General features: G+C 40.3%; 3 protein-coding genes and 1 long non-coding RNA gene across 4 annotated transcripts in view; all 4 read left to right on the top strand.

Annotated features, from left to right (window-relative positions):
* The window catches only part of LOC124284711, an 8,134-nt gene extending 7,136 nt beyond the window's left edge, over window positions 1-998 (top strand). The window contains exon 2 of the long non-coding RNA XR_006900633.1: window positions 156-998. This is a non-coding gene — a long non-coding RNA (uncharacterized LOC124284711). The remainder of the gene's footprint in view (window positions 1-155) is intronic.
* A 15,413-nt stretch (window positions 999-16,411) lies between these two features.
* On the top strand, window positions 16,412-18,130 carry LOC124284689. The gene is made up of 4 exons (XM_046720790.1): window positions 16,412-16,436; window positions 16,702-16,952; window positions 17,354-17,400; window positions 18,053-18,130. The coding sequence occupies exons 2-4, from the start codon at window positions 16,736-16,738 to the stop codon at window positions 18,095-18,097; spliced, it is 309 nt and encodes a 102-aa protein (XP_046576746.1). The 5' UTR covers window positions 16,412-16,436; window positions 16,702-16,735; the 3' UTR covers window positions 18,098-18,130.
* A 10,230-nt stretch (window positions 18,131-28,360) lies between these two features.
* Window positions 28,361-63,880, top strand: LOC124284686 (contactin-like). The gene is made up of 23 exons (XM_046720788.1): window positions 28,361-28,476; window positions 31,990-32,087; window positions 43,666-43,760; window positions 44,457-44,542; window positions 45,153-45,301; window positions 45,462-45,575; window positions 46,295-46,630; window positions 47,230-47,325; window positions 48,577-48,810; window positions 49,053-49,158; window positions 49,810-50,006; window positions 50,440-50,712; window positions 50,846-50,871; window positions 51,189-51,294; window positions 51,717-51,860; window positions 54,159-54,253; window positions 54,401-54,490; window positions 54,904-55,051; window positions 55,229-55,350; window positions 56,328-56,511; window positions 56,748-56,866; window positions 62,571-62,748; window positions 63,717-63,880. The coding sequence occupies exons 2-23, from the start codon at window positions 32,009-32,011 to the stop codon at window positions 63,878-63,880; spliced, it is 3,141 nt and encodes a 1,046-aa protein (XP_046576744.1). The 5' UTR covers window positions 28,361-28,476; window positions 31,990-32,008.
* Window positions 63,881-69,801: 5,921 nt separating this feature from the next.
* Window positions 69,802-72,089, top strand: part of LOC124284710 (contactin-like) — a 24,834-nt gene continuing 22,546 nt past the window's right edge. Inside the window, exon 1 of the mRNA XM_046720818.1 lies at window positions 69,802-71,164. The gene's annotated coding sequence lies outside the window, so the exon portion shown is untranslated. The remainder of the gene's footprint in view (window positions 71,165-72,089) is intronic.

Raw genomic sequence — 72,089 nt, 5'->3', positions numbered from 1 at the left:
GACTCGACTTCAAATATGGTCACGACAACACGTCGTTTTATTTAACATCAGTTGAATAATGGAGCCACTGGTATGTACTACAAATGTATTCACACATAACACCACCTATTCTCTAATGTTAGGTTTTAAAATGTTTCTCTTGTATATTGTTTCAGAGAGTGCTGGATGTTTTGAAAATCGACGTAGAAGGACACGAGTGGGCGGTCGTGAAAAATATAATGGAAGATGGAATTTTCAAGAAAATTAGACAATTCTACTTAGAATGGCATCTTTTTCCTGACTGGCCAGCCAAAAGTTCATACGTTAGTTTATACCAGCTGTATACAAAGTTAACTCAGCTTGGGCTAACAGCCTTTAGGAAAAGCCCACATCCACACAACTTTAATCCACGTAGTTTCAATATACAAGGGGACAATAATTATATAAATCTCAATTTCACCAGTGTTGCATAACAGGACATTATGAAGTGCCGTGGCGGGAGGCTGTGCAAATGTCGATGAGATCCCATTTGGATTCCTGGCATCGAGCGTATTTGTTCATTTTCATTTTCCATCAATCGGTGACAGGACAACGATGAAATTACTCAATATTGCGTTGTATATTTATTTCTGCTTATGTGACTCCTCAGTGAAAGTATGGAGTTTCCTTGGGTTACGACGCAAACATGGATGCTCTACTAGCATGGCTCATATTGCCTCATGTTACCATCTCTTGATGCTTCTGTGGACATGACATATACACATCCCATGTTCCCACAAGTCCCAAGGTGACGAGAGAGAGAGAGAGAGAGAGAGAGAGAGTTTCTTAAGCGTATGCAAGAAGTGTTGTGATATGGTTTCTGCTTGTTGAACGTGACTGCCTCCACAAATACATGTGACAATCATTAACGACTATTCACGGAGGAAAGGGTACAACGAAACGAAACGAAACCTAGGCAACACATCGATGGCATGTTAAAATATGTACTTTTTCTGGACAACAACCTCGTATTAATTGTTGGTTTTTTGTTTTTGTTTTCTGTTGTTTTATTTTGGGGATTTGGGTTTTTGGGGGGTTTTTTGTGGTTATTTTCCTTTACAACCTCTTCCAAATTCCATTTGACCAGGTCAAGACTTGTACACTCCGTGGTCGGGCAAAAGCCGACAATGCCAGTACATACTAGCCCCGTATGTTAAAACTTACCCGGAAATAAATCCCCACAGGAAGAAAGCTTCACTGAAATAAAAGCCCCCTTACCCTAACGTATCATGTATCTACGCAGACATATTGTTTCAGTTTACTACAATGATTGAACAACACGACAATTCAATCATCAGCACGAAAGTTGTGCAAACATCAAACATCAATAAGAATCTGGTCAATTCACCTGGCGTCTGGTGTACTGGGTGGTCCAAACATCAATTAGAATCTGGTCACTTCACCTGGCGTCTGGTTAAGATAAGGAACCAATACACATTTACTCGTATATGACTGACATTGAGTTACAAATTACAAAACGAACAGTAGAGTGTGACGTCAACAAAAGTCGAATAAAAATACAACAAAATGCAGTGACTATCCAAAGTCCCATAACAATCAAGTACTTGATATCAAATGTTCCATCTCAAGCAGGTCGTACCGGTGCTTTCCGGTTCATTTTGACCTGATACCTTTCTTTCTCACATCATTATTAATCTTCAACAAATTCCATTGTTGTATCTATTAATGAAACGTATGTACATCCATGCGAAGTTAAGTCAGTTAACCCAAACATATCTTTATCTTTTCAATCAGTTATATTACTGTAAGAACTGTTTACCAATACATTGCACTTCAAGTTGTTGGTTTCTGTGAACCAGCACCAAAGACTTTAAAGGCAGTTAGTGTATTTTCTAAAGCGGATACGGTGCCTATTTATATTTCTTTGATGGGCATGTTTGTGTACATGGTGTATGTATTCTAGCATGGCTTGTATCCTATCGGGATTATGTCTGAGAGGGTCGTGACCTATGAGAGAGTTGTCCCCCACACTTGTCCCTCCATTATGGACTCGGTGAAACCTGTTAATATTTGTTCTTCTGATTCAAACGATGTTCATTTTAGGAACGTGACTTTACATATAAGGATATAAGGGGTTAAAACTAGGAAACAATGCCACTGCATATTTCATCAGGTGTCATTGAATGATTTTGGACAACAATTTACAATTTGCAGGAACTTATCCAAGTTCATCCCAAATTATGAGCACTATGTATTCAGGTGTATGAACAAACGTGAGAGCAATGAGTCGACGCATGAAACAGTAATGTGACGTTACATGGTTGCAATAGTCTTAAACAGCTGCAACATGGGATTGTAAGATACAGCTGCGTCGCGGAATCCTCTCGATCGATCAATCCCTATAGTCAGAAATTGTGTCTAGCATTAGATGTTAACAACTGTAAAATGACAATCGATGTTTTACATTCCACTCTAAGCCTTTAATAACATTTATTATCTAATCGTTTCATATCGTTTGCACATATACTCTTAAAAAATGTAGGGGAACTTCATTTTTTATTACGATTGAAAGAATTGGGAGATATATCGAAGTCAATCAATGTCCATAGGATAATAATGAATATTTTGCTCTTGTACTTCCTTATGACCATAATCGCTCTGGAAAGATGATTGGTGTATGACGTCAAATTTGCATGTGTACGATTGTGTACGTGTACACTAACAACGGTGTGATGCAAGATGATTGTCAAAGTTAATGGTCTACAGTAATTTCATCGATCTCCTTGAAAGTTCTCAAAATCAAGAATGATACTCATTGGGGCTACTGCGTTGCGCACGTGCATTCCATTAGTGTATGAAATAAGCCAAATACCCAGCCAGACATCAGGGCTGGTAACTTCAAAATGTTACATGTCAAAAATGCATTTAACCAGACCAGACACAAAGATATGACTCAATTGTATATAACATCTAATTGTTTTTACCAGACCATCGGGCTGGCTAGCTGTAAATCTAGACCGTCCGTCTGAAATCTAACCCGTCTCGGGCGGTCGGACGGGGATTATTTCATACACTGATTCCATGCATTGTGTTTAGGGGTTGTGATAAAGAGAAATGGTGGTGCGTTCATAAGATGTCTGTCTGTCAATCCAAATTGAATGTTCAGGTTCCCTACTTTATTTGAAGAGTATAGACACGAACTGAGCCACTTCCAGGATACCCTACACATTATTTATCTCGCTGAGGGATACACATCACATTATGGTATTTCCACCCAGACATGAATTTGCAGTCTGAGTACACGCCATTCCAAGCGTATCCTTCCGAACATCTGAAAGTGACATTAAGATATTTGTTTGGTTACCTATAGTTGAAGTGGCGTAAAAGTGCGGAGATTATTGCCGAATCGATCACCTGTCGTATGCTGTGCAGTTTTTGTTCATCGCCCATCCGATCTTCCTTTCACATGGTGTACAGTAGTTGGCAATTGTCCATATTATCTTCCTTTCACATGGTGTACAGTAGTTGGTCATTGTCCATATGATCTTCCTTTCATATGGTGTACAGTAGTTGGCCATTGTCCATGTTATCTTCCTTTCACATGGTGTACAGTAGCTGGTCATTGTCCATATGATCTTCCTTTCAGATGGTGTACAGTAGTTTGTCATTGCCCATCCAACCTTATGTATGCTAATATTATATATTATGACAGAATAAATTGTAGGTTCACGTATGGTGCCTAAGCATTTAAGATACGTGTGTCAAATTAGTCAGAAGATGTATGTTTGAAGAGTCTATCCAAAAGCATTTTTTCCAGAAACTACTTTAAAAAGATACTTTGAAATAAGGTTTTACAAAAACAATAATTATTCACAGAAATAACAGGATTCCTATGTAATATGTATTTTTCCATCCTCCACAGAGTGCTTGTATAGCCCTCTCAGATTGTTGAATGATAGGCCATTATATATACCCTATGTCATTTCGGTCAGTGCTGACAGGGCAGACCAAGTTGAGTGTAAGGGCCATTTAAAGATAACGTTTTCTTCTTTAACGTGACATTAAAGGCGTTTACCTTGTGGTGAACAACGAATATTGTTGCCTCTTTTCGCCTATACCATGTCATTTTGATGTAAATATACATTGTTGAAGTATGAGGGTAGCGGAAACGCTTGTATGTAACTCGCATGTGAAGTAAATAAAGGTTCATTGACTTTAATGTTTTAAAATGTATTATGCCTACTTACGCTACTACGATTGTCCACAGCGTCCAAGGGGACAATAACCATGCAAAGTGATGACATCAAATCTTTGTTCCTCATTTGTCAATTGAGAATCGTACTTTATCAGGTAACCTATTTCTGTAAGAATTTTATCTTAAACATACGTTGATACACGCATATATGCATAAACGGATACACATATGCTCACAAAATATACACACAATGATATACACACACATCTACATACAAACACCAAAAGTACCATGTGCGTGCGAGTCACTGTACCATGTGCGTGCGTCATTATACCATGCTGGTACGTCGCTGTACCAGGAGTGTGCGTCTCTGTACCATGATCATGTGTCACTCTACCATGTGCATGCGTCGCTGTACCATAAGCGTGTCACTGTATCCTGAGTGTGTCACTTACCATTGTATCCCCTGAGTGTGTCACTGTACCCCGAGTGTGTCACTGTACCCTGAGTGTGTCACTGTACCCTGAGTGTGTCACTGTACCCTGAGTGTGTCATTGTACCCCGAGTGTATCACTGTACCCTGAGTTTGTCACTGTACCCCGAGTGTGTCATTGTACCCCGAGTGTGTCACTGTACCCTGAGTTTGTCACTGTACCCTGAGTGTGTCACTATAACCTGAGTGTGTCACTGTACCCTGAGTGTGTCATTGTACCCTGAGTGTGTCGATGTACCCTGATTGTGTCACTGTACCCTGAGTGTGTCATTGTACCCTGAGTTGGTCACTGTACCCTGAGTGTGTCACTATAACCTGAGTGTGTCACTGTACCCTGAGTGTGTCATTGTACCCTGAGTGTGTCGATGTACCCTGATTGTGTCACTGTACCCTGAGTGTGTCATTGTACCCTGAGTTGGTCACTGTACCCTGAGTGTCTCACTGTAACATGAGTATGTCACCGTACCCTGAGTATGTCACTGTACCCTGAGTATGTCACTGTACCCCGAGTGTGTCACTGTACCCTGAGTGTGTCACTGTAACCTGAGTATGTCACTGTACCCTGAGTGTTTCATTGTACGCTGAGTGTGTCACTGTACCCTGAGTTTGTCACAGTACCCTGAGTTTGTCACAGTACCCTGAGTGTGTCACTGTACCCTGAGTGTGTCACAGTACCCTGAGTTTGTCACAGTACCCTGAGTTTGTCACAGTACCCTGAGTTTGTCACTGTACCCTTAGTGGGTCACTGTACCCTGAATTTGTCACTGTACCCTGAGTGTGTCAGTGTACCCTGAATGTGTCACTTTAACCTGAGTTTGTCACTGTACCCTGAGTATGTCACTGTACCCTGAGTGTGTCACTGTACCCTGAGCGTGTCACTGTACCCCTGAGTGTGTCACTGTACCCTGAGTATGTCACTGTACCCTGAGTATGTCACTGCACCCTGAGTGGGTAACTGTACCCCGAGTGTGTCATTGTACCCCGAGTGTATCACTGTACCTTGAGTGTGTCACTGTACCCTGAGTGTGTCATTGTACCCTGAGTGTATCACTGTACCCTGAGTTTGTCACAGTACCCTGAGTTTGTCACAGTACCCTGAGTGTGTCACTGTACCCTGAGTGTGTCACTGTACCCTTAGTGTGTCACTGTACCCTGAATTTGTCACTGTACCCTGAATGTGTCACTTTAACCTGAGTATGTCACTGTACCCTGAGTGTGTCACTGTACCCTGAGTGTGTCACTGCACCCTGAGTGGGTCACTGTACCCCGAGTGTGTCATTGTACCCCGAGTTTATCACTGTACCCTGAGTGTGTCACTTTACCCAGAGTGTGTCATTGTACCCTGAGTGTATCACTGTAACCTGAGTATGTCACTGTACCCTGAGTGTGTCACTGTACCCTGAGTGTGTCACTGTACCCCTGACTGTGTCACTGTACCCTGAGTGTGTCACTGTACCCTGAGTGTGTCACTGTACCCTGAGTGTATCACTGTAACCTGAGTATGTCACTGTACCCTGAGTGTGTCACTGTACCCCGAGTGTGTCACTGTACCCTGACTGTGTCATTGTACCCTGAGTGTGTCACTGTACCCTGAGTATGTCACTGTACCCTGAGTGTGTCACTGTACCCTGAGTGTGTCACTTTACCCTGAGTGTGTCACTGTAACCTGAGTGGGTCACTGTACCCTGGGTATGTCACTGTACCCTGAGTATGTCACTGTACCCTGAGTGTGTCATTGTACCCTGAGTGTGTCACTGTACCCTGAGTATGTCACTGTACCCTGAGTGTATCACTGTAACCTGAGTATGTCACTGTACCCTGAGTGTGTCACTGTACCCCGAGTGTGTCACTGTACCCTGACTGTGTCATTGTACCCTGAGTGTGTCACTGTACCCTGAGTATGTCACTGTACCCTGAGTGTGTCACTGTACCCTGAGTGTGTCACTGTACCCTGAGTGTGTCATTGTACCCTGAGTGTGTCACTGTACCCTGAGTGTGTCATTGTACCCTGAGTGTGTCACTGTACCCTGAGTTTGTCATTGTACCCTGAGTGTGTCATTGTACCACGAGTGTATCACTGTACCCTGAGTGTGTCACTGTACCCTGAGTTTGTCACTGTACCCCGAGTGTATCACTGTACCCTGAGTGTGTCACTATACCCTGAGTGTGTCACTATACCCTGAGTGTGTCATTGTACCCTGAGTGTGTCACTTTACCCTGAGTGTGTCACTGTATAAAGAGGATATTTAACTTTGGGTATGAAACCGCTCACAGAATGTTTCCCTTATCATGCATACCCCACGAAGTGACTGTATAACTTTTACAAACAGTACTGTTGCAAACCGGACACCAATATGACACAATACGTTGAGAGACTATTTCCAAATATCGAGTAAAACAAAAGCAGCTGGTTTTAACCCTGCTTTACAGTAGTCGAATCGACCAGCATCTCATAAAGTTGCACGTGCTACACATCTCCAAAACGACAAATATTTCACCTATAGACAATGTAAAATACTACCATTTGGGTTATTGTCATTCAGATTAGCGAAATGCACGTATCAGTTTATGATCAGTTTATCGAAAACAAACCATAACCACGTCTATAAGAAAGTTTAGATAATAATTCCGGTTACCTACGAATCATCTCCATCTTTAACTCTTCTCCTTCTGTTGCCTGAGTGCGTAAGTCGCTATATTGATAGGTACAGGATGAGATAATTCTCCTGGTAGACAAGGAAATGTTAGCATACTTGTTTACACATGTTTAATCGGCACATACACATATCCTCATACATACACGCGCACACATACCAGCTAATAGCAGAGGGGTGATCTGATCCGTACAGATACAGAGATTTGGTTTAATTTCACTATCAACAGCAGACCTCATTACTCCAAGATAGCCTTCAGAATATGGTATGATAAAATGTTAAAGTCAACAGGTACTTTCCACAGATACCCATGCATCTAAGAAATTGTGCCACTTCTTGTGGACCATCCAATGGACATACGCATGACCCCAAACCGTATATCACACGTGATTATGCCAGATTCTGACCTGTTTACAAATGCTCCCAAATAAATTACCTGGTTGTCACCTGGGTTTCATCTGGCTTCTCGGATCTCTGGTGTCGTAGTAGTACCCATTGTTTGAACTGGAGTATTTTTAATATATTTAAATTTGTACTGTGCGCGGTATTGCAGGTTTATAGTAAAACTAAAATGTGGGATGTTGATGAATACGTATCATTATGTGCTAGGAAATAATACGTAGGTTCCGTTCTTCCAAATATATCATGTATACGCAACCATATTCCTGAATTATGACTACACCAACACTCAACAAAATGGCGGACGAAGTTGACAAAAATGTAGTCCATGTTTCAGGTTCATACCAAATTACAGATGAAAGAACACGGGTATTGTACTGAAGTATGTAATACATTGATGATTATTGCAATAAATTGCAATACAAAAGTCCATTTCGCCATCTAAATGTATTTCATTTGCCTGAGGTAGTTTAAGTAGAAGGGACATGTGCGGATCAATATAGGGCTTCCGAGTGCAAGGTGATCAAAACATTAATAATATGCAGGAGAGGATAAACTACAGTTACAGCAGCCTCGGGTCAGAGCGCTGATCAGTTCACCTACCATTATATTAGTAGTAGTCATATAGCCTACCTTAATTCGACCCGCTCAAATATCTTTGAGGCCCAACATCACGTTTCATGGGGAATATAATGAACGCTCGAGAAAGGTAACTGTACGCGTCAATTTCAAAGTTGAAACGGTACGTTCACCAAGAAATCTGTACGAAAAGGAACTCACTCCGAAAACAAGAAATGTTTACAATAAATTACTGTATCTTTCAATTAACTAGATTTAGTCCATACACATTATTGTGACGGCATTAAATGGAACTTCAACGTAAGAAGCAGCATCAGAATTACAATGGCAGTAAGAAACAAAACAGCCCTGGCAATGAAGTAGCAAGGAAGTCAGAGATAGCAACATTCACCAGGAGCACGAGTGTCCCAGGCTTGAAGTCGGTTTGTTTTCTAACGCCGCACTCAGCAATATTCAACATTCGTCACCACTCGTCCCTTTCCGTAACCTCTGAGAAAAGTCGTTATTCTGTTATTCTCCCGAAATAACACGAGTTGGTCATGAATGCAATATTCCAGAGATGGGACCAGATAATCCGGTGACTGATCGTGACATCGTAGCATCGATTTACGCAATTGGGATACGATGACATGCATCCACTAAGTCAGCAAGCCTGATCACCCGATCCCGTTAGTCGACAAGCATGGATTGCTGAGGACCCGGATCTTCACGGGTCCCAATCTTCAACAATGGGTTGGTATTCAGATGAAAAACAACCGCTGGATTTGATGTAATGTGAGATGACAGTGGTACGCTCCTGCACCATACATATTTGACAATGGAAATCTCATTACGATTAAGCTGTGTTGTTTGGGAACCTTCAAGATTACTTTTGACTTTCTGTTGTAATCCAGTAACGGACACGCTACCTTTTCACTGAACCTTACCGGAAACAATGCAATATATTTTCAACATTGTTTACGCCGGATTACGTGTTACACTCAAAACGAACAGGATTGAGTTCGTGCTTTTAAAAAGTAGATAGCCCTCTCCCAAAAATTACGTGATTAAAGTACTGTCGGAAATAGAAACAAAACTGTTTTTAGGCTGTCACTCTGTATCCCTAAAATGTACACAACTGCAAATAGCTTATGTCGAAATAACCCACTTTGGCCTAACTTGGCATTCAGTGGGATGCGTAATAGGATATCCAGAAAAGCATGTTTACTCGTAAAATCGGGCAAAACTAAAAAAAATACGAATAGCTGCTGAAAACAATAGATCAGACTATAGGTGGCAATTAGGTCGCTCAGCCAGGTATGACGACGTACCGTCGACTCACCTGGCATGAAATGCATGTGCTGCCTACAGGCACGAGGGTCATCTCAAAGATATTTTGTGCTTTTTCATGTGTGTTGACTATGCCTCATCTATTGATTAACATCTTACGTGTCTTTCTTTCATGAAGTTTATGTTGAGATATGTAAAAGAATATGATACCTGATAACCATAGAAACGCACCGTTTTAAATGTCTCAAAATATATAGGTGGCATGACCACCCGATCGCAGAGATCGACAGGACTGCATATTATTTCTAAATTGTTATGACATGCCGTGTACTTCCCCAGTATAATTGTCCTAAAGGATTATCTTATCTAAGCTGATATCTCTATCCCCCAGCCCGACCCCAACGATCGTCTGCGACACCCATCCAGGTTTTTTAGACGAACCCTCATATCTGTTTCTTTTTATAGTGACAGTGAGACTCTATGGTAGCTACATCCTTAATTTGTTTCTGGATGAAAGTTAATTTTTGTTTACGCCAGCTATCGTTTATAATGAAACTACGTCTAATTTCAAATTGGGCATTTAAAAGTGCCATTTGTAATATAATATCGTCGCACAAATAAATCGTTGTAGACTTAGAAAAAAACTGCATTGCTCATTTCTGCACGAATCTCTCCTCAGTAAAGTCCTTTTTCTACGTTTCCTATGTCCCTACCACTGAAACTGTAGTTAGGCCGAACAGATATTTCACACTTGCACATATCAACTAAATATGTGCAAATATCGCTTTTGCCTAGCAACCATTGTTTCCGTATTTCGTCGTCTGTGAAGTCATTAAACAATTGACCGTGACGTCCATGGAGCGGGCCGTCACACTTGCTCACCGTGTTTTACTGCACAAATGTACATGAATAAAATGAAAAATAAAGAAAGTATGACATTCGTGCAAGCACGAAAATCGTACAAAATTATGTATTGCCCGACAAAATGTCACACTCATATAAGTCGTATGACACACATGCTCGTGTAATAATAAGAATATATTATTCGTGTATTTTGCCAAGTCAAAACTATATCATATCCCTTGTGAAGGAAAGAGCGATAATAAACGGAACTCAACAAGTTTTGTAAACTAAGACAAAACTAGGTCGGAAATAGCGATCAGGTCGACACGTGGCCTTCTTCCCAATCTGATACAGTTAAAACAACAACCATATAACACGAAGTGTGTCACAATGGCCGGAACAAACTGTATCTGAAACTAATTGTATATCAGCAATAAGTTACTTTAGTTCAAGTGTTTGCTATATTTATATAAGTTAATTATAGCTGTAAGCGTATCACTTTGGTACAGCTGATTGCTGGTGCTTGATGTATTGTGACAACAATCAGGGTTGGATCAGTCTCGCTGAGATTTCCTTGTGCTTCAAGGCTTCCGCGGGGATATCCCACATTTCTTGTTATCACCAAGACCTATTCAGGGTAGAAACTTTATTTTGATTTCTTTCCTTAAAACTTCTCTACATAGTCACCATCCAGAGTTCACATTTCTCCCAACCTTTCTTCACCTCGCAGATACCCTGAACGGAACCTCTGATTTCGTGGAAAACCAACCCTCCACCTCTTGAATGACTGATATCGTCAAAACGGCGTCCCCTTCTTGGCTCATCTCACAACAGCATGATAAGATGCAAGAACTCGATAACACTGCGCGCCTCAGTCTTCTCCATACTTTGGGTTACTCGTGTTGAGGATCAACTAGCACAAGACTGAATAAAGTGAAGTAAATAGTTTTTGGTCCATTAACTAGATAAGGATCACTGATGTTACCTTCGAATTTTCATCATAATTTCTCAATAAATTCTTGGCGATAATTAGAACTTTTTTATATCCCGTCTTATATTGGGATATATTCAGCTCTGATCAGAAGATTCTGACACACCGAAAACAGCAGTTACAAACTGGGTCAACCAGAGATCAGGTTATAAGGTCTCTGAAGTACACGCTAGCTATCGTTATGGAACCATGTTTGACACACTACACTGATGGCCCCATGGAATCCATGGCCAAACACAGGCAGCTTAGAATTCGTTTAAAAGGCGAAATATGGTGCTCAAATATGAACATTGAACACTGTTACTATCATGGCTGGGTGTCTGTCCGACACAATATAGGCGGAGAACGAGGATAGGCATCGCGCTGATGCCAGTACTGTGAGTGTGAATTCTACAAGAAAGGAAAACCATCTTCAGTCAATTCTTCCCATATGGTATATGTTGTCAGAGTAGGGTGTGTGTTATCTCAGCTTTGAGCAGGGATAAGTGGGTCAAGTGATCATTGCACTTTCCACCCACGCACTAAGAGTTGACACTGACAAAGGGTATACTGGCAGAGATATACCGCATTTTCTCTATTAGATAACGCCCTATATTTCACTCTTGTGTGATTCTGTGCTGAGGGAGAATCACTCCATAGTGATCCGGTCCTACAACTGATACACCCAAGAGTCACATTATCCTAGGATCAAAGTACTCCCCTCTCGTGATCAAAGAACTCCCTGATGGCACTTTTTTCCCCTAAGCTTTGCAGCATGAGTGCAGAGATACAAGTTTTCCATTGTCTCCTGCCCACTGGTTGACAACAGTGAAACAATCTTCACACGTGCCTTCCATCTAAGCAGAAAGACACAACTTTAACTCAGGTCATACACATTACTTACTAACATTGCCCAGTGATGCCCCTGCAGTGTTTCACGATGTTCATATGAAGGATTGGTGTTTGTCCTTCGAGCTCAGACATCCTGAGAGAAGAGCCTCTCAACGTGTAAAGGAGATGAATAATTTTGACGGTAGGAAAAGAGGAACAACGCCCGTCATCTGACCAAGTGGAGTGAGTTTAGTTTAACGCCTCTTTTAGCAATAATCCAGCAATATCACGACGGGGGACACTGGTCTTATACCCATGTGCGTGAACTCGGGTCTTCGGCGTGACCACCTGGCTACCCCGCCGCCCCGTGACCAAGTGAAAGAAGTAGGGGTTGACTTCATCGCTGAGATGTCAGAACAACTTGTCAAGTACATGGATTATATAGAATGCACCCTGGGACAGACCGACACTACATTTGGGATAACACTATCTCAGTAAATTACATTTGACCACTTTCTAAATGGTATTGTGTATTCATAGGTTATGACCGAGCACCATAACTATTTCCATAAGCTAAAACTGGGGAAATATACAATGTCCTGTGGAAGTATCCTCATTTAACCCTAATCACGCTCGTCAGTAAACACACTCATAGACATACCCGTGAAGGTCCGGGTTAGAATGAACCTTCAGTACCCTATGCTTGTTGTAATAGTCGACTAACAGGATCGGGTGGTCAGGCTCGCTGGCTTGGTTGACACATGTCATCGGTTCCCAGTTGCGTAGATCGATTCTTATGCTTTTGATCACTGGATTGTCTGGTCCAGACTCGATTATTTACAGACCGCTGAATATTGCTGAGTGCTCACTCACTCACTCACAAATGTAGAAACATAAGGACACAGAGACACATTGTCGTGCACACACAAACATACGCACATATAAACACATGTAGAGACACACGCACATACAGACGGACACACGCACATACAGACGCACATACCAGTGGCTAGTTCCTGGGAGCAGAATAGTTTACAACAGAGGTCAGTTTGTGGGGATTATCGCCAAGGATCAGTGCATGGTTACTAACAACAGGCTGTCGATGTGATTACAAGTACACGCGCACTGACACTTATACACACATATATAAAGCCACAGACGCACACACACACCCTCATACAGACACACACACACACACGACATACAGACACAACCACACACATACACACAGACATACAGCCAAGCCACTCATACACAGAAACTCATACACACTCATACAGATTATGCAAAGATTCAACATGGATTCAGCTTTGGAATATATACTGTTTCACGTAGGCATCATGATCTTAAGTTTGGTCTATCGGTGGGTTTATATAAAACACACACAAAAATATTTTTAAAGTCTCTATCATATCATATACATTATTTCTACTTTATTTCATCATATCATACACATCATTTTTACTTTATCATTGCATCATATCATATTATAAACGTTATTTCTAAATTATTGCATCATATCATATACATTATTTCTACTTTATTTCATCACATCATATACATTATTTCTACTTTAATTCATCATATCATATACATCATTTTTACTTTATTTCATCACATCATATACATTATTTCTACTTTATTTCATCATATCATATACATCATTTCTACTTTATTTCATAACATCATATACATTATTTTTACTTTATTTCATCTCATCATATACATTATTTTTACTTTAATTCATCATATCATATGCATCATTTTTACTTTATTTCATCACATCATATACATTATTTCTACTTTATTTCATCATATCATATACATTATTTCTACTTTATTTCATAACATCATATACATTATTTTTACTTTATTTCATCATATCATATACATTATATTTACTTTATTACATCACATCATATACATTATTTCTACTTTATTTCATCTTATCATATACATTATTTCTACTCTAATTCATGATATCATATACATCATTTTTACTTCAATTCATCATATCATATAACTTATTTCTACTTTAATTCATCATATCATATACATCATTTTTACTTTAATTCATCACATCATATACATATTTTCTACTTTAATTCATCTAATCATATAAATCATTTTTACTTTATTTCATCACATCATATACATTATTTCTATTCTATTTCATCACATCATATACATTATTTCTACTTTATTTCATCATATCATATACATCATTTTTACTTTATTTCATCACATCATAAACATTATTTCTATTCTTTTTCATCACATCATATACATTATTTTTACTTTATTTCATCATATCATATACATCATTTTTACTTTATTTCATCACATCATATACATTATTTCTACTCTAATTCATGATATCATATACATCATTTTTACTTTATTTCATCATATCATATACATCATTTCTATTCTATTTCATCACATCATATACATTATTTCTACTTTATTTCATCATATCATATACATCATTTTTACTTTATTTCATCACATCATAAACATTATTTCTATTCTTTTTCATCACATCATATACATTATTTCTACTTTATTTCATCATATCATATACATCATTTCTACTTTATTTCATCACATCATATACATTATTTCTACTTTATTTTTCATCACATCATATACATTATTTCTACTTTATTTCATCACATCATATACATTATTTCTATTCTATTTCATCACATCATATACATTATTTCTACTTTATTTCATCATATCATATACATCATTTTTACTTTATTTCATCACATCATAAACATTATTTCTATTCTTTTTCATCACATCATATACATTATTTTTACTTTATTTCATCATATCATATACATCATTTTTACTTTATTTCATCACATCATATACATTATTTCTACTCTAATTCATGATATCATATACATCATTTTTACTTTATTTCATCATATCATATACATCATTTCTATTTTATTTCATCACATCATATACATTATTTCTACTTTATTTCATCATATCATATACATCATTTCTACTTTATTTCATCACATCATATACATTATTTCTATTTTTTTCATCATATCATATACATTATTTCTACTTTATTTCATCATATCATATACATCATTTCTACTTTATTTCATCACATCATAAACATTATTTCTACTTTATTTCATCACATCATATACATTATTTCTACTTTATTTCATCATATCATATACATCATTTCTACTTTATTTCATCACATCATATACATTATTTCTACTTTATTTACATCACATCATATACATTATTTCTACTTTATTTCATCATATCATATACATCATTTCTACTTTATTTCATCACATCATAAACATTATTTCTATTCTTTTTCATCACATCATATACATTATTTCTACTCTATTTCATCACATCATATACATTATTTCTACTTTATTTCATCATATCATATACATCATTTCTATTTACATTATTTCATCATATCATATTCATCATTTTTACTTTATTTCATCATATCATATACATCATTTTTACTTTATTTCATCATATCATATACGGTATTTCTACTTTCTACTTTATTTTGTCTGTCATGTAGTGGCTGTGGGATATCTGCATCTGTAGTGAGTAAGTTTCGTTTTCTGCCGCTCTAGCAATATTCCTGCAATATCACGGCGCGGGACACCGATAATGGGCTTGACACATTGTACCCATGTGGGGAAACGAGCCCAGATCTTCAGTGTGACGAGTGGACGGTTTAACCATTAGGCTACCCCACCGCCCCTCTGCATCTGGAAAAGACTAAAGTCGATATATATATATATAAGAAAACTAATTTATTCTGTTTTATTGGTATTCAGCGAATATATATTTGTTGTCACCTACTGCACTGTAATCCAACGCAGCAGAGAACATGAGAACATTGAATAAGATGTCACTGTCATAAAGTTGGCTACCTAGGTCTTTAAGAGGTTTCTTTATTCTTTAATATATGAATTATATAATGGAATGTAAAGAAAGAACAATGTTGATACCAAGCGCATAGCATTTTGGGGAATTTTACTTGTCCTCTACCTGCAGCTTTCACACCAGCACTGGCACCGGAAAGAAGCCAAATTACAGTCAGTGGTCGATGGGAAACACAGAAAAAATACGTGTTGCATTTATCTTATCGTGTAGAAATAGAGCTGGGATTGGTCGTCTTTATGTGTCACACGTCTTTCGTCAACTCTCAAGGTAGGTTCTGTTATATTCATTGTACCAGTTATATCCAAGAAAACGTTGTGATTATTCATTATTACCACCTTAAAACCTGTTATTTTACATGGAAATGATCCAGCCTGAAAATACCTTGAAATCGATTACTCTATATAACGATTACCACAAATCATTTATATGTATGTTTATATGTTACGTTACATGTCATCTGGCTGTTGTTGAATCCTCAGTAACACCCTTATCTCTTATACTCACATGTATTCTACAGTCATATCTGACTTAGGTAAAGGCTACATTTAAGGTATTGTGAGACAACAATGAAGATCGTGTGCTGTCTGGTTGTGTTGGGCCTGGCTGTGGTCAGCGCGGACCTGCTGAGTATCCTCAAGAAGATCCACAGCTCGGACGCATTCCAACACATGCCTCACTATGAGCAACTGCTGCTGGTGGAGCTGATTGCCGAGGCAGAGATGGGACAGGTGACCAAATACATCAACACCGTGGGCATGGACAGGATCTCCAAGATGGTGCAACGTAAGTCCCCAGTACGCTGCCCCTCCCCGGAAACATGAGGGGTAACACGTAGGGGTGAGGACATTGGACAGGCTCATGGACGCAGCTGGTAGCCCCTTACGGGAACTCAGCTCTTGTTTGGAACTCTGTATGAAAATGTTTACCAAGCACGCCACTGATACAAGTGAGTGAGTATGCTTTTACGCCGCGTTTAACAATATTCCAGCAATATCATTGCGGGGGACACCGGAAATGGGCTTCACCCTTTTTGCCCATGTGCGAAATCGAACCCGGGACTTCGGCGTGTTGAGCGAACGCAATAACCACTAGTCTACCCAACCGCCATCACTGATACGAGGAATTAATCTAATTATTATTTCTATGATATAACGGGGACTGTACTATTTATCATTTACTTTCAGATCTACCCCAACACGATGCTGACCTCTTTACCAAGTACCTGAAAGACGTAAGTCCTCCACTCACTCACCACATATGCAGGACATTAATGATTACCCGAAACACAAACACACGACTCCGGGAAGTTTTTTGTGTATTTCTTATAAATACAGGGTATTGGAGAGAGCGGTGCAGTTGACGCCAAAACGTGTAGTAATATGTGAAGAGAATTCCAAATTATTTCATTCAATTGGTTCAGCTCAACCCATATTTGTCGTAAGAGGCGAGTAACGGAATCGGTCGTCACTCTCGCTGACATGGTTGACGTGCGTCATTGTATCCCAATACCATAAATTCGATGCTAATGGCGTCAATCACTGAGTTTCCTCCTCCATATTTAACAAAGTATGAACCGCTGTCGTAGAGTTGTAACAGTTCTTAGCGCTGTGAAACTTCAAACAACCAAACGACCAATAGCTTACAGTCAGGTGAAGCCCGATGTGATGCAGTGCACTACTCTTTGGGGAGACCAAACAGCACGAACATGGTGCTTACAGACCAATAACCCCGCCTACTCTCCGTGCTGATGCAGGCACAGATGCCGGTTATAAGTGTACAGATTCCTCCATATGGCTAAACCGGTAACGACGCAATGTAAATTTGACCTAACAATTGTGCACACCGACCAGCTACAATGGTAACCGACTCTATTCTGTTTCCAGCACATGACGGCAGAAGCTCAACCAGGAACAAGCCAGTCACACTAAAACTTCCTTCAGAAATAAACATTCTATTGTAAATAGTGTCTATCTGCTTCTCCTATTTTTCCTCTATCGTTTGATCAAAATAGACGACTGTTGAAAGTATGCTTGGAAACCACGAAACCGTTACCACGCTAACGACTGATTTTCACTAATGAATGTTATGACGCATTGGGACGCCATGACACGTTCCGGCGTCCATCAGGTCCACGGCAGAATGGGTCAAGGTGATGGATATCAAAAATGCAAAAATCATTCTGGTCCTTGTCAGTTCAATGTAAGCATTGACACTGAGTCATAACTAGCATCTGATGGTTAAAGTCGGTATATCACATGTCTGGATAGAAATCCTGGGATTAGCTGCATCACCACTAGTATCTGATGGTTAGACCAGCTGCATCACCACTAGTATCTGATGGTTAGACCAGCTGCATCACCAGTAGTATCTCATGGTTAGACCAGCTGCATCACCACTACTATCTGATGGTTAGACCAGCTACATCACCACTAGTATCCGATGGTTAGACCAGCTGCATCACCAGTAGTATCTCATGGTTAGACCAGCTGCATCACCACTAGTATCTGATGGTTAGACCAGCTACATCACCACTAGTATCTGATGGTTAGACCAACTGCATCGGCACTAACATCTGATGGTTAGACAACTACATCACCACTACTATCTGATGGTTAGACCAGCCACATCACCACTAGTATCTGATGGTTAGACCAGCGGCATCACCACTAGTATCTGATGGTTAGACCAGCTGCATCACCAGTAGTATCTCATGGTTAGACCAGCTACATCACCAGTAGTATCTCATGGTTAGACCAGCTGCATCACCACTTGTATCTGATGGTTAGACCAGCTACATCACCACTTGTATCTGATGGTTAGACCAGCTACATCACCACAAGTATCTGATGGTTAGACCAGCTACATCACCACTAATATATCTGATGGTTAATCCATCTACATCACCACTAGTATCTGATGGTTAGACCAGCTACATCACCACAAGTATCTGATGGTTAGACCAGCTACATCACCACTAATATATCTGATGGTTAGACCAGCTACATCACCACTAGTATCTGATGGTTAGACCAGCTACATCACCACTAGTATCTGATGGTTAGACAGCTACATCACCACTAATATATCTGATGGTTACACCATCTACATCACCACTTGTATCTGATGGTTACACCAGCTACATCACCACTTGTATCTGATGGTTAGACCAGCTACATCACCACTAGTATCTGATGGTTAGACCAGCTACATCACCACTACTATCTGATGGTTAGACCAGCTACATCACCACTACTATCTGATGGTTAGACCAGCTGCATCACCACTAATATCTGATGGTTAGACCAGCTACATCACCACTAGTATCTGATGGTTAGACAGCTACATCACCACTAATATATCTGATGGTTAGACCAGCTACATCACCACTAGTATCTGATGGTTAGACCAGCTACATCACCACTAGTATCTGATGGTTAGACAGCTACATCACCACTAATATATCTGATGGTTAGACCAGCTACATCACCACTAGTATCTGATGGTTAGACCAGCTACATCACCACTACTATCTGATGGTTAGACCAGCTACATCACCACTAATATCTGATGGTTAGACCAGCTACATCACCACTAACATCTGATGGTTAGACCAGCTACATCACCACTAATATCTGATGGTTAGACAGCTACATCACCACTAGTATATCTGATGGTTAGACCAGCTACATCACCACTACTATCTGATGGTTAGACCACCTACATCACCACTAATATATCTGATGGTTAGACCAGCTACATCACCACTAGTATCTGATGGTTAGACCAGCTACATCACCACTAGTATCTGATGGTTAGACCAGCTACATCACCACTAGTATCTGATGGTTAGACCAGCTACATCACCACTACTATCTGATGGTTAGACCAGCTACATCACCACTAATATCAGATGGTTAGACCAGCTACATCACCACTAGTATCTGATGGTTAGACCAGCCACATCACCACTACTATCTGATGGTTAGACCACCAAATCACCACTAATATATCTGATGGTTAGACCAGCTACATCACCACAAGTATCTGATGGTTAGACAGCTACATCACCACTAATATATGTGATGGTTAGACCATCTACATCACCACTTGTATCTGATGGTTACACCAGCTACATCACCACACCTATCAGATGGTTAGACCAGCTACATCACCACTAGTATCTGATGGTTAGACCAGCTGCCTCACCACTAGTATCTGATGGTTAGACCAGCTGCATCACCACTAACATCTGATGGTTAGAGCAGCTGCATCACCACTAACATCTGATGGTCAGACCAGCTGCATCACCGATAACATCTGATGGTTTGACCAGCTACATCACCAATAGTATCTGATGGTTAGACCAGCTGCATCAGCTCTACTATCTGATGGTTAGACCAGCTGCATCACCACATGTATCTGATGGTTAGACCAGCTGCATCACCACTAGTATCTGATGGTTAGACCAGCTACATCACCATTAGTATCTGATGGTTAGACAGCTGCATCACCACTGGTATCTGATGGTTAGACCAACTACATCACCACTAATATCTGATGGTTAGACCAGCTACATCACCACTAGTATCTGATGGTTAAACAGCTGCATCACCACTGGTATCTGATGGTTAGACCAGCTACATCACCACTAATATCTGATGGTTAGACCAGCTACATCACCACTACTATCTGATGGTTAGACAGCTGCATCACCACTGGTATCTGATGGTTAGACCAGCTACATCACCACTAGTGTATGATGGTTAGACCAGCTACATCACCACTAGTGTCTGATGGTTAGATCAGCGACATCACCACTACTATCTGATGGTTAGTCCAGCTGCATCACCACTACTATGTGATGGTTAGACCAGCTACATCACCACTAGTATCTGATGGTTAGACCAGCGGCATCACCACTAGTATCTGATGGTTAGACCAGCTACATCACCACTAGTATCTGATGGTTAGACCAGCTACATCACCACTAGAGTGTAATGGTTAGACCAGCTATATCACCCCTAGTATCTGGTGGTTAGACAGCTACATCACCACAACTATCTGATTGTTAGACCAGCTACATTACCACTACTATCTGATGGTTAGACTATCTACATCACCACTAGAGTGTAATGGTTAGACCAGTTACATCACCACTAGTATCTGATGGTTAGACAGCTACATCACCACTAGTATCTGATGGCTAGACCAGCTACATCACCACAACTATCTGATGTTAGATGTCTGCATTGAACATAGTAGTAATACAAATCTATGGCATGCAGCAGGGACGACATTCCTGCACCATGCTGGCACGACATGATCTTAAGTAATACATATTGTTCAACGCGGTGTTAATCACCACCCACTCATTCACTCGAGAAATGACCTCTGTAGGATCATGCTACAGTGAAAAATAAACTCGTCAATCTCTTATTTTACAAAAGTATGCTCATATAAAAGTCATCTCTTAGTTCATTAGCCTGTTTTGCCGGCGGTTTAGTCCATTGAAAAGATATATAATCGTCTAGTGTATTAAATTTAAAGCGAAATATCGTGTATCACAGACATACCTCAGGCTGTGGAATAGCACGACTCATATGTATTTACCTGCTTCAGAATGAACCTTTCAAATTTTTTTACAGAACTTAAGTGACGGGCTCAATATCAGGAGTATTTTAACACCTCAAACATCTCAGCCGAAACACAAGTTACAGGTGAATCAAATAATTGACAGGATCTCGATTACACAGAATAAACTAGAATACACGGCACTGAGGCCTTCAGACCTTTACCCGCCTGTCGTAATACAGAAACGTCAACCTTTATACGTAAACGTATTTCATTCTAGCACTTTATCATTTACAAACCCATTTTCCGGATTACGTAAGATATCTTTTTGACGAGTAAAAAGTACTTTATGTTCACCAATATTCATATTTAGCCCCTTTGCAGACAATAGCCACAGCGACAGTCCAGCTATCTTTGAAGGCTACTTAATTATGCTTTCTGAAAATGTAATCATTTTATCTGCAAACAGATTCATACCTAAGTTAACAATATCAGTACAGAAATCAGCATTTCGTTTTTGTTGCATAATTTCAAGGAAATAGCAAGGGGGATAAGACTTCCCCTTCTTGTATATCAGCACCTATTGATCTGACAAAGAGGAATTGAATCTTCCACATGCAATGTACGTTATGATTGAATAATATACCACAATTTCCCACTCGCTGCTGGTATCACACCTCCGTTTGGTAAGGAGGAACTTGGTTCAAGAACAGCTCGGAAACTATCTACCCACTGACACTCTTACTTTCATTGCACAACAAGTCGATTAAACATATTGTTGCTTTAAGACTGAAGGATTATTTGTTCATAAAAGACCTTAATGGAGACTTTCAATCTGCATATCGCAACTTACTCTGTACTGTATCTGCTTTGTTAAATGCTGAGACCGATCTTCTCAGCTGTAGACCAGTATGGAGCTGCTATAAAAAAAATTTACTCGACCTTATGCATTTGATACCATTGATCACACAACCCTGTCATCAACTGTAGAAAACTACACTCACACAAATGGAGCTGCTTTAAAATGGTGATATCCTACGTCTGAGGCAGACAACAGTCAGCCAACACAGATGGTCGCATGTCATGCTCCAATGAATTAGCATACTGAGTTCCTCACTGGTCCGTTCTTGGAGCTCTGCTAGTCACCATTTATACATGTCCTCTGAGTGTCATTGTTCGGTCATACAATCTCGGACTCCACTGTACGCCGATGACACGCAGATGTACATGACCTTCAAACCATTCGATACATCAGTGACCTTCTATCTCCTTTGCGACTGAACTTTGTTTCCAGCATAAGAAGTTCCATGACACGTCATATTCATAGCGTTGTTGACCACTCCCTGTCATCAGACATACAAAAACTCTCCGGCACGCAGACAGAAATACGGCGTCTGAGACGGCACGTGGGATACGTCGATGTTGCGCCTTCTAAAACTGACTTCTGTCAGATATGTTTCACTTCAGGAATATTGGTTCTCTCCTCACTGGACTACTGCAACAGCCACCTCTATGCCATTCTAAGGATGACCTTCACAGATTGCAGAATACAATCGCAAAGCTATTTGCTAAGAATAAGCCAAGAGAACCTGTACTCAAATCACTTCATTGGCTACAAGCCCAGGAAAAATAAAATTTAAAGTCTTAATGTCTTGCTTACCAGTCAGTCTACAAGATCTTCCAACTTTTACAATGTATCAACCTTCTAGAAATCTTCGTTCAGGTGATACATTCCAGCTTTCTGTGCCTCCCTGCACGTTGAAGACTTTTGGTGTCAGATCCTTCGAATAATTTGCTGCTGTGCTATGGAGCCCTCTCCCCTTCACCTCAGATGTGCCCCTTATAATCTGCTGCTGTGCTATGGAGCCCTCTCCCCTTCACCTCAGATGTGCCCCTTCCTTGACTGCTTCTAAATCTGACCTGAAGACCCATCTGATTGATATTCCTTGACAAATGTCCATCTAAACTCTGCATGCGCTTAGAGCCTGTCCTGTGCGGTGTGGAGTCCAGCCCCAAAGTGTCATTATTATAATGTTAGCACACGCGCACACCCTCTCTCTGTCTCTCTCTCTCTCTCTGTCTCTCTCTCTCTCTCTGTCCGTCTGTCTCTCTCTCTCTCTCTCTCTCTCTCTCTCTGTTTCTCTCTCCGTCTCTCTCTCTCTCTCTCTCTCTCTCTCTCTCTCTCTCTCTCTCTCTCTCTCTCTCTCTCTCTCTCTCTCTATATATATATATATATATATATATATATATATAAAGAAAGTGATGAGAATACTCATACACATATCGGAGATTTTACAGAAATTCCGTGACCGTTTCCTTGAGACCTTTGCAGTTCCATATTTAAGCATCCAGTGAAAAAACAATTAATTACCAACGTAGGGGGTTTGTTTGTACCACAAAAAGAAATTGACACGCCACATCTAGTCTCTGAACTTATATTACCGAAACTAAATTCGTTCCTAAATTATAGTCATAAAATGATAAAAGAGAGCACACATTCTTTCTTCGTTTACTCAAACTATAGTAATCTAGACTTGTCACAAGAGTTACATCGGGGGGTGGCAGTCACATTGAAACTATCTGTATTGGTATTTTTTGAAGCGCTCGTAATTGTTCTTCGTCGACTGGTGATTATGAGTTGAATTTGTACATTAAATTTGCAAAGTAACTAAATATTATTTAGTTTAATTTCATAATGTCTAAATCAGTGGATTCCACTGTATTCTTTCCAATTTCTTATTCACAGCGTCCATATGTATCTGTGTAAGTCTGTGACTGCAGTTACCTGCTTTCTGAAATTACCCACATGTGACTACGAGAGTAAGTTACAAAATTACCACACGTATATTGCAGTAAACGAATTGTGTCAGAATATGACAGTTACCTCTCCGTAAATAACCTGTTTAAATGGCGTTGAGAAGTGATACAAATAACAGGCCCTAAAAGGCAATGTTGACATCTTCCTCCCTCAGACTACAAGCAAATACATTGAAAGATTGTAAACCTCCCTCTCTATCTCCACTCTACTGAAATCTTTTCGAATGACAACGTTCAAAGAATCAGCGCTCTCTACAGCACGCTTCCATCCCTATTCATCGACATATCCCCCAACGACCCCACAGAATACAATTCACATTGGAGAAAGTATCCAACACCTTCGATCCCTTCCTTGAAATGTCCGTCCAAACTGCTGAATCACGGGATTTCCCAACCACTGCATCTGAAAGAGAGAAATAACAGGGGACTCATGATCACAGATCAGATCGTTTTATACACATCCATCGAGGTGACTTGAGGCACAATCGCAGGCACAAACCTAAGGAGCATATAGGCATTTTGTTCTTAAAGCCAAATATGTTATGACTACCCTAACACAATGGCATGCGTGTGGTAATGTAAAGACATTTTTCAAACGGATTAAATATTATACTCAAAAAGAGTGTTTAATCGAAATACTATGCCAAAATATATTTCGCTATTTGCATTTGCGTGAAGTTAAACTTCACAACTTACGCTCCTTGTCAAACTGGTGGGTTTAGAAAATAGATGTACGTTCTTTCTCTCTGGCAGTACCGACCTTCTGTGCGTTGTCGCTATATAGCTGAAATTTACGACGTTAAATTTAACTCTTTAGATCCACTTCAACTGCGAGCCAGTGGTTGATGTTTCAATTGCATGAGTGACTCGCCATAACCTGATGCCCCTATCTCTCTCAGTGTAAGGCAAGTGAATCACTACCCCTATCACCCTCTCTACCACGACACAACTCCAGGTTATTCTGTGTTATCTGTAGTCAGTGTATATGAAATCACGGCCACTGACCAGTGGGCTTACACGCCATTATTAGCCAGAAGGCCGTTATCAGTATTGACCCACCGAATTCCTGGGCTTGTATGGTGTCCAATACCGGGAGGGTATCTCTAACTGAGATAACCTGATAGCCAAACAACTAAATAATTCTTTAATATATTGCCCCGAGAACGAGCAAACACGAAACTGGTAGAAATCAACTTAACCTATAACCGAAATAATGCTTATCGTATAACAACTAAATTGAGACGTATGAGAAACAATGGTACCTTGTTGGTAACAATGTGCATGGTGCGAGGAGCTATGAAGAGACGTTTTGGATATTTGAGTGTTGGTCTGAAGTATAACTCTCATGTGACCACAGACAGCGAGCTATGTTCAGCTACCAGGAGCTCATTTAATTATTTCTGTTTAACAGTACATATTAGTTAGTAATACCGTACGAAATGCCACGGCTTGCTGATAATCTATACCAAGTGGGTATGATGGTAACAGGTAAAGCTCAAAGCGAACTTGCCAGACACTTTAACGTTCATCCAAACACAAAATCACATCTTTGGTGACGCGGGCAACAATCATGTCTTGATTGTAAAGATATTGATTATCCATAAAGTCTTGTCATCTCTATACCACCAACTTCTAGAATGAAACTCAAACAAATCATGTCTTACCACGGGCCGACCGTACAGCAGTGACGTCACGTCACTCTTGCTTGGCAACTGTATACGAAACTATCTCGAAACATGGCTTCATAATGCCTCCTCCCTAAAGGAAACGCACAGGTGATACATACAATTTAACTATTTTTCACAATTAGTGTTAGTCTGTCATAATTTCGCCAATATATGTTCTCATGACGTGTACGTGGAACTAGGTTTGAGTGCTGGGACGCATCTTTGGAAGTTTTTTATGCACGTTTGTGTTTGAAAGTGCCAACGACTCCAGCAGGATAACGCCAGACCCCACACAGGCCTCGAGTATTTGTAGGATGACCTCGACCGTGAATGTCAGCCGGCGCCCCAGAAGTTGGATCAAACTGTCGCATGCATGGGCCAGAATTCAAAGATATAATCAGTTCACGCCGAGACGGTGCAGAGCAGTTTTAAGGCTCATGGTGCCGAAGACAACTGTTGTAACCACGTAAAAAGCTAAGCATGCGGATGTACTCCCATGACCGAACCCGTGAAGAACCCCATTAGAATTGGTTTTCAGCTACCCATGCTTACGCGACAAACGGTATCGGGTGGTCAGGCTCGCTCACAGTGGGCAGATTGATACTTATGATATTGATCACTGGATTGTCTAGTCCAGACTCGATTATCTTTACAGATCGCCACCACATAGCTGAAATATTATAATAATAATAACAACAAACCAAAGCCATGACCGATTGCTACTCCAGACCTCTCCTTCAAAGAACATGTTGGGGAAGAGACAGGTACACAGGGCCAGAATCAGCTGGTAACTCAAGGTGACCTTGGTCAATTTTAGCTTTACTTTTGAAAAAAATTTCAACGTACCGCCCCTGCCTCCTATATGTCAATGCCAAAAGTGACCACATGCAAAATTGGCTTTGTTAATGGAGTTGACCATATCTTTATATGACTTGTCTGTATCTCTTGTCACCAGGTATATACATTGTTTCGTCATTGACTTTGTTATGGTAAAAGACGGACCTCACAAATATCCAAACAGTGTCTTATTCCTTCAGTAACATAACATACACACAAGGATATATACACTACAGCTACACATGGGCCAGTAACAGTCGGCCACATAGTTTTCAATCCCATGTTGCTGGTGAGCTGCATCTCATTACCTGCCGATCCAGGCATCTGACCTGGGCGTGTATGACTGGGTGCTGCATGAACCACACGAACCACACTTCATACAGGTATCACATGTCGCATGTTCTTCTGGTCACACTGTGTTACTTCCACTAAGCGACACACTACAGCCAACATTGTCACAGAAAGTGCAGTGTCACATTGTCTCAGTTCACTCAGCTGCAAAATGGGTACCCGTGAGGATGTGCTGGCAATGTGAGTGTTTAGTTCATTGCGCCTAAGAGGCAGCATGGATGTATGCTCTCCAGGGAGTTGAAAAGGTATCAGACATATGTATCAGAAAGTACGATAGCATCCTATGACCGGGGATAGTAATGTACGTAGCGCCGTGAGCAGGAAATGTGCCTGGATATGAGCGCCATATAAGCAGAATATTACTACATGTATTACTATTACTACATATCACCCCGGTAAATAAACAATAAAGCTGGATCCGACAAACTAGTGGTGGATATAATGAGTATCATCAGAATGCAATACAGTGATCCAACCGATCCACATTGGTCGAGACAATGAATGGATTCTCATTTTTAATTTTTTTTTGTATAAAACATTGTCAACAACAAAGTACTATGAATTCTAGACAACTGCATAAACCTTGACTACTTTGAGGGTCATTTTAGAATGTGCGGTGATGAAGAATGATTATAATGTTATGGATATACAACTTCTTTATTCTGTGAAAGGAGATGTTTCGACACTTGTTTGACAACGACATTAGAATCCATGTCGAAACGTCGCCTTTCACAGAATAAAGAAGTTGTATATCCATAAACTTACCATCATTCTGCCTAACCATGTAAACAACACAGTTCTATGTGTTCGGGACGTGTATGTTGATGGAGTGAACCTCAACATGGAGACTTGACCAGCATACCATGTCGGCCATAGTGGACCACAGCTTGGTGATATCTCCAGTAACAACAATACTATCTGGAGCATCAAGCCGCGCTGTGATTGGCTGGCCCTATCGGAAGCACAAGGCCAATCTGAACCTCAAACACACTTGAATCTGTTGGCTTACGCGTTGGGATATCTCTTTTTGAAGAACGCCCATGCCTGTGACTTTCATCTTCGTGGTAAGTGAATACGTATTGGAACAAAGTGCTTTAATTACCAGGCACCAACAGAATATTGTGAACTATGACAATGTCATAAGGCTTGATTGTCAGTTATTATGTTTATGGTTAGCGTGACAAGATACAACATTCAGAAATAAGATATTTTCCTGTATTCAAACCGAATCGGTATTGTACATTTATTGTTTTAAAACAAATTATGTTTAAACATATAGAAGATGGACAGTTTCTATTGTTTAAACTAGTCAGGAGTTAATTCATGCAGTGGGTAGGTATTTTGTAGTGTTTTCTTCTCAAATGTAATATCAAATTAAAATTAGGGTCGAAGATTTAACCTTTAATATTACCTTTGTATATCGAGACCACCACACCAGTAAAGACCCGTGTTAGAAATCTGCACCCCATGCTTGTAGAAAGTGGCGATTAACCGGGGAAAAATCTGGATAACCTCAATTTACTGTTTGAGAGGCATTCTAGAAGTTGTAAGTAATAGGAATGTTAGGTCTTTATGGATGATCAAGTTCAACAATACCGTACTGCAGGTTAGGGCGTATATTTGTATCGTCGGACCTAAACATTCTTTACTCGGATATGAAACCACATCACTGTCTTATATCTCCAGCTGAATCTATCGGATTCAATCATTTGTGATACCTAAAATTTCCAACAATGTGCCATGGGTATGTTATTAATCCTTTGAAGATTAGTAGCGGTCATTTAGTTAACTACAGAAGAATGTAAAAGGAAAAGCTGTACGAAATGTAACACTATTCAAGTATGTGCGCTACAACGGAATCTTTCAGAAACGTATTCCATAAAAGATTAAATAGTGCAGGGTATATCACATGATCATTGGAATCAGTAGTGACACCCGGTGTTCGCATCATAGTAAGCGTGTCCTGATGTATCGGTAGTCAGTGAGATGTTAAGGCTTCATGTCACGACCACAGCATGGGAAAGTAACTCGTCTCTTGACCAGAATATTCTGTACTGGAAGGGGGATTCCCTCCCTCGGTACACCCTTGCAAAATGGAAAACAGTCACACAGGTGTAGTGAGTGAGTGAGTTGCCTGTTACGCAACTTTAAAGAATACTCCTGTTCCATCATGGTGAATCCGCCCACTGTAGAGGGAAGCCCGACTCGATGTATATATTGGACGTTTACTTCTCAAGTGAACGCAATAATCACAGGTACGGTGGGATTTGAACCCACGATATCTGATCATAAAACTCCGAGTTAACAACTGCGAATCAGGGCCATCAAGGATTGGTTGTCCCAGAGAAATCTTACAAGACAACCTCGAACTCAGACAATGTCCGAAGACGTCTTCACTTCTAGATGTAGGTAACATGCAAACCAAAACCAATGTTTGAATTAGATCACGTCACATCACATCAATTCACGTCACGTCACGTCACGTCACGTCAAGTCAAGTCAAGTCAAGTCAAGTCAAGTCAAGTCAAGTCAAGTCACGTCACGTCACGTCACGTCACGTCAAGTCAAGTCAAGTCAAGTCAAGTCAAGTCAAGTCAAGTCAAGTCAAGTCAAGTCAAGTCAAGTCAAGTCAAGTCAAGTCACGTCAAGTCACGTCACTGGTGTATGAGACCTCCATCACTTGTGGCTTCCCTTCAATTGACACTGCATACTATGACTGGAATACTATTCACGGAGGCACAAAACCCCAAACTCACTAACTTTACTCATGGAAATTAACAGAGAATGTACTGTAGGTTAACCCACTTCGTGTCGTATTTGTTGCAACCTACTTTGTAGCTGCAGATTACACGTCCTTCAGCTAGCCAGTGGGTGCTCGAGAAGATACACCAGCCACACTGCATGATTATCTGCAGTCTTGTAGATGTTATCAGCTCCTGGAACTGACTTATGTCCTCTCAGGAGATTAGATATGAAACGAGGCCATTGCAAAAGGACACCCGCTACTTTTTTGTGTGTCTACCAGGACATTGCCTCGTGTCTGAGGTGAGGTGAAATCGGGTTCAACGTCGTGTTCAGGATTACTTCTCTGCTTAAGGACATGTGTGTGTGCGTGTGTGTGTGCGTGTGTGCACGCGTATGTGTAGACTTCTAGTCCAGACTAATATCGCAAACACCTAGTTGTTCTGTTTGTGAACAAGTTTATAATACGTCTAGAATCGTCTACACTGCATTTAGCATAGATTTCTTCTAATGATGGAAAGGACCGTGCACATTATATGTCCTTTCGATCGCCAGGAATGGTACCAAAATGTTCCATCTTAAACCGTTTGGGTGTGGCGCGACCATGTGCTATCGACCTTCCGCTATCAGGACAGACGCACTGTACAACAGATTATGGTAGCGGTATTAACACTGCAGAATGCTGATATGACCCACTCCAAGGGACTTCAAATCAACCCGGTTTTTATTCGAAGTTGGTTGCACACCCAGGTGCTGTTTCAGTAATGCGATCATCATCACATGTACAAACACACCTCTGTGTTCCAAAGCAACTAACAACTTCAACTAGCCTGAAGCACGCTAAACATACTATTATTCGTTCATGAAACAGACTTTATTCTCAGGTTCAAGTTAGAATGAGACGTTTTAGAAATATGAACTTCTGTCAAAATAAATTCAATGCTACGATATTGACGAAAGTCTAATGCTGACACTGTTGTAGCGTAAAATGTTTTTCAGCCAAATTTCTCAGTTCTTCGACTATTTTCCCGTCATTTCAAATATTTTCTTGACATTTCAACAATTTTCTTGCTGCTTCAATTAATTTCTCGTTGCTTCGAGTATGTTCTCGTGACTTCAAGTTTCTTTCAAAACCTTGAAATTTCAATTAATTCTGAAAGAACCTTGAAGCAACGAGAAAATATTCGGAGCAACGAGAACAATCTCGAAATTTCAAGTTTTTGACAGCCAAAAAATAAACGAAGTAACGAGAAAATAATCAAAACAACGATAAATTTCGCTGGAAAAAATATGTTATGCTACAAAAGTGGCATTAGGCTTTCGTAGATTAAATATTTGACACCACGTGAAGAGTTATTTGGATTGTGCAGAAGCAAAACATAATGGATCATTTTAAGAATGCATTCAAAACGTGGCGCATGTGAATATTCCCTCTCCATTTATTCTTTTCAAACAGGTTCCGTATAGGTAAAAGGTAAACATTGTACAGGTGACGGAAGTGCTTTGACTAAACTGATACAAGGAGTACGCGCCAACGCGTGAGTGTGTCTAAAACAGTGAATCATTATGGTGGTATTTCAAAAGCATGTCATAGTTTTACGTTAGACCTTACGTTTGCAGGGTTTTGCGAGTTTTGCCGACCTGGTAACGCGTGTATGTGCAAATGTTTTGTTTGAGACTTTTTGTCAAATCCGATTTAAACAACTTCTAGCGGCAGTTATATAATTATGAGTTCATTCATATGCCAAGTGTTTGAACTGCCTTTTCTTCAGCGAGAGTGCCATACGCCAGGAAATATCGAGTCTGTATAGCTACTTAAATATTATCCATTTCAGATGTAATGGTCCAGTGACGATGAGACTCCACATCATATCTGAAGCATGTGTGCTGCTTGTCCTCTTATCTCTGGATCAAACCGGGGGTCAGGCATACGGTAAGTACCCTTCCCCTAAGGCTGCCCCTTCCCCCATCCTATCCCCATTACACAGGACTCGGGGAGTCTCGCTGGATTCGTCGAAGTCGCAGTCGATTGCAAAGGTAGACGCCCGCATTGACTTGACCTATGGGCGGACAATGCTCGGACATGTAGTGCCATACCTGGTATTTGTAACAACCGTAGTATTGGCGATAATCTCAGAAGGTACACACTGAACACATATTGTTCAGATTACTCACACTGTCGATGCATCACGGAACTTTTGGGATACTGGTAATAAATTCAAACACCGTTGTTTCGACCTTGTGTTTGCGTTTAAGCTTGTTCCCTGTATTGCAAATTTAGTCAAAGCTTTCCGTATGTGTTGAACCTTTGATAACTCGAAGTATGTGCTTCACTGTATATCAGTGTCGATACCACACTACAACCTCGGCGGCTACCACTAAAATAACGCATTGTATGCCTGTTGGGAATCTAATACGAACACTTCAGTCACTGGGCTAAAAAATATAGATTCAATCAAATAGTTACTTCTTACTTATTTGAAATAAAAATTGACCTTGTTTGAATTACAATTCCAAAGTGCTCATATACTGACAACAGACAAAGAATGAAGGGGCTTGAGTTCTGTAAGAACCTCTGATTTGCAGAATTATTGCAAGAAAAAGGTTCCCATCCGGCTGTTACAATAACCGTTATAGTATGGCAATAGTATACTCAACTGTTGCTATAGCATGCAGTAGTATAGTTAGCAATAATACAGAAGGGCCACGATGGAGTTAATGCAGGACATGCTTGGGGTTTTCGCAAACACTTGATGTCAGCACTGATTTTCAGTGATCGATATGATTGATAATCTTCACTTTTTTGCTTTTTTCACTTTACACAGATAACCAACACTGTTATTATGTGATGTTGACGTTTTAATTTACATTTTTCTTAAAATAAAACAATCTGTTTCTGAATATGCATAGCAAAGAAGTCTTAGGTTCAGCCAATCGCCAGTTAGTCATGTAATGCAAATTTATGCATTTATGGGTCATATATACTATTAGCGCTTTCTTATAATGTATGTCTCGAAAGCTTGAAATTTGTTTTCTTTCATTCCATAATCCCAACACACACACCCTTCCCCCCCCGAGTTTCAGATGGCCGGTCCCTAGTTGAGTGTGAACGTTCACCGTGGCTGTGACACGTTCCTGTGTAGGGCAGTACAGCCTGATAGCCTGCATTGTAGGTCATCTCTTTATCTCTGTGTACAGGTTGGGAGTTTGTCCTCACCCAGAGTGGAGAATATATGCATTTAATTCGAACAGGACCAGTCTAGATACTTAAAAAGAGACACCTAGATAGCCTTTTTCCATTGCATGAAATAATTGAAAAAATACATATTTTCAAACAAGAAAGTATATTGTGAAATAAACTAGTGTTCAAAAGAAACGATACCACGTGTTTCAAAGATCACTAAATTAAAACAAAACAACATAGACATTTCAAATTGATATCTTTCATTAGATAAATGATTTTACGGCATGTGTACAAAAAGTCATGGCAATCAAAGATTTACAATCATTAACACAGGGCTTTAAACGAAGTGTGGTGCCCAAAATTGAAAATTCATTTTAGCACAGTGGAGGAGGCTAGTGAGGGTAGTCTCTGAAAACAGTCTTAACGCCACTTTAGTACCGGGTATGTCCACCAGCAGCTGCGATACATGCCATGACACGCCTCCGAGCTGATGACGTCAAACGTCGGATGACGTTAGGGGTGATTCGCTGCCACTCATCCTGGAGACAATGTTCCAATTGTTGGAGGTTGGCTGGGGGCGCAGGGCGTTTTCTGATTTTCCGATTGAGGTGATCCCATATGTGCTCAATGGGATTCAAATCCGGTGAACACGCTGGCTATGGCAAAACCTGTATGTTGGCGTTGGCAAGGAAGTTCTGGGTCAATCTTGCCGTATGAGGCCTAGCGTTATCGTGCTGGAACACGATTCCTCCTGGATGCGTTTGGGCGAATGGCTGCACGACTGGTCGTAAAACCTCATCCTGGTAACGCTGTGCATTCAGGTTCCCCCGAATAATGACGAGCCTCGTTTTCACATCACCGCAGATACCCCCCACACCATTACACCTTCACCTCCAAATGCATGGACTTGCTGGATGCAGTTCGGCGCCAAACGTTCACGAACTCTTCGGTATACTCGCTGCCGACCATCGTTCTTGTAAAGGCAAAACCGGCTTTCGTCCGAAAACAAGACACGTGCCCAGTTTCGACGTTGCCACCGCCGAACACGCCTGGCCCATATCAATCGGTTGACTCTGTTTTGACGTGTCAGGTAGGCTCCGCGGTAGGGGCGACGTGCACGGATACCATGTGCCTGCAGTCTCCTGTAGACGGTTTGTCGACTGATCCGGTGTCCCAGTCCCGTCGCCGCCGTTAACGTCGCAGGAACGAAGCGGCTACGTAGATGAAGTAACCGGATGTGGTTGTCTTGAATAGGCGTGGTCACCCGGGGTCTCCCGCTTCTCGGCCTGTCTGTTGTTCGGCCTGTTTGACGCAACCGTCGCATTAACCTGGTAACGGTTATGCGCGCGCATCCAAACGTTCTTGCTACAGCGGCGTGTGATGCTCCCTGTCGGACCATTCCAACGGCTCTTTCTCTCTCGATCGCTGTCAAACGTGCCATTTCTTTTGTGTGCTTTTACTGCTGTGGGCACAACGTGTCGGACCAGCGGTTTTACACAGTTCATCTGCACGTGCATTTCGTGCTACACGACTTAACGTCATTTTGAGTATTCGTGCGATTGCTTCTTAAGTGAATAAATGTTACCGTTTTTTTTTCGATCGAATACGTTTGGTTCGGAACGTGGGATACACAGAAATATGTTTTTTCTCCAAAAAGTATCATTAATTGAAAAATATTGAAAAAAATATTTGGTATCGTTTCTTTTGGACATGAGTTTACATAGTCAGTCAATCTTGATTTCTTAATGCTTAGAAGGCCAAAATGCCTATAAAACATGGAAACAAAGTAGTTTGTTCGCCTTCAGAATAATATATCTTACTGTGTTGGCTGTTAACTTTCTGGGGCGGTGGGGTAGCCTAGTGGTTAAAGCGTTGGCTCGTCACGCCGAAGACCCGGGTTCGAATCCCCACATGGGTTCAATGTGTGAAGCCCATTTCTGGTGTCCCCCGCCGTGATGTTGCTGGAATATTGCTAAAAGCGGCGTAAAAAACAAACCTCAGTCAGTCAGTTAACTTTCTAAGATCCATAACATATAGAAAATAGGCACTGACGCTTTTAATTGTTTAATTTGTAAGTAACATTCAGACCGAAAATAGTACTGAAAGAATTCTTTGAAGGACATAAATGAGCAAACAAGTAAAGAGTGATATTTGTTTTCGGTATGATTAAAATTGCATAGATGACAACGTTTATCTTGTTTGGATTCCACAGCGTCAACCTGATTCAGTAAGGAGGTCATGTTAACATCAAAATCGAGTTGACGCCACTTGGAAATTCTTTAAATATTCTTTAAACGAAAATTAGTTTTTTTGAATACCTGATGCTATGTATTTCAAAAATGTAGAAATCATAACCATGCTTGTAAGTACTGTTTGGAATCAATAATAATATTTATATTTACGTAATTTTTAAAGTCAAAACATAACCTTACCCTAATGAATAAATGTGGCTGTTAACTTCTGTGTCCTGTTAGATTTACACAGATGATCGAGGGAACTATACAATGTATATGGTAGTTGGCTTTTGATACGCTGAATTTCGCTTGAATGCACAATGCCATTTAGAAAGTGAGTGAGTGTAATGCATGTAATCTATTTGGGATTCCACTTTCTCAGTAAAGTACAGATTGTAGTACTTTTGAGTTCCATCAGGGATTCGAACCCACACTCTCAGAGTCAGGCACCAAATCGCCAGCACACACAGTCAGCCATCTAACCGACTCAGCCGTCAAAGCTTGACATATTTCAACAAGAAGCAGTGTATAATTTATTTAATCATGCAAATTTATGTAACAGATTTCCCCAACCAACGATATTGACTACGAAAGCCTATTGCTGCCACTTTTGTAGCATAAATATATTTTTTTCTGCTACAATTCTCGTTACTTCGAGTGTTTTCTCGTAACTTCAATAATTTTCTCGTTACTTCAAGTTTCTGTCAAAAACTTGAAATTTCGAGTATTTACTCGTTGCTTCGAGTATTTTCTCGTTACTTTAATTATTTTTTTCGTTGCTTCGATTAATTTCTCGCTGCTTCGAATATTTTCTCGTTGCTTCAAGATTCTCTCAAAAACTTGAAATTTCGAATATTGACTCTTTGCTTCGAATATTTTCTCGTTATTTCAATTATTTTTTCGTTGCTTCGATTAATTTCTCGTTACTTCAAGTGCCTATCAAAAACTTGAAATTTCATATATTTTCTCGTTGCTTCAAGTTTCTGTCAAAAACTTGAAATTTCAAGTATGTTGCTTCGAGTATTTTCTCGTTACTTCAGGTTTCTGAAAGAAAGTTGAAGGAACGAGAAAAATACTCGAAACAACGAGAAGGGGGATGTCCTAAAACTCGGGCCGGGCCGAGCCGGGTCAAGGAGGGCCAAGTATATATTTCGCTACTACATTGATTATCGAAAACCATGTCTACAATTAATTAATGCAGCTTACACCCATGACAATATGGACAGCAGTAAGCCACACACGTGTGTCATAATAACCTTAGTACGAGTAAATCGCTTAAACTCAGGAAGACGAGTGTCCTGTGAAAGTGACTAAGCAAGGTTACGTCTAAAAGAGAAGTCGTGAAACGAAACAGGATTCAAAACGTATAAATACTTCAGTCAATCCCGATATACATTTCTGTCGGCCCGGAAAGGATTTTACAAATACTACCTCAGAAGTTCAATGTTCATCGTATTTAGAGCACGCCCACAGGTAAATCATACGATCTTTTCCCCGGTTCTGTTTGGCCCGGGCCGTCAAAAGCAGCATAGATCTCACACATGTATCTTGAATTTTGTTTAAATCCATAGATTAGTATGATATCTACCTAAATATCATTTTCAATGTTACAAAATGCCACATGTAAAGATAACTGGGCCGTTAAAGTGAAGCCCGTTTCCCTCTCCATTCCCAACATATCCAGCCTCTATCAAAAGTGTTAAGTCTATGACTTGTCCCGGGCCATCAAAAACAACTTAAACATCACACATGTATCCTGAATTGTACATCTATTACAATTGTACAATCTAGTAATATCTACCTAAAACCTCTTTATGAAGTCTCAGATTGAAGTAATTTGAACGATCACGTTGCTCAAAGCGGGGCCCTTTGCCTCATTCTCAACATGTCACAAGTCATCGGACCACAGTGATATCAATTCCTGTTCTCATATTTGTTTGGTCTCTAGCGTTCTATGGCAAATGTCTGAATACTGATACCCATCGAATGTTACCATTTAAAAAGTATGCCAGAAACACAGGCGAACAGCCTGCCTAATATAAGGTAGTATTGTTGTGTTGTTGTTTTTTTTTACCCCTTTCACGTACGAATCATAGTACTATGTATCATTTTCTCGTTACTTCAATTATTTTCTCGTTGCTTCGAATATTTTCTCGTTGCCTCAAGTTTCTGCCAAATACTTGAAATTTCAAATATTTACTTGTTATTTCAAATTTCTGTCCATACCTTGAAATTTCGAGTATTTACTCGTTACTTCAATTATTTTTTCGTTGCTTCGATTAACTTCTCGTTGGGAGTACCTAAAGCTCGGGCCAAGAAAAGTCGGGCCGGGCCGGGCCACCGGGTACTACTAAAAATGGATCGCAGAATATTTAAACGAAACCTACACATTTGGGAAGAAACGCTTCCTACCATCAAAAATGTATAGTTTGATTGAAAATGTATGTTTAACGATGAAATAAAAAGAAAACTATGACTACATACTGAGAGTCACGTAGACAAGACACCGTCTTGTTGTTATGTGTTTTCCTTGATATGTCTATGTGAGAAGGTTACTTACTTCTCTTAGCGTGTGATGCCCTGGGAAGGTAGGGACAGTGTTTTGACTTCATTTCTTTACTTAATTAAAATATTGAGGTTCCCTAATTAACCTTTATTACCTCATGCTCATCCAGCACCGGCCGTTTATGTTAATGCGAAGTAGATAGTGGCTAATGTCAGCCGGTAAATGTGACATGTTTAAATATAGGTTAAAGCTCTTACAGCAATGTTAATTTTCTAGAGTTACTGAGTAGCAAACACCTTGCGTAAAGTGATGCCCTCTTTTTTATATCCTCAAAATAGTTGCTATATTATATGTGTTCGGTCTTGCCCGGGCTCCCACAAGCACCTTAAACCTCACACATGTATCCAGCATTGTATTTATATCTATAGAATGGTATTGCATCTGCCTAAATATCAGTTTGTATTGTTACAAAATGCCACATGTAAAGATGATTGGTGCGTTAAAATGAAGCCCTATTCACTCTCCATTCCCAACATAGAGTCAATCAAAAGTGGCTAGTCTCTGAAATACCCCCATTCCCCCTTGCGTGATGTTGATTTGTTCTTATAACCATATCTTCTTCTTTTCTGTCCCAACTGACAGCTGCTTTATCTGCCACCACTAAGCAGTCGGTGAAGGTAAGATACTTGCAACACAGAAGGTAGCAACATTCTCAAAATGTGTTGCATCAGTGACAAATGGTACACGTTGCAGTTCCCTATTTAGACTTGTACCATACGTTCCCTAATCGTTCCTAGGTGAACAATTCCCTAGGATGTCCATATGGTGGGACAGGATACGCATACCTTTTCGAGAACACCTGGTATCTAGTGATTCATAAACATATGCTCTGTCATTATGTCCACCAATGGATTGTCTGGTCTAGACTCGATATTTACAGTCATATGGCTGAAAGCGGCGTTAAACAACAAACAAAACCACACACTTGAACCAAACCAACACAAAAAACAACACCCAAAACAAATGCTCATAATATAGTCGGAACGTTTAGTATCGACTCTGCTTTTCTAAGAGATTTCTAATGGATATGGAACGGGCTTTGTCGCTATTATTTCATGTGGTTCGTTTGCGTGGGGAATTTCTTTTCTTTCTTTACTTTTAAAAACTGACGCAACGGACGAACTGGGTGCATCCATACTACATGTATATGTTGACAAACATATCGGAGTGTGAATGATACATAGTACTCTGATTCATACGTAAAAGGGGTTAAAAATAAAAACAAAACAATACTACCTTATATAAGCCAGGTTGTTCGCCTGTGTTTCTGGCATACTTTTTAAATGGTAACATTCGATGGGTATCAGTTTGATATTTGCTACAGACCAAACAAATATGAGAACGGGGATTCATATGACTGTGGTCCGATGACTTGTGACATGTTGAGAATGAGGCTAAGGGCCCCACTTTGAGCAACGCAATCGTTCAAATTACTTCAATCTGAGACTTCATAAAGAGGTTTAAGGTAGATATAACTAGATATGTGTACAATTCAGGATACATGTGTGATGTTTAAGTTGATTTTGATGGCCCGGGACAAGTCATAGACTTAACACTTTTGATAGAGGCTGGATATGTTTGGAATGGAGAGGGAAACGGGCTTCACTTTAACGGACACAGTTATCTTTACATGTGGCATTTTGTAACATTGAAAATGATATTTAGGTAGATAAAATACTATTTTATGGATTTAAACAAAATTCAAGATACATGTGTGAGATCTATGCTGCTTTTGACGGCCCGGGCCAAACAGAACCGAACAATTGTCAAAGTGTGGGAAAAGATCGTATCATTTACCTGTGGGCATGCTTTAAATACGATGAACAGTGAACTTTTGAGATAGTATTCGTAAAAACCTTTCCGGGCCGACAGAAATGTATATCGGGATTGACTGAAGTATGTGTACGTTTTGAATCCTGTTTCGTTTCACGACTTCTCTTTTAGACGTAACCTTGCTTAGTCACTTTCACAGGCCACTCGCCTTTTTGAGTTTTAAGCGATTTACTCGTACTAAGGTTATTATGACACACGTGTTGGGTTCCTGCTGCTCATATTGTCATGGGTGTAAGCTGGATTAATTAATTGTAGACATGGTTTTACTTGACCATCCTTGAGCCGGCTCGGCCCGGCCCGAGTTTTAGGACATCCCCTTTTCGTTGTTTCGAGTGTTTATCTCGTTCCTTCAACTTTCTTTTAGAAACTTGAAGTAACGAGAAAATACTGGAAGCAACGATTAAAACTTCAAATTTCAAGTTTTGAAAAGAAACTTGAAGTAACGAGAAAATGTTTGAAATTTCAAGTTTTTGAAATATACTTGAAGCAACGAGAAATTAATCGAAGCAGCGAAAAAATAATTGAAATAACGAGAAAAGATTCGAAGCAACTAGTCAATATTCGAAATTTCAAGTTTTTGAGAGAAACTTGAAGCAACGAGAAAATATTTGAAATTTCAAGTTTTTGATAGAAACTTGAAGTAACGAGAAATTAATCGAAGCAACGAAAAAATAATTGAAATAACGAGAAAATATTCGAAGCAACTAGTCAATATTTGTAATTTCAAGTTTTTGAGAGAAACTTGAAGCAACGAGAAAATATTTGAAATTTCAAGTTTTTGATAGAAATTTGAAGTAACGAGAAATTAATCGAAGAAACGAAAAATAGTTGAAATAACGAGAAAATATTCGAAATTTCAAGTTTTTGAGAGAAACTTGAAGCAACGAGAAATTAATCGAAGCAGCGAAAAAATAATTGAAATAACGAGAAAATATTCGAGGCAACGAGAAAATATTCGAAATTTCAAGTTTTTGAGAGAAACTTGAAGCAACGAGAAATTAATCGAAGCAGCGAAAAAATAATTGAAATAACGAGAAAATATTCGAGGCAACGAGTCAATATTCGAAATTTCAAGTTTTTGATAGAAACTTGAAGTAACGAGAAATTAATCGAAGCAACGAAATAATAATTGAAATAACGAGAAAATATTCGAAGCAACTAGTCAATATTCGAAATTTCAAGTTTTTGATAAAAACTTGAAGCAACGAGAAAATATTTGAAATTTCAAGTTTTTGAGAGAAACTTGAAGCAACGAGAAAATATTTGAAATTTCAAGTTTTTGATAGAAACTTGAAGTAAAGAGAAATTAATCGAAACAACGAAAAAATAATTGAAGTAACGAGAAAATATTCGAAGCAACTAGTCAATATTCGAAATTTCAAGTTTTTGAGAGAAACTTGAAGCAACGAGAAAATATTTGAAATTTCAAGTTTTTGAGAGAAACTTGAAGCAACGAGAAAATATTTGAAATTTCAATTTTTTGATAGAAACTTGAAGCAACGAGAAAATGTTAGAAGCCACGAGAAATTAATCGAAGCAACGAAAAAATAATTGAAGTAACGAGAAAATATTCGAAGCAAAGAGTCAATATTCGAAATTTCAAGTTTTTGAGAGAAACTTGAAGTAACGAGAAAATATTCGAAGCAGCGAGAAATTAATCGAAGCAACGAAAAAATAATTGAAGTAACGAGAAAATACTCGAAGCAACGAGAAAATACTCGAAATTTCAAGTTTTTTATAGAAACTTGAAGTAACGAGAAAATATTCGAAGCCACGAGAAATTAATTGAAGCAACGAAAAAATAATTGAAGTAACGAGAAAATATTCGAAGCAACGAGTCAATATTCGAAATTTCAAGTTTTTGAGAGAAACTTGAAGCAACGAGAAAATATTCGAAGCCAAGAGAAATTAATTGAAGCAACGAAAAAATAATTGAAGTAACGAGAAAATACTCGAAGCAACGAGTAAATACTCGAAATTTCAATTTTTTGATAGAAACTTGAAGTAACGAGAAAATTATTGAAGTAACGAGAAAATACTCGAAGTAACGAGTAAATATTCGAAGCAACGAGAACTGTAGCAGAAAAAAAATATTTATGCTACAAAAGTGGCAGCATTAGGCTTTGGTAACATATACCATCAGCGCGCATTAGATGATATATTCTGGAGCCGACGTTAATCAGCCAGCTTCATTTGTCTCTTTCAACCAGTCAACGATATTTTACATATTTCACCATAGAACGTCATTTTACATATTTCATCAACGAAGGATATTTGACATATTTCACCAAAGATCGTTATTTGACAAATTCCACTAAAAAGGGATATTTCACACATTTTACCAAGAGCGTTATTTGACATTTTTAACCAAAGGAGGATATTTGACTTGTTTCACCGAAAAGCGTTATTTGACTGATTTCACTAACTTCAGTGACGCGATGTTATCAATGCCAGTAGGAGCCCTAACGTCTGAACTGCAGTTAACCCACGAACTTTCCAACGTGAGGACAGAAAACGCCAGGTCACGGTGGTCTGTCTGTCCCACGGTGTGTAGTAAGTCGTCGACGTGCACCCACGAAACTGCCACGTGATCAGCTGCTGATCGGAATATCAGAGGCAGTGTATAATTTAAAAGTTAATAATTTGAAATTTACCTTGAAAACGTATTCCGAGAACCAATTCAGTGCTACTATCTCACTTACTATTGTTTCACTGTTCAATCTTGAATTAATGTTGAGAGGTAGATATAGCCGAGATACACCTAATGGTGTAGGTGTCTGTGATTGTACTGGGTACTGTTACTTGCATCCTGTTTAAACCTATACGACACTGTCTTTTCAAACACGTGACGATATTCCTGTACTGATCCTCTGTTGATGTTGTCATGAATAATTTGGTAGCGATGGTTGTGGTGGTGATGATGATGTTGATGTTGATGACGATGATGATGAAGATGATGGTGATGATGGTGGTGTTGGTGCTGTTGATGCTGCTGATGATAATGGTGGTGGTGGTGGTGATGATGATGTTGATGCTGATGATGCTGATGATGCTGATGATGATGATGATGATGATGATGATGATGATGATGATGATGTTGACGTTGACGATGATGATGATGATGATGTTGATGTTGACGATGATGATGATGATGATGATGTTGATGCTGATGATGCTGATGATGTTGACGATGATGATGATGATGTTGATGATGATGATGATGATGATGATGATGATGATGATGATGATGATGATGATGATGATGATGTTGATGATGATGTTGATGATGATGTTGACGATGATGATGATGATGTTGATGATGATGTTGACGATGATGATGTTGATGTTGATGTTGATGCTGATGCTGATGATGATGATGTTGATGATGATGATGATGTTGATGTTGATGTTGATGTTGATGATGATGTTGACGATGATGATGTTGATGTTGATGTTGATGCTGATGCTGATGTTGATGTTGATGTTGATGATGATGTTGACGATGATGATGTTGATGTTGATGTTGATGTTGATGATGATGTTGACGATGATGATGATGTTGATGTTGATGTTGATGTTGATGTTGATGTTGATGATGATGATGTTGACGATGATGATGTTGATGTTGATGTTGATGCTGATGATGATGTTGATGATGATGATGATGATGATGATGTTGATGTTGATGTTTCAGACTGCCCCCTAGGATGGGATGAATATGGACAGAAGTGTTATCACTTCGTGATCTACCCACCCCGGGTGTATGCAGAAGCAATGGCAGCCTGTCAGGTACAATCATGCTTCTTCACAGAAACATAAAGTGTTCCAGGAAGTGACTCAACACGTGGTCACAGCGTCTGTTTTCTGTATGCTTTATGTATTTACTTCGTCCCCAGTGTTCTCCCATGGCAATAGAAACTGATCATGATTCGTACTGATCAAATTAGTATCAAGTATCAGATACATTGAAATTAACAAGACGTTTCTTCAAAAACATTGCACCTGAATGAACATCGATCTATTGATAGCTGACATGTAAATGCAAATAAAAATGATTAACCCAATTAAAATGTACGCGTTCAATACAATGGTGTTTTTTGTAAACACTTGAGGAAATCTGATATTATTAAGCTGACATTCTTATGCTGTGAAGAACTGAAGAAGCCAGACATTGTGATGTTGAAAAGTGTTGAAATTCTAAACCAAAATACCTCGTGTTAAATTGTTTAGAATATATCAAGCAAAATCAAGGTGTAAAGAAATATGACACCACCATGCATGAAGAAAACAGACACTGTTGTGTGGTAAAGTTTTTATTATATCAAACAATGTGAAGATGTAAAGGGGTGAGGACATCTCGCACTACCATGATGTGAAGTTTTGAGGAAAACAGACACTGTCGTGTTGTAAAGTGTCAAAGAAACAACACACTGTCATGTTCTATGTTGTATCTGTCGGTCACCCATGTTCCGAGTCTCTCTTCAGGCTGACGGAGCCAGTCTGGTCAGTGTGAACGACGCCGGCGAACACAGGTTTATCAGCCAGTGGCTGACCAAAAACGACGGAAACAGGTTAGACCACTTCTCCCAGTTTAATCGAGACATGGATCTTGTCAGTAAACTGGAGCATGACTCTGATAATGGCTTGACTATGGTTGTCTCAGGGGTTACTATATTACAGTGTGAGTGTTGGGGAGAAATACACGGGTATTAATTACATATCTATACTTAAAGTCAGAACTAACGTTAAATCATCTATATCAGAGTTATAAAAGCTCTTTATAGTCAGAGGGGTTGCATAATCGAGTCGTGTCCCTCAGCCGTGAGTGGATTCGCAAGCAGGGGATTCAAGTTCCAATCCAAGCATTACATCCGTTCTTGACCTGAATCACTTTGGGCAACCCCCCTTCTGGAAATTCTGTAAAAGCCGTTTGTAAATATAGAAGCGACAAAACCCTTTTCACATCCATGAGGAATCTCTGCTAAATGCAGAGTCGATTAAACAATTCTGACTATGTTATGAACATGTATTTGTTTCAGCAGTATTACCTCACTCTCGCACTCTACAGATACAGTATGTAAGCTATTTCTAAACTGAAAGACTGTTGTTCAATTATTCAGAATGACATCGCCGTTCGATACTCATGACCATATAAGGTGTGCAGGACATTGTCGGTTTCAGACAGGACCTATGGTTCACGAGCGGGACCGGAGACCAGATGAACCTGAAGTGGGAAGGCGACGGGTCAGTCAGTCAGCTGGGGCAGAACTGGTGGCTGGAAACGACCGATTACAATCTGACCAATCAGATCGTTGTTTATAAATATTCCGGTATATGTTGCAATCAGTTATTTAATGCATTCAAACAGTATACTACATTGTAATCTATTGAAGATTTTTTTCCATGTAAAATGTGATACTACTGAACCATTCTATGTCGGTATACTGTATATTTCCTATACACTAACAAACAATTGTGTTCCGCTTTTAGTTCCACTGGGAGAGTTTGGCTGGAGTCGATCTCCGAAGAGTGCTGTCCTCTCGTACATCTGTGAGATCAGTAGGAACGAAGCCTTCAGAATAACACAGGCTGTTCGAGACTACAGTGAGTAGTTGTTCGAGACTACAGTCAGTAGGCTCTTCGTCAACGTTAGGTAATAATCACTCTCTGTTAGGTGCCCAAACAAATTCCGTTGGGAGCAAAAGGCAAAACAATTTTATTTGAAAGTATCACTAAATATGATCGATGACACCGGGTGTTCTAGTGGAAAAACACGAAAACCGTGAGTATGAATACATCAATCTACGCATCGATGCAGAAAACAATGAACGTCGATAACCCATTGGAACATTTATTTGACATCAGAACAGAGCTTAATATACATGGTGAAATCTGTTTTTATAAGGACATTCCATCTCGTTGGAGAAATAGATTTGTTAAGTATCTGTCCCTATTTCCATAACCTGTCACCCAAACAATGTGAGATGTCATCAGCACATGGATTTCCAAGAAATGATTTCTTTGAGTCAAACAGTGTAAATATGCAGCAGGATGACACAATATTATAACATATATCTTTGCAGGATATTTCTTTTATAAATACTATTTTTAACCATTATTGTAAACTAGTCAAGACTACGGGCACACTACTCACGTAATATCTGTTGTATTTGAACCAACATGTTTATTTAGAACTTTAAGCTAAAGTGCTCGGCTCTAAATAAGAGCAAAGTAAATCTGGAGTAGGAAATCATGAAATTTCAGAAAAGATGTTTCTCGTGATTCACTCACTCACTCACTCACTCACTTGTTTCTTTTGTTAGCTTATGGCCAAGACATCACAGATCCCAGCCTCATTCCACGTGGCCCCAAGTTCCTAAACCGTAATCCCGACATAGTGATCGCCGGACGTAATCCAACCGCTTCCATCGAGTGTAGTGCGTCCGGTTCTCCGCAGCCGAAATTTACATGGTACAAGTATTATGGCACTGCTAACCAATCGGAGGTGACGTCATCGGTGGATGAACGTTACACGTTAACCAATGGCAGGCTGACTATCCAGAACCCGGATGCAACTCTGGACATGGGGATGTACCAGTGCACGGCTACCAACTCTATCGGGACGATCGTCAGTGATCCTATTCAGGTGTCATTTGGATGTACGGTCTTCGACAGTCTTCTTCTTCTGAGTTATGAGTTGTAGGGGATGGGGCGAAACAGGCAGACCAGTTTTCTGAGGTGTCGTAATGAGCTGTGTAGGGTTGCGTCTTGATGGCACGCGGGGAAGCTAGTATTTTGGGCCGGAATCTCGGTTCGCCTGTTTATGATTGTGTTTCAAGGTTTGTAAGCAGCATAGCGTGCTCGTGGGTTAACGTCTGAGACCCACAGCACTTCCATCCTCCTCTTCAGTTTTAATCTGACACGTTGTGATGTAATAATAATAATAATGGCGATTTGTTATGCGCTATAATCCGCACAGTAGTGCATGCTAAAAGCGCAGGAATAGGTAACTGGAATGTTGTTCAAAGAAACGTCAAATTCAAACACTATTTTAATGGAGGATCATCTGATACAAAGATTCGTGACGGATAACGTCAAATTGCAGAGAGTATTTAGAATGATGAAATGTGACGTTACAATTACTGAGATAATGTTAAATTTTGATGCGCGACGCTACGTTACAAGCGTGTGGCATCATATTGCAGAAATTATGCAGAGGTCTGATGCCTGATGTATTACCTGAGTATGCCTATTGCAGATCTGCACGAGTTTTCCAACGATCCCCCGGGGTTCCAGTACGCCGCACTCTACCAGGGAGCTGATATAACGTGCAAGGTCCCCACCTACAACCCAGGTACAACCAGCATGAGTTAGATCACTCCTGAAACACAAACATGATATATCACTCCTGAAACACACAAAAATGTGTTATATCACTCCTGTAACACCAGAAATGTGTTATATCACTCCTGTAACACACAAAGATGTGATATATCACTCCTGTAACACAAACGTGATATATCACTCCTGAAACACAAAAGGTGTTATATCACTCCTGTAACACATAAAATTGAGTTATGTCACTCCTGTAAAACAAAAATGTGTTATATCACTCCTGTAACACAAAAAATGGTTACATCGCTCCTTTAACACAAAATGTGTTGTATTTCTCCTGTAACACCAGAAATGTGTTATATCACTCCTGTAACACACAAAGAAGTGTTATATCACTCCTTGAAACACAAACATATGATATATATATCACTCCTGAAACACAAACATGTGTTGTATCACTCCTGAAACACAAACATATAATATATCAGTTATGAAACACAAACATGTGATATATCAGTCCTGACACACAAACATGTGATATATCAGTCCTGAAACACAAACATGTGATATATCAGTCCTGAAACACAAACATGTGATAGATCACGCTTACAACGCATATATGTCACACATCATTCCTAAAACACAAGAATATGTTGTATATTATTGAAACCCACGTAAGTGATGTATGTTGTGTGTTGTGTCTAGTGCTAATCTATGGCCTACATAATAAAGATGTTTGTGTGTTGTATCTAGTGCTAACATAATAAATGTCTGTGTGTATTGTGTCTAGTGCTAACATAATAAAGATGTTTGTGTGTTGTGTCTAGTGCTAACATAATAAAGGTGTGTGTCTGTTGTTTCTAGTGCTAACATACTAAAGGTGTTTGTGTGTTGTGTCTAGTGCTAACATAATAAAGGTGTTTATGTGTTGTGTCTTGTGCTAACATAATAAAGGTGTTTGTGTGTTGTGTCTAGTGCTAACAAAATAAAGGTGTTTGTGTGTTGTGTCTAGTGCTAACATAATAAAGGTGTTTATGTGTTGTGTCTAGTGCTAACACAATATAGGTGTTTGTGTGTTGTGTCTAGTGCTAACATAATAAAGGTGTTTATGTGTTGTGTCTAGTGCTAACATAATAAAGGTGTTTGTGTGTTGTGTCTAGTGCTAACATAATAAAGGTGTTTGTGTGTTGATTCTAGTGCTAACATAATAAAGGTGTTTGTGTGTTGTGTCTAATGCTAACATAATAAAGGTGTTTGTATTTGTATCCAGCCCTGACGTACCAGTGGTACAAGAACAATGCAGCCCACTTCGTCCGGCCCGAGCTGAATGAGTACCAGTTCATATCCCACAATGGGAACCTGTACCTGTCCGAGGTCCAGCAGTCGGACGCTGGCTACTATCACTGTGTGGTCACACTGTCCGTGCCCTCGGGGCAGGTGCTAGCAACGTCCCAACCCCCATCGAGAACCAGCCTTGGCATAGAGCTCAAGGTGGGAGGAGAAAGTAAGAGCCAGATTATTGCATCCCCAAAATGTGTATTGTTGATTGGTAACAAAATTTGAGCTATTGTAAGAAAGGACAATAATGTGTTGTGTGATAATTTGTATCAGTGTATATAAATATATGCTTTGGTGTGTATACACACATATATATATAGCTTATAAAGATTCCTTATTAACTGCATTTAACTTAAAGAAGCTCATTGTTATTAACAAGTATATGTGAACTAAACATGGCCTTTTCAGCCGCCATGGACTTCGGGCCGACCATCCACAACGACTTTCCGGCAGTGTTTCCTAACCCGTCCTTGAGGGGACAGAACATCCGACTAGAGTGTCTGGCATACGGAAAGTAAGAGAGTACTGGTCGTGTATATACTGTACAGATGTACACCACACACAAAATACAACATGCTGTAACATACACAGTAGAAGGTACACTGTACACAGAACAGCATGTTCACTTTGTTTAACACAGTTAAACATGTCCATAATAAACTGTTACTGTACAATATGTACATTACACATAGTGCAACATAGTGCAACACGTATACTATACACCGAGCAGCGTGGTGTCTGTGCACTACCTATTGCAGTACACACAGGAAAACATGCTCACGATACACAGTAGAAAGTTTGGCGCTATGCAAAAGACCGTGTAACAATTTAGTACAGCACGTCTCATAAAGACAATATACATTGATAAACGTATTTGATATGGATTGCAAAAAATATAAAATATTTATTCGTGTTAAATCATGTAATGTGTATAATATGAACAGAATATATCTTCTATACATATATATTATACACGGTACACAATGCCAAGAGTATATAATATACAGAGTAACACGTGAGCTGTAAGCATGATATATATATACTCCACAGTGAGATGTGTGCTATAAGTATATAACAGTTAAACATATTTACTATACATCATATCGTGGACACAATAGAGTACAACTGAATGACAACACCACCTCACTGCTGTGCCCCTCCCCAGGTTACCTCTGTATTACTCGTGGACTCGGGGTGACGGCGTCACCAACCTCGGCCTCCCCCACAACTCCCACCTCGAAGACCACAACCGCGTGCTCATGATTGACGACGTCAGGGTGGAGGACGGCGGTAACTACACCTGTCACGTCAACAGAGGCGCTACTGCAGCGGACACTAAATCTTTCTTCGTCAATATTGAATGTGAGTCTTCGTGTGGCAGACATTGGCAGACAAGTGACCGATGTACCTATATCTGTACCCAACAAATCATAGACAAGTCCATCCAGATTGTGTTTGTTTGCTGTTGAAAGTCGCACGAAGCAATATTCCAGCTATATGGCGTCGGTCTGTAAGTAAGCGAATATGGACCGGGCAATCCGGTGAATAACGATTTAAGCACTGATGAACGCAAATTGGATACGATGACATGTGTCAACTGAGCCAATCTTCAATGTGGTGTTAAGTCATTTTCAAAAAGGGGGGGTCGGACCCTTCCCCCCCTTTGGATCCGCCAATGATGTTAGCAAGGAATATGTAAGGTTCAACACAATGCCCATATATGTGCCTGTACATCAGCTGCTATCTGTTGACTAAGCACACGAGGGTTAGTAGTGTTACATTTCATCGTTTTCAGCGAGGCCATATTTCATATTCCCACTGCGAGACCAGTTCCTGGATGTTGGTAGTCAGATGACATGGCGTTGCCAGGCAACTGCTATTCCACCAGCAGTATATTCCTGGTACAAAGACACGGAACTACTGACGTCAACGCCAGGCGATGTTGAGATCGTCGGCAACGTTCTCACCATCAAGAACGCTAACGCCGAAAAACACAATGGAATGTACCAGTGCTCAGCGATCAACCTACATGGGAAGTCCTTCAGTACTGCCGAACTGAAGGTGTTATGTACGTACCTAATGTGTTTGTAAATACCTAAATGTGTCCAATCTGAGGACACACTCAATGGGTTTTATAAAATGTGTTTTAATCGTACCTGATGTGTGTTTGTAAATACCTAATGTGTGCAACCCCGAGGCAGCACCTAAACCCGACTACGTACCTGATGTGTGTGGGTTTGTGTGTACGTACCTGATCAGATGTGTGCATTTGTGTGTACGTGCAACATGTGTGGGAAAGGTCTTGTGCTTACTTCGATGTGTGTGGTTCATTTGGTGTTCATATAATGTGTGTGTGTGTGTGTTTATTGTGACATCAGTCACAACACCTATTTTGTTAGAGAGAGGCAGGTCCAGACAGAGAGATATTTGGTGCTATGAACAATAAATAATATTTCATCGCTACCATCTGTCCAATCTGAGGACACACTCTAGAATAACAAATAGCCTGATGGCACCAGTCCAACTGTTATTGATTGAATGGAGCCACTTATAGACTGGACAGACGGTGCCGACAGGGGCAACCCCATTGTTTACTACATCATTGAGTTCAACACCAACTTCAACAGCGACTGGAGAGTCATGATTCAACGTGCGTATACTTCATGCCTTCAAGAAGCATTTTGACATCACACATCGGTGTGAACCTACATGTAAACACAGGGGTATTGTGCTGGAGCCTCTCATGTATACAGGTTTCTAGTTAAGTGGGTGTTCACCGTATATGCAAATCATGCTTAACTGTTTCATCAATTCTGATAAATCTCTTTTATACGTGTCTCCGTGATATTGACAAATTAAGGCAAATTGTTTGATCTGCATTCTAGAAGTTTGTGAGTCAAAAGTTGTATGCTTCATTGTTTGACAAATACCGTCAGGCAGTTTACGTAATGCAGGGAGGAGGATGGAGACATGTTGAATTCAGGAGAAAACGGAGCCATAGTTATTCACAACTGCAGTTAGAACTTTATTGATAATAATTGTGGAAGTTAAAGCAAGGTGTGTCGCCTGCAGGTTTGGGTGTGCCAGAGACGGTTGATGAAGATAACCCCGACAAGAGGACGACCAAGCTCTCTTCTCTCCGTCCCGGCACAGGGTACAGATTCAGGGTGCTGGCAGCCAACATGTTCGGCCACGGGGACCCCAGTATGGCCTCCAGTAAGTTAGGGACCACCACAGGAGATTGGTTATAGGTGCAGTGTGCACTCAGTAAGCCATTGACCACCGCGGGAGAATTAGGTGCAGTGTGCACCCCAGTAAGTCAGGAAACACTACAGGAATACGTGCATTGTGTAGCACTATCGTCAGGGCTAGTTGTAGGAGGTACGTGAGAAGGTCGTGGTAGCACCACGGTAGTGCTCATTGTGACACATTGTAACACCGTTTGGAAATGAAACGGTCCTATCATAGGAAGGTTGAAAATTATTATAATGGGGGAATTCAGTCTTCATATCGCGGCAACATGGTTGTAAATATGTGTCTTCATCTTATTGCAGCATGGTTAAAGGTGTCAAGTCTTCATCTCATATCAACATGGTTATAGGTGCCAAGTCTTCATCTCATTGCAACATGGTTATAGGTGTCAAGTCTTCCATCTCATTGCTGCACGGCTATAGGTGTCAAGTCTTCATTTCAATGCTGCACGGCTATAGGTGCCAAGTCTTCATCTCATTGCTGCACGGCTATAGCTGTCAAGTCTTCATCTCATTGCTACGTGGTTATATGTGCTAAGTCTTCATCTCATTGCTACGTGGTTATAGATGCCAAGTCTTCATCTCATTGCTGCACGGCTATAGGTGTCAAGTCTTCATCTCATTGCTGCACGGCTATAGGTGTCAAGTCTTCATCTCATTGCTACATGGTTATATGTGTCAAGTCTTCATCTCATTGCTACGTGGTTATGGGTGTCAAGTCTTCATCTCATTGCTACACGGTTATAGGTGTCAAGTCTTCATCTCATTGCTGCATGGTTATAGGTGTCAAGTCTTCATCTAATTGCTGCACGGTTATAGGTGTCAAGTCTTCATCTCATTGCTACACGGTTATAGGTCAAGTCTTCATCTCATTGCAACATGGTTATAAGTGTCAAGTCTTCATCTCATTGCAACACGGTTATAGGTGTCAAGTCTTAACCTCATTGCTACACGGTTAAAGGTGTCAGGTCTTCATCTCATTGCAACATGGTTATAGGTGTCAAGTCTTCATCTCATTGCAACATGGTTATAGGTGTCAAGTCTTCATCTCATTGCTACACGGTTATAGGTGTCAAGTCTTCATCTCATTGCAACATGGTTATAGGTGTCAAGTCTTCATCTCATTGCAACATGGTTATAGGTGTCAAGTCTTCATCTCATTGCTACACGGTTATAGGTGTCAAGTGTCAAGTCTTCATCTCATTGCTGCACGGTTATAGCAAGTCTTCATCTGCTACGTGGTTACGCTACGTGGTTATATGTGTAAGTCTTCATCTCATTGCTGTATAGGTGTCAAGTCTTCATCTCATTGCTACACGGTTATAGGTGTCAAGTCTTCATCTCATTGCTACACGGTTATATGTGTCAAGTCTTCATCTCATTGCTACGTGGTTATAGATGTCAAGTCTTCATCTCATTGCTACACGGTTATAGGTGTCAAGTCTTCATCTCATTGCTGCATGGTTATAGGTGTCAAGTCTTCATCTAATTGCTGCACGGTTATAGGTGTCAAGTCTTCATCTCATTGCTACACGGTTATAGGTCAAGTCTTCATCTCATTGCAACATGGTTATAAGTGTCAAGTCTTCATCTCATTGCAACACGGTTATAGGTGTCAAGTCTTAACCTCATTGCTACACGGTTAAAGGTGTCAAGTCTTCATCTCATTGCAACATGGTTATAGGTGTCAAGTCTTCATCTCATTGCAACATGGTTATAGGTGTCAAGTCTTCATCTCATTGCTACACGGTTATAGGTGTCAAGTCTTCATCTCATTGCAACATGGTTATAGGTGTCAAGTCTTCATCTCATTGCAACATGGTTATAGGTGTCAAGTCTTCATCTCATTGCTACACGGTTATAGGTGTCAAGTCTTCATCTCATTGCTACACGGTTATAGTGTGTCAAGTCTTCATCTCATTGCTACGTGGTTATAGATGTCAAGTCTTCATCTCATTGCTGCATGGTTATAGGTGTCAAGTCTTCATCTCATTGCAACATGGTTATAGGTGTCAAGTCTTCATCTCATTGCTACACGGTTATAGGTGTCAAGTCTTCATCTCATTGCTACACAGTTCTTCATCTCATTGCAACATAGTTATAGGTGTCAAGTCTTCATCTCATTGTAGGTGTCAAGTCTTCATCTCATTGCTACACGGTTATAGGTGTCAAGTCTTCATCTCATTGCTACGTGGTTATAGATGTCAAGTCTTCATCTCATTGCTACACGGGTGTTCATAGTTATGCCTTCATCTCTTTGCAGGCATGTACCATCTGCCTAGTGCCGCCCCAGTGGTTGTCCCCATGGAGGTTGGGGGTGGGGGAGGGAAAGTGGGAACGCTGACCATCACGTGGCAGGTGGGTATCCCAGCGAAAAGAAAACAAGAATATAAAGCCAGAATAATGATAAACGTATATTCTTCAGTACTGTGACTATAGGGCGTGACACTGAGACTGTCCTTGTGACAAGGGGAGTAATCCATCATTGACGACTTTGTATTCCAGCCCCTGTCGTTGGAAGACGAGAGCGGGCCAGCGATCGGGTACTATGTGTTCTGGCGGAAAAAGACGAACAGCCACGGCTTGTGGCAGCGGGTACGTTACACAATCGGCAACAGCTAACGTCTCCACGTCCCTAACTAGTGACATACCACAAGTGTGAACGACGGTTCCTGTTACAGATACATAGCTGACTTGAATTAAACTCAATGACCAATTTTAGATAATACTTAATAGAATTACAACACTATTAAGAGTTGGAAATAACGTAAACACAGCGACTTCAGACGTAAACATTGTATTTCCCACGAAAGAGCTGTTGTCTCGCGTATTTTTCAAGAAACAATGTAAATCACAATGTCACTCTATAAATCATAGGTCTAGTCTAAATGTGTTGTATGAAATATCTCCAGCCGTGCCGAAATTGACGACTGAATTTGGAAATCTAACAAATATTTTGTATCAACAAAAATAGTTTCAACGACCATGATGTGTGTGTACTTCTGTAGGTGGACGTCTTCGGCCGTATCGGCACCACAACCATCACCGTGGGGGACAAAAACTACTACCTCGAGTACGAGGTGATGGTGGAGGCTTTTAACAGCCTGGGACGGGGCCCCAACTCCACAGTATCCGTCATATACTCAGCAGAAAGCCGTATGTAACTCATAATACATATACAATACAGTATCATCAGTCACATTATATTTTATAGTATTAGTTGCGTGGTATACAATGTTTTCAGTGGACAGTACTAGTGATTATTTGCTGTCTGTGTGTGTTATTAGATTTACCCAGTGCCGACGGTCGCCCTTTTTTCTTTGTTTCCTCCAGTGCCCTACGCCACACCCACCAACATCTGGATCGACACCTTCAACGCCACCGCCATCGTTGTTTACTTCGACGCCGTGGACGACACAAGGGAAGCGGTCAAAGGGAAAATTATTGGATATCAGGTATTCTATAGATTAATCAAATTAGTTATCAGGTATTATATAACTTTTATCACATTGAATATCAGGTATTCTATAGCTTTTATCACATTGAATATCAGGTATTCTATGGCTATTATCACATTGGGTATCAGGTATTCTATAGCTATTATCACATTGGATATCAGGTATTCTATAGCTATTATCACATTGGGTATCAGGTATTCTATAGCTATTATCACAAGGGGTATCAGGTATTCTATAGCTTTTATCACATTGGATATCAGGTATGGTATAACTTTTATCACATTGAATATCAGGTATTCTATAGCTATTATCACATTGGATATCAGGTATTCTATAGCTATTATCACATTGGGTATCAGGTATTCTATAGCTATTATCACATTGGATATCAGGTATTCTATAGCTATTATCACATTGGATATCAGGTATTCTCTGACCGCCTCCGTGGTGTAGTGGTTAGAGCGTCCGCCTGGAGAGCGGAAGGTCGCGGGTTCGATCCCCGACCGCGTCATACCAAAATACGTTAAAATATGGTACTTGTTGGTCCCTGCCTGGCGCTCGGCATTAATGGGTACAACAAGGACTGGTCGGCTCGGAGTCAGTATACTGTGTCTGAGTGGGGTATTCATGCTTCACTGCGGCATGGTATCTCAGTGAGCTAGCACTATAAAACCAGCTTAAGTCTGGGCTAGTATAAGCAGCCACACATACACAAACACGCATGTGGGTCGTCATATGAGCGAAATATTCTCAAGCACGACGAAAAACCCAATTTCACCTCACCTCACCTCAGGTATGCTATAGCTTTTATCACACACAAAGACTGGTCAGCGCAAATTACACAGGAGACAAATAGAACAAAACAATATGAAATCTCTTGTCAGAATTTCTTAAATTTGAAACTCTTCTCACCACATATATTATCCTAACTTATAAGAGTTGGTTTGACAATAGTAAATGCATGTTTGGTGTAGGTGAACTTCTGGGTAGAGGGAGAGCCTGAGTTTGTAGGACATTCCTATCACTATGGGCAGCGGAGTCAAGCTGTTGTCATCGGACTTATCCCGAACTATGACTACTGGGCTAACGTACAGGTGTTCAACTCGGCAGGACTAGGTCCAGAAAGCGAAATCAGCAGGGGCTCTACAGCAGGAGAAGGTTAGTCTGTGTACATCTCCGACCAGAACTCACCTGTTGGATGTTGTGGGAGTCTGATCACATTTGAATCAAGCACCCACCTTCGAGATACACGAGCAGAAAGTTACTCTGTTTACATGTATATCACGCTCGGACATTTGATACGCATCACGTTGTGCTATACATTTGTGATTTAAGCTATAGTATGAGATGTTGTCTTGCAAATACAGCTTATTACCTGAGTTGTGTGTCTGCAGGTCCGAACGCCTACCCCGAATACGTGGAGGTGCACAGTAACGGTCCCAACAGCGTGTACGTCCACTGGAGGGGCATCTCCACCGTCCCTATCATAGAGGAGGCATTGCAAGGATACATTGTAAGTCCCGAGGGCGCGGGTGAAGGCGTGTTATCTGTTTACAAACATTCCCTTGAATTTGGTTCATTCGTCCTAGACTGAATATGTGTTAGCACGACTTCTTAATATCTTTGTGCTTACTTGTTCTTTCTAATAAAATAAGAAAGGTGTCTTGGGAAATGTCTATACAGACGTTAAGGTGTCTTGGGAAATGCCAATATACAGACTTTGAGGTGTCTTGGGAAATGCCAATATACAGACGTTAAGGTGTCTTGGGAAATGCCAATATACAGACGTTAAGGTGTCTTGGGTAATGCCAATATACAGACGTTAAGGTGTCTTGGGAAATGTCAGTATACAGACGTTAAGGTGTCTTGGGAAATGCCAATATACAGACGTTAAGGTGTCTTGGGAAATGCCAATATACAGACGTTAAGGTGTCTTGGGAAATGCCAATATACAGACGTTAAGGTGTTTTGGGGAAATGCCAATATACAGACGTTAAGGTGTCTTGGGGAAATGCCAATATACAGACGTTAAGGTGTCTTGGGAAATGCCAATATACAGACGTTAAGGTGTCTTGGGAAATGCCAATATACAGACGTTAAGGTGTCTTGGGAAATGCCAGTATACAGACGTTAAGGTGTCTTGGGAAATGCCAGTATACAGACGTTAAGGTGTCTTGGGAAATGCCAATATACAGACGTTAAGGTGTCTTGGGAAATGCCAATATACAGACGTTAAGGTGTCTTGGGAAATGCCAATATACAGACGTTAAGGTGTCTTGGGAAATGCCAATATACAGACGTTAAGGTGTCTTGGGAAATGCCAATATACAGACGTTAAGGTGTCTTGGGCAATGCCAATATACAGACGTTAAGGTGTCTTGGGAAATGTCAGTATACAGACGTTAAGGTGTCTTGGGAAATGCCAATATACAGACGTTAAGGTGTCTTGGGAAATGTCAGTATACAGACGTTAAGGTGTCTTGGGAAATGCCAATATACAGACTTTGAGGTGTCTTGGGAAATGCCAATATACAGACGTTAAGGTGTCTTGGGAAATGCCAATATACAGACGTTAAGGTGTCTTGGGAAATGCCAATATACAGACGTTAAGGTGTCTTGGGAAATGCCAATATACAGACCTTAAGGTGTCTTGGGAAATGCCAATATACAGACGTTAAGTTTTTTGGGGGGAAATGTCAATATACAGACCTTAAGGTGTCTTGGGAAATGCCAATATACAGACTTTGAGGTGTTTTGCGAAATGCCAATATACAGACGTTAAGGTGTCTTGGGAAATGCCAATATACAGACGTTAAGGTGTCTTGGGAAATGCCAATATACAGACGTTAAGGTGTCTTGGGAAATGCCAATATACAGACGTTAAGGTGTCTTGGGAAATGCCAATATACAGACGTTAAGGTGTCTTGGGAAATGCCAATATACAGACGTTAAGGTGTCTTGGGAAATGTCAGTATACAGACGTTAAGGTGTCTTGGGAAATGCCAATATACAGACGTTAAGGTGTCTTGGGAAATGCCAATATACAGACGTTAAAGGTGTCTTAGGAAATGCCAATATACAGACCTTAAGGTGTCTTGGGAAATGCCAATATACAGACGTTAAGGTGTCTTGGGAAATGCCAATATACAGACCTTAAGGTGTCTTGGGAAATGCCGATATACAGACGTTAAGGTGTCTTGGGAAATGCCAATATACAGACCTTAAGGTGTCTTGGGAAATGCCAATATACAGACGTTAAGTGTTTGGGAAATGCCAATATACAGACGTTAAAGGTGTCTTGGGAAATGCCAATATACAGACTTTGAGGTGTCTTGGGAAATGCCAATATACAGACGTTAAGGTGTCTTGGGAAATGCCAATATACAGACGTTAAGGTGTCTTGGGAAATGCCAATATACAGACGTTAAGGTGTCTTGGGAAATGTCAGTATACAGACGTTAAGGTGTCTTGGGAAATGCCAATATACAGACGTTAAGGTGTCTTGGGAAATGCCAATATACAGACCTTAAGGTGTCTTGGGAAATGCCAATATACAGACGTTAAGTTTTTTGGGGGGAAATGCCAATATACAGACGTTAAGGTGTCTTGGGAAATGCCAATATACAGACTTTGAGGTGTCTTGGGAAATGCCAATATACAGACCTTAAGGTGTCTTGGGAAATGCCAATATACAGACGTTAAGGTGTCTTGGGTAATGCCAATATACAGACGTTAAGGTGTCTTGGGAAATGCCAATATACAGACGTTAAGGTGTCTTGGGAAATGCCAATATACAGACGTTAAGGTGTCTTGGGAAATGCCAATATACAGACGTTAAGGTGTCTTGGGAAATGCCAGTATACAGACGTTAAGGTGTCTTGGGAAATGCCAATATACAGACCTTAAGGTGTCTTGGGAAATGCCAATATACAGACGTTAAGGTGTCTTGGGAAATGCCAATATACAGACGTTAAGGTGTCTTGGGAAATGCTAATATACAGACGCTAAGGTGTCTTGGGAAATGCCAATATACAGACGTTAAGGTGTCTTGGGAAATGCCAATATACAGACGTTAAGGTGTCTTGGGAAATGCCAATATACAGACGTTAAGGTGTCTTGGGAAATGCCAATATACAGACGTTAAGGTGTCTTGGGAAATGCCAATATACAGACGTTAAGGTGTCTTGGGCAATGCCAATATACAGACGTTAAGGTGTCTTGGGAAATGCCAATAAACAGACGTTAAGGTGTCTTGGGCAATGCCAATATACAGACGTTAAAGGTGTCTTGGGAAATGCCAATATACAGACGTTAAGGTGTCTTGGGAAATGCCAATATACAGACGTTCAAGGTGTCTTGGGGAAATGCCAATATACAGACGTTAAGGTGTCTTGGGAAATGCTAATATACAGACGCTAAAGGTGTCTTGGGAAATGTCAGTATACAGACGTTAAAGGTGTCTTGGGAAATGCCAATATACAGACGTTAAGGTGTCTTAGGAAATGCCAATATACAGACGTTCAGGTGTCTTGGGAAATGCCAATATGCTGACGTTAAGGTGTCTTGGGAAATGCCAATATACAGACGTTAAGGTGTCTTGGGAAATGCCAATATACAGACGTTAAAGGTGTCTTGGGAAATGCCAATATACAGACGTTAAGGTGTCTTGGGAAATGTCAGTATACAGACGTTAAGGTGTCTTGGGAAATGCCAATATACAGACGTTAAGGTGTCTTGGGAAATGGTCAGTATACAGACGTTAAAGGTGTCTTGGGAAATGCCAATATACAGACGTTAAGGTGTCTTGGGAAATGCTAATATACAGACGCTAAGGTGTCTTGGGAAATGCCAATATACAGACGTTAAGGTGTCTTGGGGAAATGTCAGTATACAGACGTTAAGGTGTCTTGGGAAATGCCAATATACAGACGTTCCAGGTGTCTTGGGAAATGCCAATATGCTGACGTTAAGGTGTCTTGGGAAATGTCAGTATACAGAGGTTCAAGGTGTCTTGGGAAATGCCAATATACAGACGTTAAAGGTGTCTTGGGAAATGCCAATATACAGACGTTAAGGTGTCTTGGGAAATGTCAGTATACAGACGTTAAAGGTGTCTTAGGGAAATGCCAATAAACAGACGTTAAGGTGTCTTGCGGAATGCCAATATAACAGACGTTAAGGTGTCTTGGGCAATGCCAGTATACAGACGTTAAGGTGTCTTGGGAAATGCCAATATACAGACCTTAAGGTGTCTTGGGAAATGCCAATATACAGACGTTCAGGTGTCTTGGGCAATGCCAATATACAGACGTTAAGGTGTCTTGGGAAATGCTAATATACAGACGTTAAGGTGTCTTGGGAAATGCCAATATACAGACGTTAAGGTGTCTTGGGAAATGTCAGTATACAGACGTTAAGGTGTCTTGGGAAATGCCAATATACAGACCTTCAGGTGTCTTGGGAAATGCCAATATACAGACGTTAAGGTGTCTTGGGTAATGCCAATATACAGACGTTAAGGTGTCTTGGGAAATGTCAGTATACAGACGTTAAGGTGTCTTGGGAAATGCCAATATACAGACGTTAAGGTGTCTTGCGGAATGCCAATAAACAGACGTTAAGGTGTCTTGGGCAATGCCAGTATACAGACGTTAAGGTGTCTTGGGAAATGCCAATATACAGACGTTAAGGTGTCTTGGGAAATGCCAATATACAGACGTTAAGGTGTCTTGGGAAATGCCAATATACAGACGTTAAGGTGTCTTGGGAAATGCTAATATACAGACGCTAAGGTGTCTTGGGAAATGCCAATATACAGACGTTAAGGTGTCTTGGGAAATGTCAGTATACAGACGTTAAGGTGTCTTGGGAAATGCCAATATACAGACGTTCAGGTGTCTTGGGAAATGCCAATATGCTGACGTTAAGGTGTCTTGGGAAATGTCAGTATACAGAGGTTAAGGTGTCTTGGGAAATGCCAATATACAGACGTTAAGGTGTCTTGGGAAATGCCAATATACAGACGTTAAGGTGTCTTGGGAAATGTCAGTATACAGACGTTAAGGTGTCTTGGGAAATGCCAATAAACAGACGTTAAGGTGTCTTGGGAAAGGTCAGTATACAGACGTTAAGGTGTCTTGGGAAATGCCAATATACAGACGTTAAGGTGTCTTGGGAAATGCTAATATACAGACGTTAAGGTGTCTTGGGAAATGCCAATATACAGACGTTAAGGTGTCTTGGGAAATGTCAGTATACAGACGTTAAGGTGTCTTGGGAAATGCCAATATACAGACGTTCAGGTGTCTTGGGAAATGCCAATATGCTGACGTTAAGGTGTCTTGGGAAATGTCAGTATACAGAGGTTCAGGTGTCTTGGGAAATGCCAATATACAGACGTTAAGGTGTCTTGGGAAATGCCAATATACAGACGTTAAAGTTGTCTTGGGAAATGTCAGTATACAGACGTTAAAGGTGTCTTTGGGAAATGCCAATATACAGACGTTAAGGTGTCTTGGGAAACGTCAGTATACAGACTTTAAGGTTTTATGGGGGAAATGCCAATATACAGACGTTAAGGTGTCTTGGGAAATGTCAGTATACAGACGTTAATGTGTCTTGGGAAATGTCAATATACAGACGTTAAGGTGTCTTGGGTAATGCCAATATACAGACGTTAAAGGTGTCTTGGGAAATGCCAATATACAGACGTTGAGGTGTCTTGGGAAATGTCAGTATACAGACGTTAAGGTGTTTTGGGAAATGCCAATATACAGACGTTAAGGTGTCTTGGGAAATGCCAATATACAGACGTTAAGGTGTCTTGGGAAATGCCAATATACAGACGTTAAGGTGTCTTGGGAAATGTCAGTATACAGACGTTAAGGTGTCTTGGGAAATGCCAATATACAGACGTTAAGGTGTCTTGGGAAATGCCAATATACAGACGTTAAGGTGTCTTGGGAAATGCCAATATACAGACGGTAAGTGTTTTTCGGGAAATGCCAATATACAGACGTTAAGGTGTCTTGGGAAATGCCAATATACAGACGTTAAGGTGTCTTGGGAAATGCCAATATACAGACGTTAAGGTGTCAATATGCCAATATACATGGCCGTGTGTGACATGTATGTAAGACTGTATCTGTACTTTGTACAGCCTCATGTAACAACGCTGCAACTATATGTAGCAAGTCTCCGGGTTCCAAACGTTTCAGCTGAGGTACTGGCCGGCCAACAGTGACCTGCGAGATGCGACTGATGTGGTTATAGACGCAAAGAAGACGCAGGGTGTCATCACCGGTCTGGAAAAGGGCTTGGTCTACAAGCTGAGGGTAACAGGTTTCAACGCAGGCGGGGACGGGAAGAAAGCTCCACCTGTGTATTTCACCCTAGGTAGGTTGAAATGCATGTCACGTGTTCCCAGTGTCATTGAGACGTAAAGACACGTGCCCTGTTTGAGGGATTCCATATTGCTGTACAGATCTGAATACGAGAGCTTCAAACACGAACGATAACTCTCGTAGTAGTAATTTGTAAACTGTGCCTATTTTTCATGTTAAAAAACGCTGAACCTTTCTCATATAAAAGCATCTACTTATATCGTTCAGTACAGTTGGTTGGTAACTTCACAAACAGAAAGTATATTCAGTACACAGGCCTAACAATGATTATATCCACGAAATGTAAAATACTCTGTGGATATCAACTTCATTATATTATGACCCGACATTCCGGTTACAGCTTCTTATACCGTTGTCAAGCAAGAGTAAAGTCAGACATCCGTGGTCTCTGGTTACTTATAATTATGGCTTGAGTAATTTTGAACATTGTGCCAGTTTTCATCTGGTGAAGTACTGGGTTCTTTGATAAGATTCCTTATGCTGATGTTGTGGTTAGGGCAGTTGTTCATGTGGTCTGAGATGGCTGATGTTGTGGTTAGGGCAGTTGTTCGTGTGGTCTGAGATCGCTGAGGTTGTGGTTAGGGCAGTTGTTCGTGTGGTCTGAGATGGCTGATGTTGTGGTTAGGGCAGTTGTTCGTGTGGTCTGAGATGGCTGATGTTGTGGTTAGGGCAGTTGTTCGTGTGGTCTGAGATGGCTGATGTTGTGGTTAGATGGGCTGATGTTGTGGTTAGGGCAGTTGTTCATGTCTGAGATGGCTGATGTTGTGGTTAGGGCAGTTGTTCGTGTCTGGTCTGAGATGTTCGTGCTGAGATGGCTGATGTTGTGGTTAGGGCAGTTGTTCGTGTGGTCTGAGATGGCTGATGTTGTGGTTAGGGCAGTTGTTCGTGTGGTCTGAGATGGCTGATGTTGTGGTTAGGGCAGTTGTTCGTGTGGTCTGAGATGGCTGATGTTGTGGTTAGGGCAGTTGTTCGTGTGGTCTGAGATGGCTGATGTTGTGGTTAGGTTGTTCATGGGTCTGAGATGGCTGATGTTGTGGTTTAGGTTGTTCTGTGGTCTGAGATGGCTGATGTTGTGGTTAGGGCAGTTGTTCGTGTGGTCTGAGATGGCTGATGTTGTGGATTAGGGCAGTTGTTCGTGTGGTCTGGAGAGATGGCTGATGTTGTGGTTAGGGCAGTTGTTCGTGTGGTCTGAGATGGCTGGATGTTGTGGTTAGGGCAGTTGTTCATGTATGTGGTCTGAGATGGCTGATGTTGTGCTGTGGTTAGGGCAGTTGTTCATGTGGTCTGAGATGGCTGATGTTGTGGTTAGGGCAGTTGTTCGTGTGGTCTGAGATGGCTGGTGTTGTGGTTAGGGCAGTTGTTCGTGTGGTCTGAGATGGCTGATGTTGTGGTTAGGGCAGTTGTTCGTGTGGTCTGAGATGGCTGATGTTGTGGTTAGGGCAGTTGTTCGTGTGGTCTGAGATGGCTGGTGTTGTGGTTAGGTCTGAGCAGTTGTTCGTGGTAGTAGTCTGAGATGGCTGAGTGGTTGTGGTTAGGGCAGTTGTTTGCGTGGTCTGAGATGGCTGATGTTGTGGTTAGGGCAGTTGTTCGTGTGGTCTGAGATGGCTGATGTTGTGGTTAGGGCAGTTGTTCATGTGGTCTGAGATGGCTGATTATCGGTCTAATTGTGTTATAGATGGAATGTGTTATCTTCCTTCTGATTTTCCCTCAATTACAACTGGTTGTGTTCACAATCACTTTGGGTTATTGTTCATTTGAATTCCTCCTACCATTGGTTGTCAGTAATAGAATGCTAGTCTTTAAATTCTGTTCCCATAGTGAGTGCTATGCTAGTGTAGTGAGAGGTATGCTAGTGTAGTGAGAGGTATGCTAGTGTAGTGAGTGGTATGCTAGTGTAGTAAGAGGTATGCTAGTGTAGTGAGAGGTATGCTGCATTGTGAGTGAGAGGGTATGCTAGTGTAGTGAGTGGTATGCTAGTTTACTTAGAGGTATGCTAGTTTACTTAGAGGTATGCTAATGCAGTGAAGAGGTATGCTAGTGTAGTGAGTTGTATGCTAGTGTAGTGAGTGCTATGCTAGTGTGGTGGGAGGTATGCTAGTGTAGTGAGAGGTATGCTAGTGTGGTGAGTGCTATGCTAGTGTAGTGAATGGTATGCTAGGATATTGAGAGGTATGCTAGTGTAGTGAGCGGTATGCTAGAGTAGTGAGAGGTATGCTAGTGTAGTGAGCGGTATACTAGTGTAGTGAGCGGTATACTAGTGTAGTGAGAGGTATGCTAGTGTAGTGAGTTGTATGCTAGTGTAGTGAGTTGTATCTTGTGTAGTGAGTGGTATGCTAGTGTAGTGTAAAAAGGTGTGCTATGCCAGTGTAGAATCTATGAGAGGTATACTGGTAATTGCTAGGTGTAGTGAGAGGTATGCTAATGTAGTGGTTGTCCATAAGGTGTGCTAGTGTAGTGAGAGGTATGCTAGTGTAGTGTAAAGGTGTGCTAGTGTAAGGAGAGGTATGCTAGTGAGTGTAAAGGTGTGCTAATGTAGCTTAAAGGTTTGCTAGTGTAGGGAGAGGTATGCTAGTGTAGTGAGAGGTATGCTAGTGTAGTGAGAGGTATGCTAGTGTAGTGAGCGGTATACTAGTGTAGTGAGCGGTATACTAGTGTAGTGAGAGGTATGCTAGTGTAGTGAGTTGTATGCTAGTGTAGTGAGTTGTATCTTGTGTAGTGAGTGGTATGCTAGTGGAGAGAGTGGTATGCTAGTGTAGTGAGAGGTATGCTAGTGTAGTGAGAGGTATGCTAGTGTTCTGAGTGCTATGCTAGTGGAGTGAGTGGTATGCTAGTGTAGTGAGAGGTATACTAGTGTAGTGAGTGGTATGCTAGTGTAGTGAGAGGTATACTAGTGTAGTGAGAGGTATGCTTGTGTAGTGTAGAGGTATACTAGTGTAGTGAGTTGTATGCTAGTGTAGTGCAGAGGTATGCTAGTGTAGTGAGAGGTATGCTAGTGTAGTGAGAGGTATGCAAGTGTGATGAGAGGTATACTAGTGTAGTGAGTGGTATGCTAGTGTAGTGTAGATGTATACTAGTGTAGTGAGTGGTATGCTAGTGTAGTGAGAGGTATACTAGTGAAGTGAGTGGTATGCTAGTGTAGTGTAGAGGTATGCTAGTGTAGTGAGAGGTATGCTAGTGTAGTGAGAGGTATGCTAGTGTATTGAGAGGTATGCTAGTGTAGTGAGAGGTATACTAGTGTAGTGAGATACTAGTCTAGTGAGAGGTATGCTAGTGTAGTGAGTGGTATGCTAGTGCGTAGAATCTGTGTTTCCCTGGTGGGTGGTATGCTAGTGTGAGTGTAGTGAAGTAGGTGTGCTAGTGTGTGAGGTTGGGTGTAGTGGGAGGTAGAGGTAGTGCTAGTGTAGTGTAAAAGGGTGTGCTAGTGTAGTGGAGAGGTATGCTAGTGTAGTGTACTAGTGTAGTGAGAGGTGAGAGGTATGCTAGTGAGTATGCTAATGTAGTGTAAAGGTGTGCTAGTGTAGTGAGTGGTATGCTAGTGTAGTGTAAAGGTGTGCTAGTGTAAGGAGAGGTATGCTAGTGAGTGTAAAGGTGTGCTAATGTAGCTTAAAGGTTTGCTAGTGTAGGGAGAGGTGTGCTAGTGTAGTGAGACGTATGCTAGTGTAGTGAGAGGTATGCTAGTATAGTGAGAGGTATACTAGTGTAGGGAGAGGTATGCTAGTGTAGTGTAAAGGTGTGCTAGTGTAAGGGAGAGGTATGCTAGTGTAGTGTAAAGGTGTGCTAGTGTAGGGAGAGGTATGCTAGTGTAGTGTAAAGGTGTGCTAGTGTAGGGAGAGGCATGCTAGTGTAGTGAGTGGTGTACTAGTGTTGTGGGAGGTATGCTAGTGTAGTGAGCGGTATGCTAGTGTAGTGAGGGGTATGCTAGTGTAGTGTAGAGGTATGCTAGTGTAGTGAGTGGTGTGCTAGTGTAGTGGGTGCTATGCTAGTGAAGTGAGTTGTAGGCTAGTGTAGTGAGTCCTATGCTAGTGTAGTGAGTGGTATGCTTAGTGTAGTGAGAGGTATGCTAGTTTAGTGAGAGGTATGCTAGTGTATTGAGAGGTGTTATGCTAGTTTTGTTAGAGGTATGCTAGTGTAGTGAGATGTATACTAGTGTAGTGAGATACTAGTCTAGTGAGAGGTATGCTAGTGTAGTGAGAGGTATGCTAGTGTGTAGAATCTGTGTTTCCCTGGTGGGTGGTACATGTGTAGTGAGAGGTATGCTAGTGTAGTGAGTTGTATACTAGTGTAGTGGGAGGTATGCTAGTGTAGTGAGAGGTATGTTAGTGTAGTGTAAAGGTGTGCTTGTGTAGGGAGAGGTATGCTAGTGTAGTGTAAAGGTGTGCTAGTGTGAGAGGTATACTAGGTATGCTAGTGTAGTGAGAGGTATGCTAGTGTAGTGAGAGAGGTATGGTAGGAGAGGTATGCTAGTGTAGTGTAAAGGTGTGCTAGTGTAGGGAGAGGTATGCTAGTGTAGTGTAAAGGTGTGCTAGTGTAGGGAGAGGCATGCTAGTGTAGTGAGTGGTGTACTAGTGTAGTGGGAGGTATGCTAGTGTAGTGAGCGGTATGCTAGTGTAGTGAGGTATGCTAGTGTAGTGAGGGGTATGCTAGTGTAATGAGTTGTATGCTAGTGTAGTGAGTGGTATGCTAGTGTAGTGTAGAGGTATGCTAGTGTAGTGAGTGGTGTGCTAGTGTAGTGGGTGCTATGCTAGTGAAGTGAGTTGTAGGCTAGTGTAGTGAGTCCTATGCTAGTGTAGTGAGTGGTATGTTAGTGTAGTGAGAGGTATGCTAGTTTAGTGAGAGATGCTAGTGTATTGAGAGGTATGCTAGTTTTGTTAGAGGTATGCTAGTGTAGTGAGTGGTATTCTAGTATATTGAGTGGTATTCTAGTATAGTGAGTGGTATTCTAGTGTAGTGATAGGTATGCTAGTGTATAGAATCTGTGTTTCCCTGGTGGGTGGTACATGTCCTGTACTGTTTTCTTAAAGTGATTTATGGAAGTTTGGGTAATCTGTGTGTCTATAGTGATTGGTCCGCTAATGTATAATATAGTCTGTGTCAAATTGGTTTCTTTATTGTGTGTTGTTTTTGTCTATGCAGGCGGCCAAGTTCGATATGACCGCACTACAAGTATAATCGTCGCAAGCGGAAGTCACCTCTCTATGTCCCTATTGTGTTTGCTGTCATGCGCATTGATGTGGATGATGACGTGCCTGTTATGATCGATGTGAAGTTTATTCCTACTAAATTCATATTCTCACACCCGGGAGAATAGGATGGATACTTCATGTGAATAGTGTGACCTGTGAATAGTGTGACCCGAGATACCCGAATCAGACACACATGGATACCATGCTACAGATTCCCTTGTCGATTCATCACGAGGAGTTGATCAACGAAACATCAAACATCATAAAGTCTTCATTTTGCTGAAATCCATGCTTCACTTTTGCTTAGATTGTTTCTTGCTATGCATTTCGTGTAATGTTTTGAGTATCAGACTGATATATTTATGTTATTCAAAACATCGTGTTTCAATCTCTAAATGTAGTTCTTATCATTTGGGAGGAATGGGTTAGGGTGAATGCTTAAAAAACACTCAGAAAAATAAAAAGTAAATGTACTTCCGAAAAGTACAGACGATTTTGTTAATATGTCACGAATAGTTGTTACTGCAAGCTACAACCCTCCACTTTCATGTGTGTTTTTACTTTTTTTGTGTAGTATGCTTTGGGGGGAAAAAACAAATTAATGTATAAATGATAATTGACGATTGACTCTCATATTTCTTTCGAGCCTTTCAAATTTGAATAAACATTCATGTGTTAAAAGTGAATATTCCGTGGTATAAACGAAACATTTATGATCCGTCCCTAATAACCAATAACTTCTCATATTCACTGAAGTCTACCTTTAGAAGGTGTCACATGTAAAGACTATGCGTTTTCTATTAATTCCATCTGTATTAAATCATTACAATTCAGTTGTCCTCTTTCGGTGAATTTTGTGATACTTATCAGTTTGTGATATCACGCAAATGAGACAACTACATCATCTACATCATCATCATCTACACCACTATCTACAACACGATTACAAGTAGACGCTTCAATGTATTTAGCAGTAGGAAGTATACTCTGTCTTTATCATCTGTATTGTGTCCTCAGTTTATCATGTCGTCCACGTGTTCTATATTCTTACATAATATTATACACCACTGAAAAGAAGACAAAGAACAGCCGATGTTTTCGTATTACTCTGGTGAATTTGTCACAGTATTAGTAATGTGGCACATTCGGGTGTTCCTTGACTTCTTTTGAGTAGTATATTGTCTTTATACCACAGGGCATGCCTTATGGTGCACATGTTGCACAAACACATGGTGAACCGAGACATGGTGAACCGAGACATGGTGAACCGAGACAGGAATCAGTATTGAGCATGTGAAGTACAGCAATGATAAGGCCGATCTTATTGCAAGCCGTTTCCACATTTAAGAAAGTAAAGACATCTTCAATTGTTCTAAAGGTATCTGTAAAGATATCATTCATGTTTTTAAGATATCGGTCAATACTTGAAAACATCTTTAATAAGTTTCTGATATTCAAAATAGAATTGCTGATATCTTAAAATGTTATTGAAATATCAAGATCATATATCGTGATATCTCTAAATATGTTTACGATATTAATAAGAGATATCTTAAATTCAACTCAGGATGTACTGAAATAATTTATGCATATCCACAAATGCATTATATATATCTTCAATTCAATTAGAGATATCTCTAATTAAGTTATAGATATCTTCAATTCTGGCCTATAGTATTATCTAAAATCAAATTAAAGATATCATTAATAATGCTGAAGTTACCTCTAAATCAATTACTGATGTCTGTAATACAAGTAACAGGAACGAACAACAGAACTTAACTCTTTATGAAATTTTAATAATTCAAGATATCTTTAAAACAGTTTCAGTAATCAGTAATTTCTCTATACATTATCTCCTTTGAGATGGATAATTCATTTCAAGATATCTCCAATTCAATTCAAGATATCTTCAATTAATTCAAGATGTCTTTATTTAATTGCAAGATATCAGGAACTGAATTACAGATATCATGAAAAACATTAAATCCATGAAAGATATTAGCAATTCTTTTCAAGATATCATTAATGTGCTTCAACATATACTAAATTCATTTTGCCATATCATGAATGCTATCGTAGATATCTATTATTATCTCTGTTCGAGATATCTTTAATTCATTTTGAGATATCTCCAATTCAATTCAAGGTGTCTTTAATTTATTTCAAGATATCTCAGAAAAAAAATAAGTTTTATTTTATAACAATTTAATATATCAGGAATTTCTCAATAAATGTTGAAACGGCTTGCCATACGACGGACCCCTCTGCTGAGAGCGTAAACAAAAAAACCTGGTGACAACTTGCTTGGATCCCTGTCTGTTTCTACCACGGGATATCATCTACAGCCTGGCCTACGTTACAATCCCAGTGCTTTTCATTACCTCGTGTCATTAGTGATCTTAAATGACCATTCAACATATTGTTTCACAACTGTTTTGCCTTGTACGGCCAATGAACTCCATTTTGCTGTATAATTATTACGGATAATAGATTGTTGAATTTTTACGTTTATGTTTACACCCTCCAATGGATACATTTGGCCAGGATCATTCGTTATTCATTTTCATGATTTCACACATATTCGTGCATGTATTGTCACAATTAAATGTATTTTAAAAAAGCATTACAAACCTTTTGAAATCCTCGTTGTCTGAAGCATCTTGGTTCCTCCAAGACCAGGATATAGATGTATGTAACTGAAATGGTGCTGACTGTTGCCTGAAGCAATATGTTTACTTATCCAAGAATATCTTCATCCACGTGAATTCAATGGACCGGTTAAAATACATCCTACCAACATCCTCATGATATAACTCACTTTGAAATCGTGACAACTCCATCTGATGCCAGTGTCAAGTATGAATGCGGACAGAGAACAACAGAGGATGTAAACAATTCAACGGCAACAACAATAAACAAATTAGTACATACATTTTTATTGTATGCTTATGCGATGTCTGATATACATGCCAATCGTCACTCCCTACCTCCCACACCGACTGAGGCAAGTCCAGTAACTCTACTCCGTGCTGATAAGGGCTCGTCGGACACTGATAAGTCTATTGGCGGGTATGATCGCATTGTAGCGACGCCATTTTGCTGAGAAATATTCAGTTTTGTGACTTATTACCTGGACAGAACCTACCCGGGGACTACCCGTGACGGAGATCTAAGTAGCTTCACCCTGAGGACTTTCTATCAACGAACGACTCACGTGACAAGGTACAACAGGATTTGATACTAACATCAGGAATCGAAAACATAGATGTCTGACTTAATTACCATGTATGGGTAAATATATGATCACATATATAGTTGGAACTACAAACTAAGAGAGAATATATAGATTAGGTTACTTCGTTCAAATTACCATCTAGAAACAGCACTCGGATTTCCTGTGTTATATGAGTCACTTCCGGGGAATAACATGGCTCTCCCTTCCACCGTACAACAGTAATACGTAACTGGGGGTAATCACTACTTACGTCGACCTTCACACAAACGGAGTTCAGAACAATTTTGCAAAAAAATGCTTGCTAGGTACTATCATGTATTTCCGATGTTTGTTTAGTTGGGTGTCCTTTGATGTTGATATTGTACACTTTGTTGTAATATCACTATGACATAACTGGTAGAAACGTTAAAGTGTATGCTGGAACATATGTATTTCAGGGGTTGACTATGTCATGTATACCCTTGTGCTATGTACGACTGTGATGGTTTACTCACGCTGACCGACACTGACCACGCTGATAGAAAGATAATATCTCGTGTAAACACGGACAGCGGACAACTGGACACACATAGCAGATTCATATCTGTTTGAGGTTCAAAGCATCTGTTGCAATTTAAACCCTTTAAAGCACGATTTATCTACATTTTACCTACAGCTTATTTATTCATGTATTAACGTGCATGTTATGTGTACATACTGAGAGAGAAGTATTAATCATGGGTGATGTGAACACATATTGACCTAGTGGCTGTTTAATCATGCATGGGCTGTCTACATACTAACTCGTGAATTCAACCTTTCCTACTAAGAATAATCATATTACGTAATAGGTGGAACCTGTGTCAAACTCATGGAACGCCAAGTCAAATGTTTACCTGAACAGACAGGGAAACGTATGGCAAAATACTTATG

This window comes from Haliotis rubra, unplaced genomic scaffold (genome assembly GCF_003918875.1).
Source record: "Haliotis rubra isolate DU_JTF1 unplaced genomic scaffold, ASM391887v1 Scf342, whole genome shotgun sequence".
NCBI classification, from domain to species: domain Eukaryota; kingdom Metazoa; phylum Mollusca; class Gastropoda; order Lepetellida; family Haliotidae; genus Haliotis; species Haliotis rubra.
The sequence above is the reverse complement of the archived record's forward strand: the minus strand, read 5'-3'. Positions and strand labels throughout refer to the sequence as shown.

Bases quoted from the DNA above. Each gene is read 5' to 3' on its own strand.
- LOC124284686 (XM_046720788.1), top strand. From the start codon at position 32,009: ATGAGACTCCACATCATATCTGAAGCATGTGTGCTGCTTGTCCTCTTA. The intron at 50,713-50,845 runs GTACGTACCTAA...ACCCCGAGGCAG, and splicing joins TGCCGAACTGAAGGTGTTAT to CACCTAAACCCGACTACGTA. The intron at 62,749-63,716 runs GTAGGTTGAAAT...TGTTGTGGTTAG, and splicing joins ACCTGTGTATTTCACCCTAG to GGCAGTTGTTCGTGTGGTCT.
- LOC124284689 (XM_046720790.1), top strand. From the start codon at position 16,736: ATGAAGATCGTGTGCTGTCTGGTTGTGTTGGGCCTGGCTGTGGTCAGC. The intron at 16,953-17,353 runs GTAAGTCCCCAG...ATTTACTTTCAG, and splicing joins GATCTCCAAGATGGTGCAAC to ATCTACCCCAACACGATGCT. The intron at 17,401-18,052 runs GTAAGTCCTCCA...TTCTGTTTCCAG, and splicing joins TTACCAAGTACCTGAAAGAC to CACATGACGGCAGAAGCTCA.